Source organism: Macaca thibetana, chromosome 3, assembly GCF_024542745.1.
Source record: "Macaca thibetana thibetana isolate TM-01 chromosome 3, ASM2454274v1, whole genome shotgun sequence".
In the NCBI taxonomy this organism is placed as follows: Eukaryota; Metazoa; Chordata; class Mammalia; order Primates; family Cercopithecidae; genus Macaca; species Macaca thibetana.
This window is the reverse complement of record NC_065580.1, coordinates 93,984,016-94,056,104: the sequence shown is the minus strand read 5'-3', so window position 1 is coordinate 94,056,104 and position 72,089 is coordinate 93,984,016. Positions and strand designations below refer to the sequence as shown.

At 42.0% G+C, this 72,089-nt stretch overlaps 1 protein-coding gene and 1 pseudogene across 5 annotated transcripts; both read left to right on the top strand.

Moving 5' to 3' along the window:
* Positions 1 to 2,589: 2,589 nt before the first annotated feature.
* Positions 2,590 to 4,474, top strand: LOC126950013 (ATP-binding cassette sub-family E member 1-like; annotated as a pseudogene).
* A 29,170-nt stretch (positions 4,475 to 33,644) lies between these two features.
* TRA2A (transformer 2 alpha homolog) lies at positions 33,645 to 61,332 on the top strand. 5 transcript variants are annotated; one of them, XM_050783143.1, is made up of 10 exons: positions 33,645 to 33,849; positions 34,368 to 34,457; positions 43,166 to 43,465; positions 43,757 to 43,890; positions 48,555 to 48,720; positions 51,681 to 51,869; positions 57,231 to 57,346; positions 59,823 to 59,951; positions 60,272 to 60,339; positions 60,529 to 61,332. In XM_050783143.1, the coding sequence occupies exons 5-10, from the start codon at positions 48,688 to 48,690 to the stop codon at positions 60,537 to 60,539; spliced, it is 546 nt and encodes a 181-aa protein (XP_050639100.1). In that variant the 5' UTR covers positions 33,645 to 33,849; positions 34,368 to 34,457; positions 43,166 to 43,465; positions 43,757 to 43,890; positions 48,555 to 48,687; the 3' UTR covers positions 60,540 to 61,332. The 5 variants fall into 5 exon arrangements, with proteins under 5 accessions (XP_050639100.1, XP_050639099.1, XP_050639101.1 ...); XM_050783142.1 differs by having other exon boundaries at positions 43,166 to 43,476; XM_050783144.1 differs by lacking the exon at positions 43,166 to 43,465.
* Positions 61,333 to 72,089: the final 10,757 nt, after the last annotated feature.

Genomic DNA, 72,089 nt, shown 5'->3' with positions numbered 1-72,089 from the left:
AGAAAAATCAACAAAGAAACCAAAATTAGGCTGGGTACGGTGGCTCACATCTGTAATCCAGCACTTTTGGAGGCCAAGGTGGGTGGATCACTTGAGGTCAGGAGTTCGAGACCAGCCTGGCCAACATGGCGAAACCCTGTCTCTACTAAAAACACAAAAATTAGCTGGATGTGGTAGCAGGTGCCCGGAATCCCAGCTACTCAGGAGGCTGAGGCAGGAGAATTGCTTGAACCCAGGAGGCGGAGGTTGTAGTGAGCTGAGATCATGCCATTGCATTCCAGCCTGGGCAACAAGAGCAAGACTCCATCTCAAAAAATAAAAAAAATAAAAATAACAAAACCACAACAACAACAACAACAAAACAAAAAGCTTTGATGAAATAAATGGAAGAGGACATTAAAATAGAAAAATATTTTATGCTCATAGATTAGAATATTGTTAAAATGACAATACTTCCTAAAACAATTTACAGATCAATGTAATCCCTATCAAACTACCAATGACATTCTTCACAAAAATAGAAAGAGCAATCCTAAAATTTATATGGAACCACAAAGACCCCAAATAACCAAAGCAATCGTGAACAAAAATAGAGGAATCACACTACATGACTTCAAAATTTATTACAAAGTATAGTCACCAAAACAGCACGAGGTACTGGCATAGAAACAAACATATAGACCAGTAAAACAGAATAGAGAACCCAGAAATAAATCCACACATTTGCAACAACTCATTATTGAGAAAGGCACCAAAAACATACAATTGGGAAAGGACAGTCTTTTCAATAAATGGTATTGGGAATACTAGATAACTCTATGTAAAAGAATGCAACGAGACCTATGTCTCTCACTATTCATTAAAATAAATTGAAAATGGATTAAATAGTTGATTCTAAGACCTGAAACTATGAAACTACTGGAAAAAAAACTTTGGGGAATTGCTCCAGTACATTCATCTGGGCAAAGATTTTTTTTCTGTAAAACCTGAAAAGCACAAGTGACCAAAGCAAAACAGAAAACTGGATTATGTCAAGCTAAAAAGCTTCCGTAAAACAAAGGAAACAATGAACAATGTGAAGAGACAACTCACAGAGGCCAGGAGCAGTGGCTCACACCTGTAATCCCTGCACTCTGGGAAGCTGAGGCAGGCAGATTGCTTGAGCCTAGGAGTTTGAAATTAGCCTGGGTAACATAGCAAAACTTTGTCTCTACAAAAAATTACCCAGGCATGCGGGCACACACCTGTAGTCCCAGCTACCTGAGAGGCTGAGGTGGGAGGATCACCTGAGCCCAGAAGGCTGAGACTATAATAAGCTGAGATCACACCACTGCCCTCCAGCCTGGGCAACAGAGTGAGACCCTGTCTCAAAAAAAAAAAAAAAAGCAGAGAGACAGAGAGATAATCCATGGAATGGAGGAAAATATCTGCAAACTATCCATCTGCCAAGGGACTAATAATCAGAATATGTAAGAAACTGAAACAGCTCAATAGCAAAAAGTAATAATCATCTGATTTTAAAATGGTCAAGGGATTTGAACAGACATTTCTCAAAAGAAGACATACACATAGCAAACAGGTATATGAAAAAAATGCTTAACATCACTAGTCATCAGAGATATGCACATCAAAACCACAATGCAATATCATTTCACCATAATGAGACCCCGTCTCTATGTAAAAAAAAAAAAAAGTTGGCCGGGCGCAGTGGCTCACGCCTGTAATCCCAGTACTTTGGGAGACTGAGGCGGGCGGATCATGAAGTCAAGAGATTGAGACCATCCTGGCCAACATGGTGAAACCCCATCTCTACTAAAAATGCAAAAAGTAGCTGGGCGTGGCAGCACACACCTGGAGTCCCAGCCATTCAGGAAGCTGAGGCAAGGGAATCACTTGAACCTGGGAGGCGGAGGTTGCAGTGAGCTGAGATCATGCAGCTGCACTCCAGCCTGGCGACAGAGCAAGACTCCGTCTCAAACATTAATTAATTAATTAAATATGTAAAATAAATAAAACAAAAAATTAGCGGGGCATGGTTGTGGGTGCCTGTAGTCCCAGGTACTCAGAAGGCTGAAGCAGGAGGATTGCTTGAGCCTAGAAGTTTGAGGCTGCAGTGAGCTGTGATTGCACCACTGCACTCTAGCCTGGGTAAGTGCAGAATGAGACCCTGCCTCTATTTTAATTTTTTTTAATTAATAAAAAAGAATAGGCCAGGCACAGTGACGCCTGTAATCTTAGCACTTTGGGATGCCGAGGGGGGCGGATCACCTGAGGTCAATAGTTCGAGACCAACATGGCAAAACCCCGTCTCCACTAAAAATACAAAAATTAGCTGGGCACGGTGGCAGTGGCCTGTGATCCCAGCTACTCGGGAGACTGAGGCAGGAGAATCGCTTGAACCCAGGAGGTGGAGGTTGCAGTTAGCCAAGATCGCACCATTGTGCTCCAGCTTGGGCAACAAGAGTGAGACTCCATCTCAAAGAAAAAAAAAAGCCATTTTGGCCGGTGGCCATAAGAACATGCTGTGTGGCTGATAAGTGAAGGCAAGAGCTGATTTGGCCTCTGCACTCCCCTCCTCAAGGTGATCATTTTCTCCAGAAGAGCTGGATATTCTTTCGCACAGTTATAGCACACAAATTAATGAGAATTGCTATTGTCAACCATGACAAATGTAAACCTAAGAAATGTCAACGGGAATGCAAAAAGAGTTGTCCTGTAGTTCAGATGGGAAAATTATGCACAGAAGTTACACCCCAGAGCAAAGTTCTGAAACTCTTTGTATTGGTTGTGGTATTATCTGTATTAAGAAATGCCCCTTTGGTGCCTTATCAATTGACAATTTACCAAGCAACTTGGAAAAAGAAACCACACATCGATATTGTGCCAATGTCTTCAAACTTCACAGGTTGCCTATCCCTCATCCAGGTGAAGTTTTGGGATTAGTTGGAACTAATGGTATTGGAAAGTTAACTGCTTTAAAAATTTTTTGCAGGAAAACAAAAGCCAAACCTTGGAAAGTATGATGATCCTACTGATTGGCAAGAGATTTTGACTTATTTCCGTGGATCTGAATTACAGAATTACTTTACTGAGATTCTAGAAGATGACCTAAAAGCCATCATCAAACCCCAATATGTAGATCAGATTCCTAAGCCTGCAAAGGGGACAGTGGGATCTATTTTGGACCGAAAAGATGAAACAAAGACACAGGAAATTGTATGTTAGCAGCTTGATTTAACCCACCTAAAAGAACAAAATGTTGAAGATCTTTCAGGAGGAGAGTTGCAGAGATTTGCCTGTGCTGTCATTTGCATACAGAAAGCTGATATTTTCATGTTTGATGAGACTTCTAGTTACCTAGATGTCAAGCAGCATTTAAAGGCTGCTATTACTCTACAATCTCTAATAAATCCGGATAGATATATCATTGTGGTGGAATATGACCTAAGTGTTTTAGACTATCTCTCTGACTTCATCTGCTGTTTATATGGTGTACCAAGTGCCTATGGAGTTGTCACTATGCCTTTTAGTGTAAGAAAGGGCATAAACATTTTTTTGGATGGCTATGTTCCAACAGAAAACTTGAGCTTCAGAGATGCATCACTTGTTTTTAAAGTGGCTGAGACAGCAAATGAAGAAGAAGTCAAAATGACGTGTATGTATAAATATCCAAGAATGAAGAAAAAATGGGAGAGTTTGAGCTAACAATTGTAGCTGGAGAGTTTACAGATTCTGAAATCATGGTGATGCTGGGGGAAAATGGAATGGGTAAAACGACATTTATCAGAATGCTTGCTGGAAGACTTAAACCTGATAAAGGAGGAGAAGTACCAGTTCTAAATGTCAGTTATAAGCCACAGAAAATTAGTCCAAAATCAACTGGAAGTGTTCGCCAGTTACTACATGAAAAGACAAGAGATGCTTATACTCATTCACAATTTGTGACTAATGTAATGAAGCCTCTGCAAATTGAAAACATCATCAATCAAGAGGTGCAGACGTTATCGGGTGGTGAACTATAGCGAGTAGTTTTAGCCCTTTGTTTGGGCAAATCTGCTGATGTCTATTTAATTGATGAACCATCTGCATGTTTGGATTCTGAGCAAAGACTGATGGCAGCTTGAGTTGCCAAACGTTTCATACTTCATGCAAAAAAGACAGCCTTTGTTGTGGAACATGACTTCATCATGGCCACCTATCTAGCGGATCATGTCATCATTTTTGATGGTGTTCCATCTACTAAGAACACAGTTGCAAACAGTCCTCAAACCCTTTTGGCTGGCATGAATACATTTTTCTCTCAGCTTGAAACTACATTCAGAAGAGATCCAAGCAACTATAGGCCATGAATAAATAAATTTAATTCAATTAAGGATGTAGAACAAAAGAAGAGTGGAAACTACTTTCTCTTGGATGATTAGATTGAATTTGAGAATATTGATAAGCCACTTATTAAAAAGAATATTTACTAGAATTTTTGTCATATAAAACTCAAATCAGGATTTTATCCCCCACATACTCTGGAGCTTGATTTTATGCCCCACATACTCTGGAATTTACTGAATATAACATCAAAGCCAGTAGGGTTCTAACTTGTAGTCGAAACACAAAAAAATGCCACTTTTCTGTTCCTGATGAGGCCCTTTTATGCATAATATTCTAAAGTCATTTCAAGCTATACAAATTACCTCCAAGTTTTCATGATGTATGGGAAGATTTTCAGTAGGTATATTATATTCACATACCAAACGCTGACCAGTGTTGCTCCATTTTTTAAATCTTGAACAGGGTTTCTGTATTTACCTGGTTTGCCAAGTATGCCAGTGTAATGAAACTGCCCTCATTTTAAAAGCTGGTCAGAGATTTCACTGACTGGCATTTGATAAATAAACCTCAGGATTATGTTTGTTATTTGTTTACAGTCTTTGCCCTATATTATCAGTACACGGCTTCCGAGGAAGACTGCATACTATAAAACACCACTAGTGCAAAAATACGTGTTTTTAAATTGTTTTTCATCTTTTTTGGTGCTTTTGAATATGTTTAGCAGAAACCAATTCTGTTCCCTTTCTCCCAAAAAAACCCTAACTTTACTCTGAATTTTTTAGCTTTTGCATTCCATAAGGTTCTGTATTCAGTCATTCTCTGGGTAATGTCATTTTTTTACACATATAATCACTGATCGAGATTTAGGAAAAAGCATTTCTTTTCTCTTCTTCTTCTTAGGAAAAAACATTTCTAAAGAACATTTGCTTCCCTTACAACTATAGACTCGAAATCTTTAAAGATGGTGCCTAAGCATGTATATATTTTTTTAAAGTTCCACAGATTTTTCCAGTGGGTACCCAAGGATTATAAACCACTTCCCTAAAGGCAACATTAGTGCAAAAGTGCCTAGATAGCAATACAAAGTATCCCTTGGTACCACATATATTCATTTATGAGTTTGGATACAGAACGCATTATCTAAACCTTTTTTTAGTTCTAAAAACCCATCCAAGTTTCTTGAGTTCCTGAATTTTGAACAGGATTACCTGTAGCCTGGAGCCACTTTAAATTGTACTTCTGACAAAACTGGAATTAACTTATGAGTGAAGAAAAGGGTTTACTAAATAAATGACTGGGGCAAGCAAAATTGAGGGGGAAATTAGAAAGTATTTCGCAAACTTTAAGAGCTACTTGAAATAATAGAAGTCCTGATTAATATGCACATAATGACTAGAAAGTATGGTTTAACTGAATCCCATTATGCCTTTTAAAAAATAATTTATGTGAGTAATCCATAAATACATGTTGTAAAAAATTCAAATATACAGAATGAAATAAAAAATGATCTCCCTTTATTACCCTCCCAAAGGTTACCAGCATTTGAATTTAATAATGTATATTCTTTTAGGATTTTTCATGTGCACTTACCTAAGTGTGAATATGTAAAGAGTTTGTTTTGTACACAAATAGGATAATATAAAATAAATAATGCCTACTTTAAAGGATAGGTTAAATTTGTGAATGATTAAGTTCAAATATATTGAATAAAATAAGCAAAAGCTATTAAAAAAAGCAGAATTAAATGAAATAGAGACTTAAAAAAACAATACAAAGGATCAATGAAACAAAATGTTGGTTTTTTGAAAACATACACAAAATTGATAAACTTGGCTAGACTAATCAAGAAAACAAGGAAGAAGACCTAAATAATCAAAATTGGGGGGAGAAAGGAGACACTACAACTGATTCCACACATATACAAACTATTATTAGAGACTATAACAAGCCACTATATGCTAAGAAATGGAAGGAGATGGAAAATTTTTGGACACACAACCACCAGGATTGAACTGCAAAGAAATAGAAAACCTAAACAGACTAATAATGAGGAATGAGATTGAATCAGTAATTTAAAAAAACTCCCAACAAAGGAAAGTCCAGGACCAGATGGCATTGCTGCTGAATTGTATCAATCGTATACAGAACAAAGTACACCAATTCTTCCCAAACTATTCCAAGGAAATTGAGAGAAGGAAGTACTTTCTAACTCATCCTGTCAGATCAGCATAACCCTGATACCAAAACCAGACAAGGACATCACAAAAAAAGACTATGGGCTGAGATATCTGATAAACATAGAGTCAACAATCCTTAACAAAATATTATCATATTGAATCCAAAAACACATTAAAAAGATATTTAGATAGACACCATGATCACATGGGATTCATCCAGCTGATGCAATAATGGTTCAACATATGCAAATCAATGTAAACATTATAAGACCAGGTGTGGTGGCTCACACCTGTAATCCCAGCACTTTTGGAGGCTGAGGTGGGAGGATTCCTTGAGGCCGGGAGCTTGAGATAAGCCTGGGCAGCATGGTGAGACCATCTCTACAAAAAATTTAAAAATTAGCTGGACGTAATGATGCATGCCTGTAGTCCCAGCCAGTTAGGAGGCTGAGATGGGAGGTCGAGGCTGCAGTAAGTTTTCATCATACCACTGCAGCCTGGGTGAGATCCTGCTTCAAAAAAAAAAAAAAAAAAGGTCAACATCACTTATCATCAGGAAAATGCAAATCAAAACCACAATGAGATAACATCTTACCCCAGTTACAATGGTCATTATTGAAAAGAAAAAAAAAAAATAACACACCAGGCATGGTAGCTCACGCCTGTAATCCCAGCACTTTGGGAGGCCGAGGTGGGTGGATCATTTGAGGTCAGGAGTTCTAGACCAGCCAGCCAACATGGTGAAACCCTATCTCTACTAAAGATACAAAAATTAGCTGGGTGTAGTGGCAGGCAACTGTAATCTCAGCTACTCAGTAGGCTGAGGCAGGAGAATCGCTTGAATCCAGGAGGCAGGGGTTGGAGTGAGCCAAGATGGCACCACTGCACTCCAGCCTGGGGGACAGAGTGAGAATCCATCTCAAAAAGGAAAAAAAAAAGTTATGGTACAAACATACAGTTAGATAGTAGGTAGTGTTCAATAGCCCAGTAGGGTGACTATGTTTAACAACAATATATTGTATATTTCAAAATTGCAAGAAGGGAAGATTTGAAATGTTCCCAACACCAAGAAATGATAAATGTTTGAGGTGAGGGATATCTTAAGTACCCTAACTTGATCATTACACATTCTATGCATATATCAACATATCAGTTACTTCATAAATATGTACAAATATTAGTATCAATTAAAGAAAAATAGCCAGATATGGTGGTGCATGCATACCATCTACTTGGTAGGCTGATGCAGGAGGATCACTTGAGCCCAGGAGTTCAAGGTCAGCCTGGGCAACGTAGCAAGACTCCATCTCTAAAAAATAATAATAAAATAAACAAATAAATAAAAATAAAATGAATGAAACTGAGATGAAAAAGAATACATTATAACTGATGCCACAGACACATAAAGGATTATTAAAGAATATTATAAACAACTGCATGCTAACAAATTGGACAACTATATATATATATATATATGGACACATGCAAACTACCAAGATCAAATCATGAAGAAATAGAAAACTTAAACAGACCAATAAAAAGTAACAAGATTAAAGCCATAATAAAAAGTCTGCCAATAAAGAAAAGCCCAGGACCAGATGCCTTCACTGATAAATTCTACCAAGCTTGTAAAGAAATAATACCAGTTCTACTCAGACTATTCCAGAAAATTAATAAGAAGGTACTGCTTCCTCTGTGAGGCCAGCTTTACCCTGATACCAAAACCTAACAAAGACACAATAATAAAAGAAAACTATATTCTACTACCCCTGAGAAACATAGTCAACAATCCCCAACAAAATATACTAACAAACTAAATTAAATTAAAAATAAATATTAAATGAATTAATATTAATATTATTAGTCTCTTCACTAATAATTACTTATTAAATTAAGAATTAATATGTAAAAGATCAAGTGAGATTGATCCCAGGGAAGCAAAGATGGTTCAGTATATGCAAACCAATAAACATGATATACCACATTGACAGAATCAAAGACAAAAACCATATGATCATTTCAATAGATGCTGAAAAAGCATTGAATAAAATTCAACATCCCTTCATGATAAAGACTCTTAACAAACTGAGTATGGAAGGAACACACCTCAAACAATAAAGGCAATATATGACAAACCCACAGCTAACATCATACTGAATGGACAAAAATTGAAAGTCTTTCCTTGAAGATCTGGAACAAGACAAGGGTGCCCATTTTTGCCAGTTTTATTCAACTGGACGGCCTAGCCAGAGCAATTAGACCAGAGAAAGAAATAAGGAACACTCACATTGGAAAGGAAGAAGTCACACTGTCCTTCCTTGCAGATAACATTATCTTATTTCAAGAAAAAACTAAAGATACCACAAAAAAAGTTTTAGGACTGATAAATTTCGTAAAGTTTGCAGATACAAAGAGCAACGTATAAAAATCAGTAGCATTTCTGTATGCCAGTGGTGAGCAATCTGAAAAAGAAATCAAGAAGCAATCCCATTTTACGATAGCTACAAAAATAAAATAAAATACCTAAGAATCAATTTAACCAAAGAAATCAAAGATCTCTACAATGATAACTATAAAACATTAATGAAAGAAATTGAAGAGGACACAAAAAAAATGGAAAGATAAATGATGCTCATGAATTGGAAGAGTTAATATTGTTGAAATGTTCATACCACCCAAAGTAACCTACAGGCTCAATGCAATCCCTATCAAAATACCAATGATATTTTTACATAAATAGAAAAAGCTACCTTTTTTTTTTTTTTAAGACAGAATTTTCCTCTGTCACCCAGGTTGCAGTGCAGTGGCATGATGTCGGCTCACTGGAACCTCTGCCTACAGGTTCAAGCAATTCTCCTGCTCAGCCTCCTGAGTAGCTGGGACTATATGCGTGCACCACCATGCCTGACTAATTTTTGTATTTTTAGTAGAGACAGGGTTTTACCATGTTGGTCAGGCTGGTCTCAAACACCTGATGTCAAGTGATCCTCCAGACTTGGCCTCCCAAAGTGCTGGGATTACAGGCGTGAGCCACCACGCCAGACCAGATTGTTACAAATTTTAATCTTAAAATTTTTATAGAACCATAGTAGATTCTGAATAGCCAAAGTAATTCTGAGCAAAAAGAACAAAGCCAGAGACATTACACTACCTGATTTCAGTAGTATACTACATATACTACAAGGCTATAGTAATCAAATCAGCATGGTACTGGCATAAAAACATACACATAGACCAACGGAACAGAATAGAGAACCCAGAAATAAAGCCACACATTGTAGCCATCTCATTTTCAACAAAGGTGCCAAAAATTTACACTGGGGAAATGCAGGGGCCTTTGAAAACAGTATGCTGAGAATAGATAGGGCTCAAGGACAGTATCTCCAACTGAACTTTTAATGAACTCCCGTGGGCGCCAAGAAGGTGGGCAGATAAGGAAGAGCATAGAAACAAGGAACTGAGTAGAAGGTTACATCTGGGAAAAGAAAGTTTGTTTTGCATTGCATTCTTTCTGCTGACGTGGGGTTTATGGGGTATAAATAAAGTGAGGCGGAGGCTCTGAGTGCGGCCGCCATGTTCTCTGTGTGTCTTTGTCTTTGTGTGTTCTTTCATTCTCCACCACCCCCGGCACGGACCCCAACAGGAAAAGGGCAGTCTCTTCAATAAATGGTGCTCAGAAAACTGATATCCACGTGCTTAAGAATAAAACTAGACTCCTATATCTCATCATACACAAAAATAAACTCAAAATGGCTTCAAGAGCTGATTCTAAGACCTGAAACTACAAAACTACTAGAACACATGGGGGAAATGCTCCAGAACACTGGTCTGAGCAAGACTTTTTTGTGTGTAAGACCTCAAATGTGCATGCAACAAAAACAAAAATAGACAAACAGGACTATCTTTAACTAAAAAGCTTTGGCACAGCAAAGGAAATAATTAACAAAGTGAAGAGACAACCTATAGAGTGGGAAAAATATCTGCAAACTGGCTGGGTGCAGTGACTCACATCTGTAATCCCAGCACTTTCGGAGGCCAAGGCAAGAGGATGGCTTGTGGCCGGGTGTTCAAGGCCAGGATGGGCAACACAGTGAGACCCTGTCTTTACAAAATAATTAACTAATTTTAAGAATTAAAAGAATATTTGTAAACTGGCCGGGTGCGGTGGCTCAAGCCTGTAATCCCAGCACTTTGGGAGGCCGAGACGGGTGGATCACGAGGTCAGGAGATCGAGACCATCCTGGCTAACACGGTGAAACCCCGTCTCTACTAAAAAATACAAAAAACTAGCCGGGCGAGGTGGCAGGCGCCTGTAGTCCCAGCTACTCGGGAGGCTGAGACAGGAGAATGGCGTGAACCCGGGAGGCGGAGCTTGCAGTGAGCTGAGATCCGGCCACTGCACTCCAGCCTGGGTGACAGAGCGAGACTCCTTCCAAAAAAAAAAAAAAAAAGAATATTTGTAAACTATCCATCTATCAAGGGATTAATAATCAAAATATACAAGGAGTTCATGCAACTCAATAGCAAAAATAAACAAATAATTCAATTTAAAAATGGGCAACAGATCTGAATAGACATTTCTCAAAGGAAGATGTATAAGGGTATGGTGGCGCATGCCTGTAGTTTCAGCTACTCATCAGGCTGAGGTGGGAGGATCTCTTAAGCCAGACATTCAAGTTCAACCTGGGCAATATAGCAAGACCCTATCTCTAAAAATAAATAAATGATATACAAATGGCCAACAGGTATATGAAAAGAAATACTCAACATCACTAATCATATCAGGCAAACACAAATCAAACCACAATGAGATATCTCACCCCAGTAAAATGGCTATTATCAAAAAGATCAAAAATAACAAATGCTCAGCACCAGAGGAAAGGTTTAAAAAAAAAAAAAAAAAAGGAGAAGAAGCAGCCAGGCGCGGTGGCTCAGGTCTGTAATCCCAGCACTTTGGGAGGCCGAGGCAGGCACATCACAAGTTCGAGACCAGCCTGGCCAAGATGGTGAAACCCTGTCTCTACTAAAAATACAAAAATTAGCCAGGCGTGGTGGCGGGTGCCTATAATCCCAGGGACTCGGGAGGCTGAGGCAGAGAATTGCTTGAATCCAGGAGGCGGAGGTTGCAGTGAGCCGAGATCATGCCATTGCACTCCTGCCTGGGCGAAAGAGCAAGATTCTGTCTCAAAAAAAGAAAAGAAAAGAACAGAACAGATGCTAACAAGGAGAAGAGGAGCACTTCTACCCTGTTGGTGGGAATGTTAAATAGTACAGCCACTGTGGAAAACAGTACAGAGGAGGTTCCTCAAAAACTAAAAAGGGAACCACCAGATGATCTAGCAATTCCACTGCTGGTTATATACCCAAAACAAAGGAAATCAGCATTCCAAAGAGATATCTGCACTTGCATGTTTATTGCAGCATATTCACAATAGCCAACGAATGGAATCTTAACCTAAGACAGTTCATCAATGGATGAATGTATAAAGAAATGTGGGTATTTAAAAAAAGTGACAGAAATGAAAATGTGATATATACATATATATGAATATTATTCAGCCATAATAAAGAATAAACTCCTGCCAGTTGAAGCAACATGGATGAAACTGGAGGATGTTATGTTAAGTGAAATAAGCCAGGCACAGAAAGACAAATATTGCATGTTCTCATTCATATGTGAGGGCTAAAAATTTGATCTTATGGAGGTAGAGAATAGAATCGTGGTTACAGAGACCAGGAAGGGTAGGAGGAAGGGGGAATGAAGAGAGGTTAGGTAATGGGTACGAAAATACAGTTAGATAGAAGGAATAATTTCTAATGTTCGATAGAATAGTAGGGTGACTATAGTTAATAATAATTTATCATATATTTCAAAATAGCTAGAAGAGAAGATTTGGAATGTTTTTAACACAGAGAAATGATAAATATGTGAAGTGATAGTCCAATTACCCTGATTTGATCATTACACATTGTATGCGTGTGTCAAAATACCATATGTACTGCATAAATATGTACAACTATTGTGTATAAATAAATAAATAAAAACTAAATCTCAGGATGTTTCTTCAAAAAAGAAAAATCTGTTTCAGGCAGGCATTGGAGGACACGACGACAAATGAGGCACAATCGTTTACACTCAAGGACCTTGCAGTCTGGAAGGTACCCTGAGAAACCTATTCTATAGCCCTATGGAAGACAAGATTTCCTGTTGGCCAGGTGCGGTGGCTCACATCTGTAACCCCAGCACTTTGGGAGGCTGAGGTGGGTGGATCACGAGGTCAGGAGTTCGAGACCCCCCTGGGCAATATGGTGAAACCCCATCTCTACTAAAAAATACAAAAATTAGCTGGGCATGGTGGTGTGCACCTGTAGTCCCAGCTACTCAAGAGACTGAGGCAGGTGAATCGTTTGAACCTGAGAGGAGGAGGTTGCAGTGAGCGGAGATTGTGCCACTGCACTCCAGCCTGGGTAACAGAGTGAGATTCCATCTCAAAAAAAAAAAAAAGATTTCCTGTCATTTGCATTCCTTCTTTTACAAATTCATTAATCATGTCAAAATAAAGAAAGTAAAGTTAGCCAGGTGCAGTGGCTCACACCTGTAAGCCTAGCACTTTGAAAAATTAAGGAGTTGGAAAACAGCCTGGGCAACATGTGGAAATCCCATCTCTAACAACAACAACAACAAAAATTGCTAAACTAGCCAAGCATGGTGACGTGCACCTGTAGTCCCAGCTACTCAAGAGGCTGAGGTGGAAGGATGCCATGAGCCCAGGAGGTGGAGCCATAATCGTGCCGCTGCACTCCAGCCCGGGTGACAGAGTCACACCTTGTCTCAAAAAAATAAATAAATAAAAATAAAGTGAATCTGAAAATACACATCTCTAGCAAACTCTCACTTCTAATAATGTGTTTCCTTTATATGACCACATAAATGATACTTTGAAGAATTCTTTCTTGAATCTTGCCCGGAATCAAAACCAATTTCATCAGCATATAATTTGAGAGCTCCAGCTTCTCCTATTAGAAATTGCCTTTGTATTTGTTAATATCCGACCTTGATTTCATTCTCCTTGATTTTCAAATAAAAGAATATCTGTGCCGGGCGCGGTGGCTCAAGCCTGTAATCCCAGCACTTTGGGAGGCCGAGACGGGCGGATCACGAGGTCAGGAGATCGAGACCATCCTGGCTAACACGGTGAAACCCCGTCTCTACTAAAAATACAAAAAACTAGCCGGGCGAGGTGGCGGGCGCCTGTAGTCCCAGCTACTCAGGAGGCTGAGGCAGGAGAATGGCGTAAACCTGGGAGGTGGAGCTTGCAGTGAGCTGAGATCCGGCCACTGCACTCCAACCTGGGCGACAGAGCGAGACTCCGTCTCAAAAAAAAAAAAAAAAAAAAAGAATATCTGTTCATCTACTTATTCAGGGCTCTCTGAGTAAGCTGAGATCTAATTCACGTAGGCCTGATAATTGAAAATTATTTAGATCACTGTACAATTTATATATTCTCACACTTCTCGCCCATTTTGGGCTCCAGTTCCTTCTGACCCACTTTTGTTTTACCTTTTTCAGTATCCAGACCATTTTCTTTGACACAGAAGACAGACTCAAAGGGTTATGCTTCCTCTGTCACTTGTTCACACTACACAGCCCAAGCATCAGACCTAGGTCTTCTTTTGTCTTCTTCAGCTAAATGTGATCTTTTTTTCTTCTGAGATAGAGTCTTACTCTGTCACTCAGGCTGGAGTGCAGTGGTGTGATCTTGGCTCACTCCAATTGCCGCCTCCTGGGTTCCAGTGATTCTGCTTCAGCCTCCCGAGTAGCTGGCACTACAGGCACACGCCACCACTCCCGGCTAATTTTTGTATTTTTGGTAGAGACGGGGTTTCACCATGCTGGCCAGGCTGGTCTCAAACTCCTGACCTAAGGTGATCCACACATCTTGGCCTCCCAAAGGGGTGGGATTACAGGCATGGATCACCACGCCTGGCCTAAAAAACTGTTTTATTTGTCGTTAGTGGCTTTGCAATTCTCCCTGCATTTGAGCTGTAGTATTCTTCATGCCATTTTTACAGATTTGTGGAACTCTCTCTATTTATCTTTAGTCACATTTCCTTATTTCTGTCATGCATATATTTTCTATTAATATCCAAACTAATTAGAAAATGCTGCATACTATCACAGTGGCTTTTTCAGACATCTCCTTTTACTCTTCTTCACTGAGGTCCTTTTAAATTATGTGATCAGAATTGACTATTTCAGGGCAACCCAATCCTCTTGATCATGGCACATCTAGCACAGTGCAGAGCAAATAATAGGAACTTACTAAATATTTAATGAATGACAATAAATGAAAGAAAATCTCATTCCAGTGAATTTTTTTTTCTTGAGACCAAGTCTCACTCTGTTGCCCAGGCTGGAGTGCAATGGTGCGATCTTGGCTCACTGCAGCCACTGCCTCCCAGGTTCAAGCAACTCTCCTGCCTCAGCCTCCTGAGTAGCTGGGACTACAGGTGCCCCCCACCATACTCGGCTAATTATTGTATTTTTAGTAGAGACGGGGTTTCACCAGGTTGGCCAGGGTGGTCTCGAACTCCTAACCTCAGGTGATCCACCCACCTTGGCCTCCCAAAGTGCTGGGATTACAGGCGTGAACCGCTGTACGAGGCCATCATTCCAATGAATTATGCCTCTCCTTTCTTTGAACTCATTTTTTCTTTTTTTGAGACAGGGTCTCACTCTGTCATCCAGGCTATAGTGCAGTGGCATGATCATAGCTCACTGAAGCCTTATACTCCTGGACTCAAGTGATCCTCCCACCTCAGTCTCCTGAGTAGCTGGGACTACAGGTGTGTGCCACCAAGCCCAGATAATTGTTTAAAACTTTTTAAAGAGATGAGGGTCTTGCTATGTTGTCCAGGCTGGCCTGGGACACCTGGCCTAAAGTGACCCTCCCACCTCAGCCACTCAAGTAGCTGGGATTACAGGTGCAAGCCACCCATACCCAGCTCTCCGAATTTTTAAAAATCTGAATGTTTTCATAATCTTCAAGACATAGCTGGCTATTCCTATTATAAAAAATCACATACAAAAATGAGCCAGGCATGGTGGCATGCGCCTATAGTCCAGCTACTTGGGAGGCTGAGGCAGGAGAATCACTTGAACCTGGGAGGCAGAGGTTGCAGTGAGCCGGGATCGTGCCACTGGCCTAGGCGATGGAGCAAGAGTCTGTCTCAAAAAAAAAAAAAAAAAAAAATTATGATGGCTGTAGAATCATTTTCTCCCCATGTTCCTGTCACTTTTACTTCAGTGAATTTCAGTTTTTGGTTTTGGGGGGTTTTTTTGTTTGGTTTTTGGGTTTATTTTTGTTTTTTTTTTGAGACGGAGTCTGGCCCTGTTGCCCAGGCTGGAGTGCATTGGTGGGATCTCGGCTCACTGCAAGCTCCGCCTCCCAAGTTCAAGCAATTCTCCTGCCTCAGCCTCCCAAGTAGCTGGGACTACAGGCACACACCACCACACCTGGCTAATTTTTGTATTTTTAGTAAAGATGGGGTTTCATTATGTTGGTCAGGCTGGTCTGAACTCCTGACCTCAGGCAATCCATCTGCCTCAGCCTCCCAAAGTGCTGGGATTATAGGCGTGAGCCACCACACCCAGCCATGAATTTCAGTTTTAAAGTACATGCATCTGTCTGTGTTTGTCACTAGTGAAGACGTCATTCAGTGCTGTGGGATCCCCTCTGAAAAACTCTTTGGAGGTCAGGAGTCGTGGCTCATTCCTGTAACCCCAGCACTTTGGGAGGCCGAGGTGGGCGGATCACGAGGTCAGGAGATCGAGACCATCCTGGCTAACATGGTGAAACCCTGTATCTACTAAAAACACAAAAAATTAGCCTGGCGTGGCGGCAGGCACCTGTAACCCCAGCTACTTGGGAGGCTGAGGCAGGAGAATGGCCTGAACCCAGGAGGCGGAGCTTGCAGCGAGCCCAGATCACGCCACTGCACTCCATAGCAGTGAGCTATGATCACACCACTGCACTCCAATCCAGGTGAAAGAGTGGGACCCTGTCTCTATTTACAAAATTAAGTTGTGACTAAATGTCGCCATGAACTCACAAGTTCTATTTTTGGGAAAGTTAGGAAAGAAAGACAAATCCCTCTCCCTGCTTCTGCCAGCCTTTGCTGAACATTAGCCCAGCTGTCTCCAGAGGTGCCATGCCTATGCTGTGGGCAAAACCCATCAGGGACCACTTGCAGCCAGCTCTGAGCTCAGAGCCATGAAGACTATGTAGGAGCTTGAAAACGTGATGGGTAATGTCTGGATATTGCTATGCATTTTATTTGCTAGGGAATTAAGGGAACATGAATTCTGCTAATCATTCTCCATCGCTTCCATTCTTCAGTCTCTGTCTCATTGCAATTAAGAGAACCAAAGTGCATACCTGCCCAAGAGGGCAGGCAAACACAATTTAGGTAGCCCTTAAAATTTTATTATGTAATATTAAAGGAAGTTAGGGTTACTAATTGTTCCAAAATTGTATGTTTTTCCACCTTGTATATAACTTTGATATTTTAGATGAAATTCCTAAAAACATAGCCTTATTTCAATGCCAGAGATAAGTCCTTTATAACATTTTTTAATTTCAATAGCTTTAGGGGTACAAGTGGTTTCTGGTTACATGGATTAATTGTGGAATGGTGAAGTCTAGATGTTTAGTGCACAGGTCACCTGAATAGTGTACATTGTACCCAATAGGTCATTTTTCATCCCTCACGCGCCTTCAACATCCCCCAATTCTGTCTACAATGTCCATCTGTATGATGCCATAGATAAATATTGCAATTAAAAATATGTGCTGCTGGCCGGGTACAGAGGCTCATGCCACACCTGTAATCCCAGCACTTTGGGAGGCCGAGATGGGTGGATCACCTAAGTTAAGGAGTTCAAGACCAGCCTGGCCAACATGGTGAAACCCAGGCTCTACTAAAAATACAAAAATTAGCCAGGCGTGGTGGCGGGCACCTATAATCCCAGCTACTCTGGAGGATGAGGCAAGAGAATCGCTTGGACCCAGGAGGCAGAGGTTGCAGTGAGCTGAAATTGCACCAGTACACTCCAGCCTGGGCAACAGAACAAGACTCTGTTAAAAAAAAAAAAAAAAAAAAAAAAAAAAGGTGCTGTTATAGTGTATGATTCCATTTACCTGAAATCCCCAGAACAGGTAATCCATAGAGACATAAAGTACATTAGTACTCGTCAGAAGATGGCGGGAGGCTTGCAAGTGACTGAATGAGTATAAGATTTCCTTTTGGTTTAATGTAAATATTCCAGAATTAGGTCATGGTGATGGTTGCACAACATTGTGAATATATTATACTAAAACCGACTGAATTTTACACTTTAAAATGATTTAAGGCAACCCACTGAATTTTACACTTTAAAATGGTTTAAGGCCTGGCACAGTGGCTCCAGCCTGCAATCCCAGCAATTTGGGAGGCCAAGGCAGGCAGATTGCTTGAGCTCAGGAGTTGGAGACCAGCCTTGGCAACATGGCAAGGCCCCATCACTACAGAAAACACAAAAATTAGCCAGGCATGGTAGCACACACCTGTAGTCCCAGACAATCAGGAGGCTGAGGTGGGAGGATTGCTTGAACCCAGGAGGCAGAGGTTGCGGTGAGCTGAGATCGCATCATGGTACACTAGCCTGGGTGATGGAGTCAGATGTCAAAAAAGAAAGAAAAGAAAAAGGCAAGAAGGAAGGAAGGAAGGAAGGAAGGAAGGAAGGAAGGAAGGAAGGAAGGAAGGAAGGAAGGGAAAGAAAGAAAGAGAAAAGAAAGAAAGAGAAAGAAAGAATGAAAGAAAGAAAGAAGAAAAAGAAAAGGAAGCATGCAAGCAGGCAGAAAGCAAGGAAGCAGGCAGGCTTAATAGTGATTTGTATGTTATGCAAGTTTTTTGTTTTGTTTTGCTTTTTGTCTTTTTGTCGTTTTGTTTTGTTTTTTTTGAGACATGGTCTTGCTCTCACCCAGGCTGGAATGCAGTGGCACAGACACAGCTCACCGCAGCCTCCACCTCCTGGGCTCAAGCGATCCTCCCACCTCAGCCTCCCAAGTAGCTGGAACCATAGGTGCTCACCACCAAGCGTGGATTTTTTTTTTTTTTTTTTTTTTTTTTTTTGAGACAAGGTCTCTCCATGTTGCCCAGGCTCCAGGGCTCAAGCGATTCTCCTCTCTCAGCCTTCCAAGGTGCTGGGATTATGGGCGTGAGCCACCACACCCTGCTATGTGATTTTTTATTATCTGTTATGCTCCAATATTTTAAATTTAGTATTGTCAAATGTAAGGGAAAATATAAAGTATCAACTTATATAAATCTGCAGAATAGTGATGTTAAGAAATGACAACTTGACCAAAAGGAGAAATAAAGTGGAAAAATGTGTAAGTTTGGGCACCCATCTACATTCGGAGACCCCTGTAGCCTGGATCCCCGACCTTACATTTCCAGCATGCTCATACTGCCACCTGGTGGCTATAGATATTCGAAACAGGCAGCGTCCTACATTTAGGACTTGTTTCCATTCCTCACCTATTTCTTTTTCCCTCCAAGCTTGCCCTATTCTGGTTACAAAGGATATGCAAAATAAATTCCTTGATGAGGTTTGAAAACCCAAGTGGTTCAGTGTAGTAAGATCTACTAAGCTACCAAATAGCAACATAGGCTACTCTGGGCCCACTGTGTATGAGGTAGCTCTGCTCCGCAAGGGGCAGAAAAAAAAAAAAAAAAAACCAGAAACGAAAAGAAAAATAACCAAGCAATATTTTAAATTAGATAAGTGGCAAAGGTAGAATTTCAGGCCCACCATTCATTTCTTTTTCTTTCTTTCTTTCTTTTTTATTTTGAGACAGGGTGTCACTCTGTTGCCCAGGTTGGAGTGCAGTGGCACAATTTCTGCTCACTGCAACCCCTGCCTCCAAGGTTCGGGTGATTCTCCTGCCTCAGCCTCCCAAGAAGCTGGGATTACAGGTGTGAGCCACCACACCCAGCTAATTTTTGTATTTTTATTAGAGATGGGATTTCCCCATGTTGGCCAGGCTGGTCTCAAACTCCTGACCTCAAGTGATCTGCCCACCTCGGCCTCCCAAAGTGCTGGGATTACACGTGTGAGCCACCATCCTGGGCCAGTTTTTTCAAATAAATATGAGTCTGCTTTGTGCCAGGCACTGTTCCAAATCCTAGGAATATAGCAGAGAATAAAATCAATAAAAATCTTTGCCTTCATGGAGCTTACATTCTTGCTGTGTAGGGCAGAAAATGAATGAACCAGCTGACACCTTGGCTCATACCTGTAGTCCTAGCACTTTTGGAGGCCAAGGCGGGTGGATCATCTGAGGTCAGGAGTTCCAGACCAACCTGGCCAACACGGCGAAAGAGCTTCTCTACTAAAAATACAAAAGTTAGCCAGGCATGGTGGTGCAGGCCTGTAGTCCCAGTCACTCAGGAGGCTGAGGTGGGAAGATCACTTGAATCTGGGAGGCAGAGGCAGCAGTGAACCAAGATCATGCCACTGCACTCCAGCCTGGGCAACAGAGTGAGACTCTGTCTCAAAAAAAAAAAAAAAAAAAAAAACCCGTAATCCAGAGTTACGCATATCAACGTGAATGCATCTCATAATCTAAATGTTGTGGAGGGAAAGTCATATCAGAAAACATACTATAGTAGGCCGGGCGCGGTGGCTCACGCCTGTAATCCCAGCACTTTGGGAGGCCGAGGCGGGCGGATCACAAGGTCAGGAGATCGAGACCACGGTGAAACCCCGTCTCTACTAAAAATACAAAAAATTAGCCAGGCGCTGTGGCGGGCGCCTGTAGCCCCAGCTACTCAGGAGGCTGAGGCAGGAGAATGGCGTAAACCCAGGAGGCGGAGCTTGCAGTGAGCCGAGATCGCGCCACTGCACTCCAGCCTGGGCGACAGAGCGAGACTCCGTCTCAAAAAAAAAAAAAAAAAAAAAAGAAAAAGAAAACATACTATAGTAAACCAGGTATACAAAATGTTTAAATGTGCAAAGCAACATCTATGTATGTATACATACACAGACACAGACACAGACACACACACACACACACACACATAGATTGCTTAAGGTATATCCCATGAATACACAAGAGTTAAATGTTTAACAACTAGCTTTCTGAAAGAAAGAGGAAAAGAACACTAATTTGTAGATTTGCTGATTTTCATAGTATAAATACTACGCAATTGATTGATGGATTGGTTGTCCTAATGACATCATCAGACATTATCATTCACTACCTAATGAGATCAAAGATTTGTTGAAATCAACCTACTACAGGGAGTGGGCTAAAATGATAGGATGTAGTGCCCAGAAAGTGAAATTCAGATGATGGCAATTATGGCAATGTAGGTGAGGAAGTGACTGTGGTGGAGAGTCATACTCCCCGCAGGAGTGGAATACAATGAACTGAGAGTCCAAGATGTTGGAAGGATCGTCTGTGTGGATGATGAAATCGCCGAGGTTGAAGATGGTTGTGGTGTTAAAGAGAATGACGATGAAAGGAGTGGAAATCTGCAGATGACTGCATTAAGGAGAGGTGGTGAGTGATAACGTCTGAGGATGTAAAATTCAAAGTTAAGCTGGGCTTTTTTAAGGATTTAGGGAGGAAGAATTGTTTGCAAGCAGCAATGAGAAAGGAAGAAGACTCCCACTCCACCTCCAAACCCAGTGGTTCGAGAAAACACAGATGATCTGAGAGATCTAAAGAGGAAGCAGTACCTACAGAAAAGAGTCAGGGTTTCTCAATTTGGCCATTGACATCTGAGTCTGACACTCCTTTGCTGTGAGGGGCCATCCTGTACATTGTCATTGTAGGGTGTTTAGCAGCATCCCTGGCCTCTTCCCACTAGATGTCAGTAGCACCATCTCCGGTTGTGACAACTAAAAATACCTCCAAACATTGCCAAATGTGCTCTGGGGAGGTGGGCAAAATTGCTTCCAGGTGAGAATCTCTGAGCTACAGCAAGGTGAATGAACTATTTAAAGAGGAGATAGAGGACACAGGGGGTTTTGCTGATGATTAACCACGAGTCTCAGCAAAGTGGAAAAGTTGAGAATAAATTAAGCAGAGAGGTCTTTTCTACACCCCCCAGATGGTATCATTTTGGCGACTGACAGACCAAAGTCAGTCCTACCAAAGTGTTTAAAGATACTGTGAATTTTCTCTGTGCTCTGCAAGGGTACCTCTGCTCCTGAAGTTGCTTCTTTTTTTTTTTTCTTTCCTTTTTTTAGATTCCACATGTAAGTAGTGAGATCATGCAGTACTTTTCTTTATTTATCTGGCTTATTTCACTTAATATAATGCCCTCTAGTTTCATCTGTGTTGTGGCAAATGGCAGGATTTCCTTTCCTATAGCTGAATAATATTCCACTGTGTGTGTGTGTGTGTGTGTGTGTGTGTGTGTGTGTGTGTGTGTGTCTCACAGTTTCAGTTTCTTTATCCATTCATCTATTGATGGACGCCAAGGTGGTTTCCATATCTTCACTATTTTTTTTTTTTTTTTTTGAGACGGAGTTTTTTACTCTTGTCAATCAGGCTGGAGTGCAATGGCGCGATCTCAGTTCACTGCAACCTCCACCTCCCAGGTTCAAGCAATTCTCCTGACCCAGCCTCCCAAGTGGCTGGGATTACAGGCACCCACCACCACATCTGGCTAATTTTTTTTCTTTTTTGTATTTTTAATAGAGATGGGGTTTCGCCATGTTGGCCAGGCTGGTCTCGAACTCCTGACCTCAGGTGATCTACCCGCCTGAGCCTCCCAAAGTGCTGGAATTACAGGCGTGAGCCACTGCGCCAGGCCTGGCTATTGTTAATAGTACTGCAATGAACATGGCAATGAACATGGGAATGCAGATATCTTTACTAGGTGGTGATTTCATTTCCTTTGGCTATGTATACCCAGCAAAGGGATTGCTGGGCCATCTGGTAATTCTATTTTTAATTTCTTTAGAAACTTCCATATCGCCCGGGCGCAGTGGCTCATGCCTATAATCCCAGCACTTTGGGAGGCCAAGGCAGGCAGATCACCTGAAGTCAGGAGGTCAAAGTCAGTCTGGCCAACATGGTGAAACCCTGTCTCTACTAAAAATACAAAAATTAGCAGGGCGTGGTGGCAGGCGCCTGTAATCCCAGCTACTCCGCAGGCTGAGGCAGGAGAATCGCTTGAACCCAGAAGGCGGAGGCTGCAGTGAGCTGAGAGTGCACCACTGCACTCCAGCCTGGGAAACAGAGTAAGACCCAAAAGGCCATGCATTCGGAGCTTCTGTATAGCATGCGAAGGTTCCTGGAGGGTGGTGCACCTGGAGAGGGCATAGAAGCTTCCAGCCCCTTCCCACATGTCCTAGCCTATGTATCTCATCATCTGTATCCTTTGTAATATCCTTTATAATAAACTGGTAAATGAGACCAGCTGCTAAGGTTGCAGTGAGCCGAGATCACGCCCTGCACTCCAGGCTGGTCTACAGAGCAAGACTCTGTCTCAAAACAAAAACAAAATGTGGCCTTTTTTTTTAACTTGAAGTTCTTGGCTCAAGCTTCATTGCTCTCTTCATTTGTTCCTTTTTTAGAATTCCATCCTCCTAGACGGGGCCAGAGTCCTAGTTGTACAGGTGGGAGGAGCAGGTGCTACGCCCATCGTACTAATTGGTGGTGAGGCAGCACAGTATGAAGTGGCCCACACTGTGTTTGGAGATGAAACTAGAGGGCCCTTGCTTATCCAGCTGGTCTCATTTACCAGTTTATTATAAAGGATATTACAAAGGATACAGATGACGAGATACATAGGATAAGACATGTGGGAAGGGGCTGGAAGCTTCTATGCCCTCTCCAGGTGCATCACCCTCCAGGAACCTTCACGCAGTATCCAGAAGCTCCCATTGTATGGCCTTTTGTGTCTGGCTTCTTTCGCTTGGCATAATGTTTTCAAGGTTCATCCAAGTTGGACCATGTAACAGTATTTCATTTCTTTTTATGACTAAATAGTATTCCATTGTATGGACATATCACACTTTTTATCCATGCATCAGCTGATAAACATTTGAAATGTTTCAACTTTTTGGCTATCATGAACAATGCTGCTATGTACATTTGTGTACAAGTTTTCATGTGAACGAACATATGTTTCCCTTCAGTATATACCTAGGAGTGGGATTGCTGGGTTATACAGTAATTCTCTGTTTAACTTTTTGAGGAACTGTCCATCTGCTTTCCAGAGCAGGTGCACCAGCTTACATTCCCACTAGCAGTGTATGAAGATTCCAATTTCTCCATATCCTTTTCAACACCTGTCATTGATTGTTCTTTTTTCAACATTATAGTAGCCATCTTAGCAGGTGTAAAGTGATATATCATTGTGGTTTTAATTTGCATTTCTCTAAGACTCATGATGTTGAGCATCTTTTCATAGGCTCGTATGCTCATTAGCCATTTATATATCATCTTGCTTTTTTTTTCTTTAAGAGACAGGGTCTCCTTCTGTCACCCAGGCTGGAGTGCAGTGGTGCCATTGTAGCTCACTGCAGCCTCCAATTCCTGGGCCCAAGCCATCCCCCACCTCAGCCTCCCATGGTAGCTAGGACTATGGCCCCACACCAACATGCCCAGCTAATTACAAAAAAAATCATGTCATGCTTATAATTCTAGCACTTTGGGAGGCTGAAGTGGGAGGATTGCTTGAGGCCAGGAGTTGCAGGCTGCAGCAGGCTATGAGGTGACAGAGCAAGCCCCTGTGCCCCCAAAACACCAAAAAACAAAAACAAAACAAGAAACTAACACAAAAAGTTTTACAGCAACAAAAGCAAACAATTTTTTTTAATTAAATAAAAAATGAAAAAAAAAACCCAACAATTAGAAAATGAACGAAGGACTTCAGTAGATTTCTCCCTACGGAAGAGATATAGCCCGGGTATGGTGGCTCATGACTGTAATCACAGCACTTTGGGAGGTGAAGATAGGAGAATCACTTGAGGCCAGAAGTTTGAGATTAGCCTAAGCAATATAGTAAGACCCTGTCTCTATAAAAAATAAAATAAATAATAATATAATAAATAAATAAGAAGTAAAAAAATTTTTTTTGAAAGAAGGGGTCTCACTATGTTGCCCAGGCTTATTTTTTCTTTTTCTTTTTCTTTTTTTTTTTTTTTCTTTTTGAGACGGAGTCTCGCTCTGTTGCCCAGGCTGGAGTGCAGTGACAAGATCATGGCTCACTGCAGGCTCCGCCTCCCAGGTTGACACCATTCTCCTGCTTCAGCCTCCTGAGTAGCTGGGACTACAGGCGTCCGCCACCACACCCGGCTAATTTGTGTATTTTTAGTAGAAACAGGGTTTCACCATGTTAGCCAGGATGGTCTCGATCTCCTGACCTTGTGATCCGCCCGCCTCAGCCTCCCAAAGTGCTGGGATTACAGGCATAGGCCACTGGGACCGGTTGCTTGTTTTTTCTTAAACTGTAAGAGTTATTTATTTATTCTGAATACTAGACCCTTATTAGACATATGATTTCTAAATATTTCTCCTTTTCAGTGGGTTGTTTTTTCACTCTGTTGATATTATCCTTTAATGCAAAAAAGTTGTAAATTTTGATGTTCGAATTCACCTATCTTTTCTTTAATTGTGGTTGATCTTTCTCACTTTCAGTGTTGAGATCTAGTTCCTAAGAACTGGCTAAATGCTACAGGTTAATTTCATTGTGTTCTACTCTGAGTGCTTGAGGTGATAAAATGTTTGTTGGCTGGTTGTTTTTTTTTTTCTTTTGAGACAGGGTCTCGTTCTGTCAGACAGGCTGGAGTGCAGTGGCGCAAACACTGCTCACTGCAGCCTTGACCTCCTGGGCTCAAGCGATCCTCCTGCCTCAGCCTCCTATGTAGAGGGGACACAAGCATGCACCACCACACCTAGCTAATTTTTTAAATTTTTTAGAGACAGGGTCCCACTTTGTTGCCCAGGTTGGTCTCAAACTCCTGGGCTCAAGCAGTCCTCCTACCTCAGCTTTACAAAGTGCTGAGATTACAGGTTTGAGGTACTGGGGAGGCCACAGAATATATTTTTGGCTGAGCACGACAGCTCATGCCTGTAATCTCAGCACTTTGAGAGGCTGAGGCCGGGGGTGGGTCACTTGAGGTCAGGAGTTCAACACCAGCCTCACCAACATGGCGAAACCCTGTCTCTACCAAAAATACAAACATTAGCTGAGCATGGTAGCATGTGCCTGTAATCCCAGCTACTCGAGAGGCTGAGGCACAAGAATAACTTGAACTCAGGAGGAGAGGTTGCAATTAGCAGAGATTGTGCCACTGCACTCCAGCCTGGGAGACAGAGCCAGACTCTATCTCAAAAAATAACAGTAATAATACTAAAAAGAAGAGATAGCTCATGCCTATAACCCTAGTGCTTTGGGCATTCCCACATCCACTACTTTGGGTTTAATAAATTTGCTGGAGCAGCTCACAAAACTCAAAGAAACATTACAAAATATATGGTATGGAGGAAGGGGTGTGGAGCTTCCATGCCCTACCGGGGGGAGCCACCCTCCAGGAACCTCCAAGTATTAGCTATCTGAAAACTCTGTGAACCCAGTCCTCCTGGGTTTTTATGGACAACTATTTGGAAATGTGATTGGCCTCTCTGGAATGAGGGTCTTATGACCCACAATCAGAAAGGCAGGGGAAGAGTATTGAGTCCTGCCTTGGGTCAAGTGAAAGGAGCACAGAAGAAGGTCAAAGAGATTCTTTCCTGAGGCCTGCAAGAAGCCTAACACAACCAACATTATAACACAAGACTGTAACAAGGCCTATGGGGAGTTACCAGCCAGGAACCTGGACGAAAATGGATATGAGATATCATAACACCACAGTATATAAGTGGAAAGGTACTCTAAGTGACAATCCCTTTCAAATTGAAAAGCTTCATATTCCTCCTTTGGAGCTGTTTCACAAACACCTTATTCTGAAATTGGCAATTAAAATAATTAAGCATTTATCATTTCCAGCAGGAACTGTATTTTGCATGTCATCCTAGCCAAAAGGCTGAGAAGCGATGGAACTGTATTTCAAAATAGTCAAATAACCTGTAGCTGATGGAAAAAGCTCTTAAAAAACAAAACAAAACAAAAAACTATTGAGCAGAGAGAGGAAGTGGGCAGGAAACAAAACAAAGAAAAACGAAACTATTTACTAGAAGATTGCCAGCTGGTGAATAGAGGGACAAGATAGAATTGGAAAGTCCACATTTTGAATAGAATGGCTGATTCAGGCAAAGATTTTTCAATGGATGCCAAACCCACTGAATGAAGGGTTGATGGGCAACTGGATATTCAGGTGGTGTGGAGGTATCTCTCTCTGCTTGCTAGTCAAAAGGGAAGAATGCACATGTGCAGATGTATACATGTTTAAAGCAAAAGCTCAAGCTGCATACATTAAAAAAAACAAAAACAAAAACCACCGCTGTGAGACAATGGCCTTCTTGGGTTGGCCTGGTGCATTGTGAAATCATTAATATAAACTGTTCATTCTATCTGTTTTTACTTTAATGCAAGAGTTTGTACAATATCAACACTTCAGTTCTTGGTTAAAACAAGTAATTTTTGAGTGACTGGAGACTAAACTTAGGTCTGCTCATTTGAGCTCTTTATCTGTGATGATAGTGGCTTGTCGGGAGGCACAAGAGCCTAATGGTTAAGAGTGTTAATCTACCCAAGTTTAAACCCCAGTTCTGCTTTGTGCCAGCTGTCTGACTCACCTGGTTGCTTTACCACTCTCAGCTTCAGCCTTAAAAATCTATAAAATGGCCGGGCGCTGTGGCTCATACCTGTAATCCCAGCACTTTGGGAGGCTGAGGTGGGCAGATCACAAAGTCAGGAGATCGTGACCATCCTGGCTAACACAGTGAAACCCCGTCTCTACTAAAAATACAAAAAATTAGCCAGGCGTGGTGGCGGGCGCCTGGAGTCCCAGCTACTCAGGAGGCTGAGGCAGGATCATGGCGTGAACCCGGGAGGCACAGCTGGCAGTGAGCTGTGATCACATGAGCCACTGCACTCCAACCTGGGCAACAGACCAAGACTCCATCTCAAAAAAAAAAAAAAATCTATAAAATGGAGGCAGTTGAGCCACGTGGCACACACCTGTAGCCCCAGCTACTTGGGAGTCTAAAGCAAGAGGATCAGTCGAGCCCAGGACTTCCATGCTTCAGTTTGCTATGATTGCACCTGTGAATAGCCACCACACTCCAGACTGGGCAACATAGCAAGATCCCATCTCTAAATAAATAAATAAATGAAAAAAATGGAGGCAATAATATTATCTAATCTTTAGGTTGTAATACACAAGTTAAACTTTTTAGAATACGTAGCCCAGGCCAGGCGCAGTGGCTCATGCCTGTAATCCCAGCACTTTGGGAGGCAGAGGCGGGTGGATCACCTGAGGTCAGGAGTTCAAGACCAGCCTGGCCAACATGGCGAAACCTCATCTATACTAAAAATACAAAAATTAGCCAGGCGTGGTGGTGGGTGCCTGTAATCTGAGGCAGGATAACCACCTGAACCCAGTAGGCCAAGGTTGCAGTGAGCTGAGATGGCGCCACTACGTTCCATCCTGGGTGACAGAGCAAGACTCTGTCTCTAAATAAATAAATAAATAAATAAAAATAGTTCAGTGCCTGAAGCATGGTGAAGACTCAATGGTACTCTTACTGCCACATGACTTTGGGTGGGCAACTTATGACTTCTGCTTCTGTAAAACCAAGTAATTAGATTATCTCTAAGTTTGTTTCCATCTCTCTCTTTTTTTAACAGTTTTTTTCAAATTTTTTATTTATATAGTTTTTGGGGAACAGGTGGTTTTTGTTACTTAGGTAAGTTCTTTAGTGGTGATTTCTGAGATTTTTATGCATCCAATACCAGAGCAGTGTACACTGTATCCAATGTCCATCTCTTATTGGTGCAGGTGACTTTCCTTTTCTGAGTCTTCCTTTCTGCATATAAAATGAGGGAACTGGAGACACCTCTTATTTCTAATATTGCTCCTCATGCAGGATCCTCTCCTAAACTCCCAGTAAGATATGAATAAGGAGAGTTAGCCTCAAATACTCTAACACTCCTCACATGCCAAAAGTGAGAGATTGGGCTTGGGGAGAGGAAAGATACTTCACACACTCACATTTTCAATTTCTCCCAAGGAGCCAGGCATGGTGGCTCACTCCTATAATCCCAGCACTTTGGGAAGCCAAGGCAGGAGGATCACGTGAGTTCAGGAATTGAAGACCAGCATGAGTAATATGGTGAGACCTCATCTCTGCTTAAAAAATAAAAAGAAAGCTGGGCACGGTGGCTCACGCCTATAATCCCAGCACTTTGGGAGGCTGAGGCAGGCAGATCATCTGAGGTCGGGAGTTCGAGACCAGCCTGACCAACATAGAGAAACCCCGTTTCTACTAAAAGTACCAAAAAACTTAGTTGGGAGTGGTGACGCACGCCTGTAATCCCAGCTACTCAGGAGGCTGAGGCAGGAGAATTGCTTGAACCTGGGAGGTGGAGGTTGCAGTGAGCTGAGATCACGCCATTTCACTCCAGCCTGGGCAACAAGAGCAAAACTCCGTCTAAAAGAAAAGAAAAGAAAAGAAAGAAAGAAAGAAAGAAAAAGAAAGAAAGAAAGAAAGAAAGAAAGAAAGAAAGAAAGAAAGAAAGAAGGAAAGAAGGAAAGAAGGAAAGAAGGAAAGAAGGAAAGAAGGAAAGAAGGAAAGAAGGAAAGAAGGAAAGAAGGAAAGAAGGAAAGAAGGAAAGAAGGAAAGAAGGAAAGAAGGAAAGAAAAAAAGAAAAAAAATTAGCTGGGTGTGGTAGCACATGCCTGTAGTCTCAGCAGCTCTGGAAGCTAAGGTGGGAGAATCAGCCTGGGCAATGGAGTGAGAACTTGTCTCGAAAATAAATAAAACAAAATAAGATTTTTAAAATGAATTGTGGCTACTAAGCAATGAGACTTACTTAAAAATATATAGGAAGGGGGACTTGCCCAATCAGACATAAAAATTTGAGCTGGGCGTGGTGGCTCACACCTGTAATCCCAGCACTTTGGGAGGCTGAGGCGGGTGGATCATGAAGTCAAGAGATTGAGACCAGCCTGACCAACATGGTGAAGCCCTGTCTTTACTAAAATTACAAAAAATTAGCTGGGCATGGTGGTGAGCACCTGTAGTCTCAGATACTCGGGAGGCTGAGGCAGGAGGATCGATTGAAACCGGGAGGCGGAGGTTGCAGTGAGTCAAGATTGCGCCACTGCACTCCAGCCTGGTGACAGAGTGAGACTCCATCTCAAACAAAAAAACAAACAAAAATTTGAAAGCCTCTGTATTAAAACAGTGTGGCACTACTGGTGCATGACTAGGGAAACAGAAAACCCAAAAATGGACTCAACTCCATAAGAAAATGTAGTATATGATAAAGGTGACATCTAAAAAGCAAAGATGGGCTTTTTAATGCTGGGATCACAGGGTAGCCATTTGGAGAAGGTAAAATTAGATCTATAGTTCACATCATACATAAGAATAAATGCCAAATGGATCAAGAATCTAAATGTAAAATATGAAGCTACATAACTACTAGAAGAAAACATAGTGAAGTCCTTTTTAACCTCAGTATGAAAAAAAGGCTAACTATGACTTAAAATCCAGGGGCAGCCAGGTACGGTGGCTCACGCCTGTAATCCCAGCACTTTGGGAGGCCGAGGCAGGCAGATCACAAAGTCAGAAGTTTGAGACCAGCCTAACCAATATGGTGAAACCCCGTCTCTACTAAAAATACAAAAATTAGCCAGGCATGGTGGCCCTCGCCTGTAATCCCAGCTACTCAGGAGGCTGAGGCAGGAGAATCGCTTGAACCTGGGAGGTGGAGGTTGCAGTGAGACGAGATTGCGCCACTATACTCCAGCCTGGGCAACAGAGTGAGATTCCATCTCAAAAAAAAAAGAAAAGAAAGTAGTGGCCGGGCACGGTGGCTCACGCCTGTAATCCCAGCACTTTGGGAGGCTGAGGGGGGTGGGGGGGGTGGATCACCTGAGGTCAGGAGTTCGAGACCAGCCTGGTCAACATGGTGAAAACCCATCTCTACTAAAAATACAAAAATTAGCTAGGTGTGGTTGTGCATGCCTGTAATCCCAGCTACTTGGGAGGCAGAGGTTGCAGTGAATCGAGATTGAGCCATTGCACTCCAGCCTGGGCAACAAGAGCGAAATTCCATCTCAAAAAAAAAAAAAATAATAATAGTATGTTAGTTTGGAAGTCTTTTATTGCCATAGTAAAATTAATTAATTAATTAATTTAATTAAAAATAAAAAAATAGTATGCAACATATACCATAAGCAAAGTCAAATACAATTTACAAACTAGGAGAAAATATTTGCACATAAAGCACAAATAAAAGGCTAATATTCCTAATATATAAGGAACTCATAAAACTTGAGGGACAAAGGATAAAAATCCAATAGAAAAATGGAGACAATTCCCAAAAAAGGACATTATATATGTTTAAACATATCAAAAGATTATAACTGAAATCTGGGACAATTCAAGCAACAAAATAAATAATTATAGCAATGGATTACAACTCATAAAATAAAGCAAATATCTCCTATAATTCCAGCACTATGGGAGACCGAGGTGGGTGGATCACTCGAGCCAGGAGTTAGAGACTAGCCTGGCCAACATCAAAACCCCATCTCTACAAAAAAAATACAAAAATTAGCCTAGCACAGTGGCATGCACCTGTGTTCTCAGCTACTGGGGAGGTTAAGGCAGAAGAATCTCGAGAGGCAGAGGTTGCGGTGAACCAAGATTGTGCCACTGTACTCCAGCCTGGGCACAGGAGTGAAACTGTCTCAGAAAAAAGACAAAGAAAAAAGAAACTACTCTTCTAGGCCCGGCCTGGTTGCTCAACACTTTGGGAGGCCTAGGCGGCAGGATCACTTGAGCCCAGGAGTTTGAGAGCAGCCTGGGCAACAGGGTGAAACCTGGTCTCTACAATAATTTAAAAATTAGCTGGGCATGGTGTTGGAGGCCTGTAGTCCCAGCTACTTGAGAGGGTGTGGTTGGAGGATCGTTGGAGCCATGATTGTGCCATTGCACTCCAGCCCGGGTGACAGAGTCAGATTATGTCTCCAAAAAATAAATAAGAGGAATAAAGGGTCGGGGGAAGACTCTTAGTCCATACTAGTCTACCTTTCTCCCATCTTTGATTGTGAATTTAATCTGTTGGGGAATGTGGTTATTTGTCCTGTACTTCATCTCGGTGTTTTTATTTTTCCCTTTCTTGTATTTCCTATAAACTGTTGGCTAGATCTAAGGCTTAATTAGATTTGAGTTCAGTTTGAGGGATTAGGAATACTTCACAGGAGGCACTGGGTATTTTCTATTGCAGCACATCATGAGGTATCTTATATCTGGTTATCTCACTTTTAATGGTACTAAGATTGATCAGTGGTTCAAATGGTATCAACCCGGCCAGGCGTGGCAGCTCACGTCTGTAATCCTAGCACTTTGGGGGGCCAAGGCGGGCAGATCATCTGAAGTCACAAGTTCCAGCCCACCCTGGCCAACATGGTGAAACCCCGTCTCTACGAAAAATACAAAAATTAGCCGGGCATGGTGGCACGCACTGTAATCCCAGCTACTTGGAAATCTGAGCCAGAAGAATCACTTGAACCCAGAGGTGGAGGTTGCAGTGAGCCGAGATCACGCCACTGCACTGCAGCCTGGGTGACAAAGCGAGTCTCCGTCTCAATAATAATAATAATAATAATAATAATAATAATAATAATTTATTTTGTAGAGATGGGGCTCACCATGTTGACCAGGCTGGTTTCGAACTTCTGGCCTCAAGCGATCTTCCGTCTAGGGTCTCCGAAGTACTGGGATTACAGGCATCAGCCACCACCCAGCCAAGTTCAACATCTTTTCTAAGAGCCAGATGTCATATAAGTTTAGCACTATCAATAACTGACATTCAAACCTTGAAATCTTGCCCCCAGGGGTAGCAATCTTCATAATAATGCTAGATGAACTTTCCTACCATAGAACTATAGTTGAAAGTCCATGTCAATCTTTTTACCATAAAGCACTGTAGGAAAAAAATGTACGATGAAACTAATTTTTTTACGTTGTATTACACAAGGAAAACTCATCTCAGAGATTATTACCATGATTGGGAACCAAGTTGACAGATTTGGGAGGTCTTCACTATGAAGCTTTATGGAAATATCTAAGTCAAAAAGACTAGTAGGGAGTTAAGCATTATAAAAAAGACTACACGGCTGTCTCTAGGAGGGGGATCTGGAGCAGGGAGGGATGAGGCAAGGAGCAGCGGCTTTGCATCATAACCTCATCTGTGCAGGTATTACGTCGACGTTACACCGGGCAAATAGGGAAGAAAAGTAATACAGTCAGCTGACAACGTCCCCCGCAAAAGCCTGTTAATTATATATACACGATTCCAGCCGGGCGCGGTGGCTCAGACCTGTAATCTCAGCACTTTGGGAGGCCTAGGCAAGCAGATCGCTTGAGTCCGCGAATTCGAGATCAGCCTGGGCAGCATGGCAAAACCCCATGATAGCGCCACTGCACTCCAGCCTGGGCAACAGAGTGAGACTCGGTTCCCCACCCCCAAAAAATTAGCCGGGCGTGGTGGTGCGCGCGGGAGCCTGAGGTGGGTGGATCGCCTGAGTCCGGGAGTTTGAGGCTGTGGTGAGCAGTGAACGCTCCACTGCACTCCAGCTCGGGTGACAGAGGGAGACCCTGACTCAAAAAATAAAAAAAGCTTCCATTGTTTTGTTCTCTTGCATCAGAATCCACTTGGTGGTGACTGAAAAGTCTTCAAAGAGGTTGACACGTCCGAGATGAGTCTGAAGTTTGGAGGACAGCACGGGACCGCGATTCCAAGGCGCCCAGACTGAGAGCGCAGGCCACCCGCTAACCTCCACCCTGACGCCCCGCCCAGCCGGCACAAAGCCTCGCGGGAGGTGGGGCCTCGTGACGTCACAGATACGCCCGCCCCCTTTTCGTCGTGCTCTGAGGAGGCCAGGAGATTTCTGGCGGCGCCGGCGCCATTTTGCCGGAGCCTGCGACCGAGTGGGAGTGGAGTGGAGCGGCTGTGGTTGCCGACTCTTTCCTCTTCCCCACGGTCCAGTCAGCGGGTTAATTAGGCCATCGGCCCTCGAGCCGAGACTTGTCTCTTATTTAGTTCTGGGGAGCGCCTCGTCGACATGAGTGATGTAGAGGAGAACAACTTCGAGGGCAGAGTGAGTACAAAGCCGCGGGAGCCGTCTAGGCGGCGGCCCAATGCTCGGGGTTTCACGGGAACAAGCGCGGTCGGGCGGGGTTGCGGGTAGTCCCGCGAGGAGCAACCTCTGGAGCCATCGCGATTGCTTCCTCCCATCCCAAGATGGCTTCTGGGTTCCACTCCTTCCCCAAACACCACGGATAACACCCCTCCCCCTTTTTTGGAGGCTGATTGATACCTGGACTTCTGGGTCCTCTTCCCGCCCCGCCCCCGCATTGCTCCCGTCCTTCTCCCCACCCCTGAGGCTTCCTTATGTCTGCTCCGAGGTGTGGGTCCCGGTCGCGGTTGGGCGGGAGGAGGCGGCAGGGAGCTCCCCTCCGTCCGGATAGTGGTAGGTGCTTCCTGCGGTGGCATTTCTGGCGACCCCGAGCATCGTAGAGGGTCTCGGGGTCGAAAGTGCGCGGGGCTGTTTTCCGGGCGGGGAGAAGCTGGCGTGGGACTAGCTGGGGCCTGTGTCTCCTTGGCTCTCTATTGCAGTGAGCGGCCGCGTCTCTGTTGGAACCGGCGGCGTTGCGTCTATAAAGGCGAAAGCCTTGAGGTTGAAGGTGGGACGAGCCTAATGAAGTGGTTAGTCAACGACCGCACCGACCCTTAAGCGTTCTTAAGACGAGAGCTGTGAGGGGAAAACTACGCAAGGAGCCCTTTTCCCTTAATGTCCCTTCGACTTTTGCTTTCACTTCGAAATGAATGTGGAAATGCTTTCACGCCTTATTTTTCTAATTCCTCGATGTTGGGTTTTTTCTCTTCTTTATATCTGAACTTTTTAATGCTCTTCTTCCTATGACCTTTCATCTAAAAACTGACCACTCCTATACAGCTTTTTACGGTAAAAAGAAAAAAAACAAAAACTGTCTTTAATCTTACATAACTGAACGAATTCATTGGCTCAGTATTAAGATAACTAGTCAGTATGTACTGTTCTGTAACTTAAAAGATGACCTGAAAATTAACAGGCCCTCTCCCATTTCTCTTCTCACCCTATCCCCCACCGAAGAGGGCTCAGAAGAAAGTTTTTATTAATGTATTTGGGGTCAGAGAAATATAAACATCACAAAGAATACGCTATACCCAGCTTAAATGTACTGGAACGTTTTTCAGTGAGTTTCATTTCCAAAGTTTACCCTACATTGGGAATTGTAGAAGTGAGTTCCTGTGAAACTGGAAGGAAAACAAAAGCCCCATGCAACACGTTCCGGGCTGTTGTGTTGATGTTTATTCTAGTCACTAGGGGAAGCACATAAAAACACTTGAGGTGTGTGTACTGGAGGGCGAATTTTGTCCTTTTTGGGAGTTCATGATATAAAGATCTAGAACCAAAAAGTCAAATCAGAAGGTCGGTTTAGGCTTTAGTTCTCTTTGAGGAAAGAGATTTAAAGCAATAGACTGTGATAGTTACCCAGTAGACTAAAGAAGTTGCCTTTCTTTTGATTGGAATTTTTTGGCAAAGTTTGGAGCATGGAAACAAATGAAAATTGAACTTGCTCATTTTTTAGGATGGTATATTGATTGCCCCAACATAACTTTCTAAAATCATGCAATAAGCATATATGATGGTAGTTGTAAAATGCTTCTTGTTTTGAAAATGTTGAGTAATTGTCGATAGAAAATGTGCTGTCCATTCGTACATTTCTTCAATTAACTTTCATTATTAAAAAAATTGAGGGGTTGATGTTTGATTTGGTTTGTGGGGAGTGAAGAGAACTACTAGAGGGACCTTGTTTGCTTTTTTTTTTTTTTTTTAATTTATCATGAAGTCTAGGAAAGGAGTAAGTTGCCGACAATTGTCACTTTTCCCTCCTAAGAAAGTAACATTAAGATTCCCACCCACCAGCCTGGGCGACAGAGTGAGACTCCCGTCTCCCCCCCCCAAAAAAAAAAAGATTCCCATCCACTTTTAAACTAAAATATATGTAGGCATTAAAGATTTATTTAGTAGAAATAAAGGGCCTTACGGCCCTTTGTGGTCATAAGAAAGACTTTTTTCACAAGTGATACCCAAATGTATTTTCATGGAAATCAGCTAGTGCTTGTAGGCTCACCTGTTGTATCTTTTTATGTTTTGTCTTTTAGTTTTTATAGGTTGAGATAATTGTCTTTATTTGCAATTGGTTAAAGAATTAGAACAATGCCAGAAGCTTGTCTGGAGATGTCCTTTTTAAATCGTTTCTGGCCGGGTGCAGTGGCTCACGCCTGTAATCCCAACAATTTGGGAGGCGAGGCGGGTAGATTACTTGAGGTTAGGAGTTCGAGACCAGCCTGCCCAGCGTGGTGAAACCCTGTCTCTACTAAAAATACAAAATTAGCTGGGCTTGGTGGCGTGCGCCTGTAATCCCAGCTACTTGGGAGGCTGAGGCAGGAGAATTACTTGAACCTGGGAGGCGGAATTGCGCCACTGCACTCCAGCCTGGGCAACAGAGTGAGACTCTTATCTCAAAAATAAATAAATAAATAGGTCCATTAAAGAAATTTTAAGTGGAGATGTCCTTTGGAGCTGGGAGTGAAAGTGGCACTTAAGCGGGGGCTTTCGCATGTCTTGATAAAAGTAATGAGTTGTTTGCCTCAATACAGCTTCAACCAAAATTGGGATTTTGAGCTCAAAAACTGTTAATGCCCTTCATAGAAATTAAGGGCAATGGAAATCTTTTCTTAACATTTTACACCTCTACCCCTAAAATTTTAAGAATTATACTTCATAAAAATGTGCAGTTTTCATACAACAGCCCAGTGTTGATAATAGAGGTTAATGATTCCTTATTGTTAGGGACCTATCTTGTAATTCCAGAGTTATTTATGTTTTCTACAGTTGAAGAGGAAAAATACCGCTTATTCTTGCCTCCTTTTCAGGATTTGTTTTGGCTTCTTGAGTAGCTGTAATATTTTTGAGACTCCTACAGGCCGGGCGGGGTGGCTCATGCCTATAATCCTAGCTACTTAGGAGGCTGAGGTGGGAGAATTGCTTAAACCCGGGAGGCAGAGAGCGGAGATCGCATCACTGCACTCTAGTCTGGGCGACAGAGCGAGACTCTGTCTCAAAAAAAAAAAAAAAAAAAAAAAAGGCAAACATTTATCTGTACCAATTTGGAATTAAAAGTTTTGTGTGTAAAGATTTTTTGTTAAAGAATAGAAGAAATGGGGGGAGGGTCCTTTTCTGAAATCTGAGAATGATAGGGATGATGACTACTTATTCAAAACCCAACTCTGTGACTGGCTTGTTTAAAACAAAACAAGGCCACGCGGACTTTGGGAGGCTGAGGTGGGTGGATCACAAGGTCAAGAGATGGAGACCATCCTGGCCAATATGGTGAAATCCCGTCTCTACTAAAAATACAAAAATTAGCTGGGCGTGGTGGCGCGTGTCTGTAATCCCAGCAACTCGGGAGGTTGAGGTAGAGAATCACTTGAACCCAGGAGGTGGAGGTTGCAGTGAGCCGAGATCGACCACTGCACTCCCCACAGTGCACTCCAGCCTGGTGACAGAGCGAGACTCTGTCTCAAAAAAAAAAAAAAAAAAAAAAAAAACCCCAAAACTTTTAAATTGGGCTTAAAATTTGTGTATGAAATTTTAAGATAAATGTGAGAGATGTCAGCATTTTGCTTATTCAGCATCTTTAGCAATTTAATTCCATATATCATCAAATTGACCTTACATAAGGGTAAAGCTTGCTTTCTTATAGTAGGGATAGTGTTAACCTAAGAGAGTCTTGGGTTTAATCTGTTTTCCTAAATTTAAGTACTATCATTTATCTGATTTTAATGCTTTCAATTGTTCTCCTCCCCCCTTCCATTTAAGCAAATAATTTGTAAACTTAAAAAAAAATTTAAATCTCGAATTTTTATATTTGAGGTTCTTTCACTGAAGGATGCTAATCTGCTCAATATAAGTAGATGGCAAGATTTTGAAAAGGAGCAGCGCAAGTAATTATACCCACAGTGCATAACTAATTTTACAGTTCTGTCATAGAGGCTTATACTTTGTACTACTCATTAAGTGGAATATAGAACCTTGAGATCTGAAGGAATGTCCAGGGATTCAAATATTTAGGGATGTGTGGTTTGGAAAACACTTTGTGGGCTTAATTTTGTAAATCCACCAAACTCTAACCTATGATGTAGCATAACAAGTGTGAAATATCATCAATAATCAGTATAGTAGTTTCTTAGAACTTGACTGACAGAAAACTTTCTTTGATAGTATCAGTGGGTGCTCATTCATTAGATAACTAAAAGATGTGTATTCACGTGCTAATGAATTAAAACTGATTGCTATTTGTTCATATGTCCTCACAAATTTAGCAAGACAGGCATGGAGGTGAAAAAAGATAGTAACAACCAGATGAGGGAAAGATTGTATACACTGAAGAAAAGTTGAGAGGAGAATAATAAAGGGAAATATGGTTTCCTTTCCCTCCTTTTAAGTTACTTCTATATATAGTTACATATAATCCTTCCTGTCCCATGACTTTCACCAAAGATGGAGTGACTAGGCCTGACTAATATGTAGAAGAAAACTTGTGATTTTTCCTTGAAACCAGGACCCTATCATCTGACTTACCAAGATTCATAAATACTGTATAACACCAGAAGATGAGAACATAGAGAATGCTGTAACAGGTTCTTAGTAGTTTGGGTTTAGTTGCTATACGGTTAAACCACATTAGCCCTTAAAACAAACTTGTTTTTTCTACCTTTGAAATTGCCACTTATACATTAGCTTTTTGAACATTACAGTTGATCATGATATATAAGCTAGGAGACTTATGAACCACATTTAAAATCTGTACTAAATATTGTAAATTTTACAGGTAATTTCACAATTATGGTATGAGTTTAAATTTGATTATATGTGGGTGTCAGTTACTAAATCATTTATGATAAGACTATTCTAAACTTCAGAGAATAAGCAAACGTACAGTATTAGAATATGTTTGAGCCTTTGCAGATAAAGACCACATTGACTTCAGAATGCAGCATATAGGCATGCTGCATTTAAAAGAAGGGAAATTATGTTTAAATTTAATATGAGCAGTTGCTATCTTCTTTTTAAGGGATTTGTTCTAATAGCAGTTATGGTTTAAGGAGAGAATGGAAGTGTTGCTTTAACTTCATGGGGTCTGTATAAGTATTCTACCATACCCGAGAGGAAGGAAGCAGAACTGTTCTTTCTATAGGCTGAGGTTGAGTAAATACAGGTTTTTTACAAGTCTTGAAGAATTTCTTTAGTAAATAGTAAGATGAATATTGTAAGGTATTTGGATAATTTAGGTACATTTCCCTTTGTTTGGGGTACTTGTGATTTTCCTGAATGCACTAGTGTGTATCTATGGAAATAGAGCTCCAATGTCATAAAGTGGCAGGAAAACACATTTTGAGTAAGTTTGTTTTACAAGCTTCTACTCATAGACTTGGACTTGAGTAAATTTGGCACTCTTAAATGGCATAGAATTTGCCTGGCCTTAATGTTAGAGTAAGTTACAGTATAGCATTTATATTGTTTATTTATTTTAATGGATAGCACATATATATATTGTATTAGAATTTCTTTTTGTAGTATGACACAGGCTGTATTAAAAGACTGCAATTATTGTTTGCTGTAGGAATTGTTCATGTTCCTCAACAGTATGTACATGTATATAATAACCCTTTTCCTGATTTAAGAATAGTACGTGGTTATTGTGGTTATTCAGTGTGTAAAATACAACTCTGTTTTAACACAGACAATTCTTGACCAGCTTGTATTGGTTACACTGTAATACTTTCTTAGTATTAGTTCCCTCCTTTTAATTTTTGGCCATTTCCTTCAACCAACAGCAGGGGCATCTTGATAATAGAATAGTTTAATCAAGCAGGCCGGGTGCAGTGGCTCATGCCTGTAATCGCGGCACTTTGTGAGGCTGAGGCGGGTGGATCACTTGAGGTCAGGAGTTCAAGGCCAGCCTGGCCAATGTGGTGAAACCCCATCTCTACTAAAATAAAATACAAAAGTTAGCTGGGTGCGGCGTTGGGTGCCTGTACTCCCAGCTACCCGGGAGGCTGAGGCAGAATTGCTTCACCCCAGGAGGTGGAGGTTGCAATGAGAAGATTGTGCCATTGCACTCCAGCCTGGGTGACAGAAAAACTAAACAAGCAAATAATCATCAAAACAAAAACCTGTTTAAGCAGGTTATGCTGTTAAAAGAACTTTTCTGCCTGGCTTCTGCTTTATAGCATGTAAGATAGACTGGAGGTCTATTTAAGATTTCCGTTAAAATTCATGATATGAGTTGAGTTATTAATCTGCCCATTTCAACTGGGCAGTGTATTTTTAATGGTTATTGGATGCAGGAGCCAGATTACTGAGGAAATGTAGGATTCTTTGACTGGACAGCTTTAAGAACAAGTAGTCTAGTGAAATAGGGCAGATACCACCCATTCCTAGCAATTTTTTTTTTTGCTTGCAATTTCAATTCATTTTCCAAATTATGGATAGTTTTATGAATTTCTTTGAGAAAAAGTTGAAATTATTTCATAATGAAGACAAGTCAGAGAGAAAAGGATTAGTCTAGCATTTATCCTCTTTATATAAAGGACTTCTTATAGCTTGATTCCTAATGTAGAGTTCCATGAAAGTGGCATTTATTTGGTAACAGCTTTTGAGAAATGTTACTTTATTTCTAAATAATTATATACTTGGCAGTTTATTCTTCCAGTTAAGTTTACTAACAGTGTTACTGACTGATTTGTTAATATAAGTGTGTAAATTGTTTTTGAAAGTTAAAATGAAGCCGGGTGTGGTGGCTCACGCCTGTAATCCCAGCACTTGGGGAGGCCAAGGCAGGCAGATCAAGGGGTCAGGAGATCGAGACCAGCCTGGCCAACGTAGTGAAACCCTGTCTCTATTAAAAACACAAAAATTAGCTGGGTGTGGTGGCGCGCACCTGTAATCCGAGCTACCCAGGAGGCTAAGGCAGGAGAATCGCTTGAACCCGGGAGGCGGAGGTTGCAGTGAGCCGAGATCTCGTGCCACTGCACTCCAGCCTGGGCTACAGAGCGAGACTCCATCTCAAAAAAAAAAAAAAAAAAAAAAATCATGGTGACAACTTCGTAGCTAGGAAGAAGAGGACTGTTTTAAACTTAGATATTTCCATGAAGAAATTTATGCAGACTTGAGATTTCCTCTGAGATAAAGAGAGAGAAGGGCAGACAACAAAGGAGGTTAGGTATTTGTGACACCTTTGATAATAAAAAGCAAAGCTTCTTTTAAAATAAATCTAATGTTGACCGGGCATGGTGGCTCACACCTGTAATCCCACACTTTGGGAGGCCGAGGCGGGCCGATCACTAGAGGTCAGGAGTTTGAGACCAGCCTGGCCAACATGGGAAAACCCCATCTCTCCTAAAAATACAAAAATTAACCGGGCAAGGTGGTGCATGCCTGTAATTCCAGCTACTCAGGAGGCTGAGGCAGGAGAATCACTTGAACCCAGAAGGTGGAGGTTGCAGTGAGCTTAGATGGCACCACTACACTCCAGCTTGGGTGACAGAATGAGACTCCTCCGTCTCAAAATAAATAAGCTAACGTCTCTTAAAAAGACATTCTATCATACCGTAATGCTTTGCTGCTACTCCAAAACTGGGATTTAAAATTTGAATTTTAAGATGTTACTGAATTATTTTGTTTACTTTAATAAAAGGTTTTTATTTCCATCCTAGTAAAATTAAAGGATTGTAGTGTTTTACAGAGGAAAGCCTCCTGTGTATATATAAGAAGGACAGTAGCAACTTTCGTAGATGATAATCCAGCTATTGCTATTCAACAGTAGCATAAATGAATGTTATGTCATAAGGTCTATTTTGTAGAAAGGGAAGCCAAAAGAGAAGAGGGGAGTATGAGATGCTCTTATCTGTGTGGTTAATGAACCAGTCTGTGAAACTTAAATTACAAGCAAATTAGCCATGCCTTTTTTTTTTTTAAATAAGATACTGAATATGCTGTTTTCATAGTTTCAGTGACTGAAAAAGCCCAGATTGCTGTGCCTGCTGCAGACATCTGTTCAGTAGTTTAGAGTATCTGAGATGCAGTGAAAGACTTGTAGGTAGCTAAATAGGAAAGGTTGGTATTGAGCGGAAAGGTAGCTGTGTATTTCAGTTTTGATAAATAAGTCTTGACATTAAACTTGAAGCAAAGGAAACATTTTCAGAAAGCTGTTTGAGTTGTGTGATAGTCTTAAGGCATAAATAAATTGGTATGAAATTACTTCTGTGAAATGGAGATAATTATTTACACTGATAATCAAGGCTTAACTGGACGGAAACCAAACTGTCTATCCTGTTTTGATCATGAGTGCCTCATATCTGTTTAAAAGAAAAAAAAAAAAAAAAAGCTTATGATCAGTAAGTTATTTTATTTGGAATGCTTTGATTTACATCCAATTTTTTCAGAAACCCATCACCTTTTGGATATAGGATATAGTCACTGAAGGGAGTGCCAGCATACATAAATGCATAAATTATGTAAAAACTGAACAAAACAGGTGGAATCAAAGATAAAGACCATGATATACATTTTGTACCTTCTTGCACATTGTGGTATTTCATGGATAATAGAGCATTTTAAAGTGATATGGTTGCAAAAATGTATATATCAGGAATTAATAAGCTAATGGGGAAATTTTAAGACTTTGATGCCTATTAGTTTTTTCAGTATGCTTGTTTGTCTTCAGAACATATTTTAAGTCAGAATGAACAAAGATAGTGGTCAAAGTTGAAAGAAGGTGTAATTTTACTGATTTTTTTCTTTTTGACTTATTTGAACTTTGATACGTGCTATGGGTGAGTTTAGATAGGTGTGTACAAATATTTCAGCCTGGGATGCCTTACTCTAACTATATCTTGATTTCTTAGCATAACTTAGTGAAAGCTTGTTTTAAGAATCTTCAGATTATAAAATAGTGAAAATTTAACAGGTGGGGGGAAATTATAGTTGTTAGATTTATGTTTGGATTATTTATATTAAAATTGCTCACATTTTAGGAACTAGAATGAAACATGGGAGGAGGGTGAAGAGTATGGTTAAAAAAACATTTAGAGAAATTTAGTAACTTCTCTGTTAGAAACTAGAGTTTTGAACAATTTTAAAGACTATAAAATTGTTTTTTTTTTCTTTTTTTTTTTTTTTTAAATTAGTTACTTGCACTTTACCTGCTGGCTTTTCCATTTGGTAGATAACATTCTGAACTCCAGCAGAGTTTTATAATCCCCACGTGCTTAAATATACTAAATGTTCTTTTTCCATTAAGGTTAATGTTCGTGAAGAAATTGAAGAGTTTTTTCCAAGAATGTGGAAGATAAATCAAGATAAAAGAAGGCTAATGAAAAGTATTAAAGATCAGAAAATTAAAATTGAATGGGGGAAAAAATTGAACAGAAGATTGGTCAGATAGAAGCACTTGAATTTTTTTTAAGGCTATTTTGAATTGTTTGAATTGGGGAAGAATACACGAAGTATGAAAAATGAAAAACTCAATGAAGAATGAAGAGAAGTAGAAAGCAAGAGTGAAGTAGAATTAAAAGAATCTGGAAGAATGAATGGGTCCTAGGTTAAGTAAATGTATGGTTTATGTTCCAGTGTCTGTATGATCAAGTTGTAGATGAATTTGCATGATTACTTAGTTAATAGAGAATTGGTGATCTGGTTCAAGTAGGGAATTATTGAGGACAGTTAGCAGTATTAACAATGGGTTATTATTGAGCTGAAATTTTTTCTGGAGGGTGTTGCCTAACCATTTGTTTTTCAGGAGCAATCAATATAAATAATTTCGGTACTTTAAATGTTAGGTGTTAGGCATCTACATGACCAGTGCCATTTGTAATACTGTCTTCTTTGTTAGGAGTCTCGCTCTCAGTCAAAATCTCCAACGGGAACTCCTGCTCGTGTAAAATCGGAGAGCAGGTCAGGATCTCGTAGTCCATCGAGGGTTTCCAAACACTCTGAATCCCATTCTCGATCAAGATCAAAATCCAGGTAAGTCTGTTTAAGATAATACTTAAAATATTCTTCTGGGGTTTTTGAGGACAAAGCTGTGTTGGCTGCATTTTGTGTAGAAATTTCACAAAAGACTCAAAATGATGTAGTTTTTCTCAGACTGCTCTTTGTAAATGAATACCATATCCCAGACAAAGACTTGGAAGTACGGCTTGAGCCCAGGAGTTCCAGGCTGCATTGACTGCACCACTGTACCACAGGCTGGGTGCCAGGGAGACCCTGTCACTGAAAAATAAGAAATTAATAATAAAATCATCTCCTGGCCCAGTTAATATATTGGATAGTTGCAACCAATACAAATTATGTGTATATAGCCATTGATTTAAGTGTGTTTGGCATTTGATAATTAGTGTTTGGTTTCTATGCCAACAATATTTGCACAACAAAAAGGTGGTTTTCTGCATCGGAGTCTCACATGTAATTTAGTGCAGAGAAAGTTGATGTGTGTATGTTATGCTGGTTGGTCAGAACGATTGAGAAGCATTTTTAGGATTTACATTCCAGCTACATTTTTATCTGAAGATTCTGACTCTATGTCCATGGTAGAGCTCTGGTCAGATGTAATTGGGCAGAAAAGTCCTCAGCTGATTCGGGGTCCCACCACCATGGACAACAGAAACGCTATAGTGAACCGATGCAGAACCGATGCAAAGTCACTGTCAAATGCCCCAGGTGTACTGAGGTGGGATAAAAAGTTTTAAGACAGGCTGGGCGCAGTGGTGCACCTCTGTAATACCAGCACTTTGGGAGGCCGAGGTGAGTGGATCACTTGAGGTCAGGAGTTTGAGACCAGCCTGGGCAACATGGTGAAACCTTGCCTCTACTGAAAATACAAAAATTAGTTGGGCGTAGTGGCGAGCTACCTGGGAGGCTTAGGCAGGAGAAGCGCTTGAACCCAGGATGTGGAGGTTGCAGTAAACCGAGAGATGGCGCCACTGCCCTCCACCCTGGGTGACTCCCTTTTTTTTTTTTTTTTTGAGATGGAATTTTGCTCTTGTTTCCCAGGCTGGAGTGCAATGGCGTGATCTCAGCTCACCACAACCTCCACCTCCCAGGTTCAAGCAATTCTCCTGCTTCAGCCTCCCTAGTAGCTGGGATTACAGGCATGTGCCGCTACACCCGGCTAATTTTGTATTTTTAGTAGAGATGGTTTGGGGGGGGGGACTCTCCATGTTGGTCAGGCTGGTCTCGAACTTCTGACCTCAGGTGATCCGCCTGCCTCGGCCTCCCAAAGTGTTGGGATTACAGGCGTGAGCCACTGCGCCTGGCTGGAAGAGTTTTATTGTCTCACTTTCATTGCTGTTTAGAAGTAATAATTGATGTTAAATTAAGGGTTTTCTTACTTTTTTTTTTTTCTTCGTTTTAAAATTTGGAACTGTAAATTGGTGCTAGCTAAAATGGGAAATATCAACTCTGCTAGTGTTATTATTCACCTATTGTGTTTCATAAGGTCTTCCCTCTAGTTTTATTCCTGTATTCCATATCCTCACTTTGTAAAATCATGCAAAAAGTTTTTGCTTGATTACTTAACAGAAAATTGGTGATCTGGTTCAAGTAGGGAATTACTGAGGACAGTTAGCCGTATTAACAATGGGTTATTATTGAGCTGAAAAAAAGTAGAGACTCTTGAAGAGTTTTGTTTTGTTTTGTTTTGTTTGAGATGGAGTCTTGCTCTGTTGCCCAGGCTGGAGTGCAGTGGTGTGATCTCAGCTCACTGCAACCTCCACCTCCTGGGTTCATTGAATACCATATAGAAGGTATTTTATATGACTGTCATCACTGCTGGTCTGTGTCAGTTAAGGGTGGGTCATATGAATGGTGGGTAAGAATTTGTTGAATTAGTTTTTTTTTTTTTTTTAAGACGGAGTCTCACTCTGTTGCCAGGCTGGAGTACAGTGGCCTGATCTCAGCTCACTGCAACATCTGCCTCCCGGGTTCAAGTGATTCTCTTGCCTCAGCCTCCCGAGTAGCTGGGATTACAGGCATGGGCCACCACACCCAGCTAATTTGTTGTATTTTTAATAGAGACAGGGTTTTATCATGTTGGCCAGGATGGTCTTGATCTCCTTACCTTGTGATCTGCCTGCCTTGGCCTCCCAAAGTGCTGGGATTATAGGCTGAGCCACTGTGCCCGGCCTGTTGGATTAGTCTTACAGGCAAAGAAAGGACTGCAAGCAACTGGGAATTAGAGGAGATGAACTAGAAAAGCAGCAGTAGACAAGTGAGATGTTATAGAAAGTATCAATAAGTAAAGGCTTAGGCTGAGTGTGGTGGCTCATGCCTATAACCCCAGCACTTTGGGAGCAAAAGGAGGGGTGGATCACTTGAGGTCCGGAGTTTGAGAGCAGCCTGGCCAACACGTTGAGACTCTGTCTCTACTAAAAATACAAAATATTTGCCAGGTGTAGTGGCACAGGCCTGTAGTTCCTCAGGAGGCTGAGGCAGGAGAATCACTTGAACCCAGGAAGTAGAGGTTGCAGTGAGCCAAGATCAGGCCATTGCACACTCCAGTCTGGGTGACAGAACGAGATTCTGTCTCAAGGAAAAAAAAAAACATGAAGACTCAGAAATGTTAGCAGTTTTGGGCCGGACACAGTGGCTCACACCTGTAGTCCCGGCACTTTGGGAGGCTGAGGTGGGTGGATCACAAGGTCAGGAGTTCGAGACCAATCTGGCCAACATGGTGAAACCCCATCTCTACTAAAAATACAAAAATTAGCCGGGCATGCTGGCAAGTGCCTGTAATCCAGCTACTCGGGAGGCTGAGGTAGGAGAATCACTTGAACCTGGGGGGTGGAGGTTGCAGTGAGCCGAGACATGCCATTGCAATCCAGCCTGGGTAAAGAAGTGAGATTGTCTCAAAAAAAAAAAAAAAAAAAGAAAAGAAAAGTTATCAGTTTTGATGGGCATTTAGGTGGTGGTTGAATTAGTTTAGCAGATGCTGAATTGCAGCAGGCTAAAGAAGGATGGGAAATGGAAATGATACTTAGCAGTGAGGGGAATGTAGAACTTTATGGGCCAGGCATACTGGCTTAACTGGGGAGGCCGAGATGGTCAAATTGCTTGAACCCAGGACTTCAAGACCAGTCTGGGCAACATGGCAAAACCCGGAAAAATATAAAAATTAGCCAGGCATGGTGGTGCAGCTCTTTGGGAAGTTGAGGTGGGAGAATTTCTTGAGCCCGGGAAAGAGAGGCTGCAGTGAGCTGAGATCACACCACTACACTCCAGCCTGGGCGACAAAGAACTATATGGAGAAAGTAGCAGAAAATCAAAAAGGATTTTGTTTGTTTGTTTTTTGAGATGGAGTTTTGCTCTTGTTGCCCAGGCTGGAGTGCAGTAGCACGATTTCAGCTCACTGCAGCCTCCACCTCCCGGGTTCAAGCGATTCTCCAGCCTCAGCCTCCTGAGTAGCTGGGATGACAGGCGCGGGCCACCACGCCCAGCTAATTTTTGTGTTTTTAGTAGAGACGGGGTTTCACCATGTTGGCCAGGATGGTCTTGATCTCTTGACTTTATGATCTGCCTTCCTCGGCTTCCCAAAGTGCTGGGATTACAGGCATGAGCCTCCGCGCCCAGCCTGTTTTTTTGTTTGTTTATTTTTGTTTTTAAATAGAGGTGTGGAGTCTTGATGTGTTGCCTGGGCTAGACTTGTCCTCCTGGGCCCAAGTGATTTTTCTTGCTTCATCTTTCATGTAGCTGGGAACATAAGCACACGCCACCGCACTTAACTAAGAATCGAATGATTTTATTTATTTATTTATTTTGAGACGGAGTCTCGCTCTGTCACCATGCTGGAGTGCGGTGGCATGATCTTGGCTCACTCCAACCTCCGCCTCCTGGGTTCAAGCGATTCTTCTGCCTCAGCCTCCCAAGTAGCTGGAATTACAGGTGCCCACCACCACGCCTGGCTAATTTTTGTATTTTTAGTAGAGACGAGGTTTCAACATGTTGGCCAGGATGGTCTTGATCTCTTGACCTTGTGATCTACCCGCCTCGGCCTCCCAGAGTGCTGGGATTACAGGCATGAGCCACTGCACCCAGCCAGGATTTTATTTTACAGCAATAGTTGGGTTTTTGTTTTTTGGTTTTTGTTGTTTTTGTTTTTTTTGAGTCTCGCTCTGTTGCCTGGGCTGGAGCGCAGTGGCCGGATCTCAGCTCACTGCAAGCTCCGCCTCCCAGGTTTATGCCATTCTCCTGTCTCAGCCTCCCGAGTAGCTGGGACTATAGGCGCCCGCCACCTCGCCTGGCTAGTTTTTTTGTATTTTTTAGTAGAGACAGGGTTTCACCGTGTTAGCCAGGATGGTCTCGATCTCCTGATCCGCTCATCTCGGCCTCCCAAAGTGCTGGGATTACAGGCTTGAGCCACCGCACCCAGCCCCCCCCCCTTTTTTTTTTTTAAAGAAGATGGGGCCTTAACGTTTTTGTAAGGTTAGGTGAAAAGGGTGAATGTAGAGAGGCTTGACTGAGAACAAAGTGGAAGATGTGGTGACTTAAGTGAACCGGAGGAAGAATACCCTTTCCTCAGAAACAAGGAGGAGGGACCTCAGAATAGTTAGGAATACATGTATACTTCCTTGGAAGAGGGAAGGATGTTAGCCATTTTGTTTCAGTATTTTTACCTAAATGTATTTCTCTCAAAGGTCGAGGTCAAGGAGGCATTCTCATAGACGTTACACTCGATCCAGATCCCACTCTCACTCTCATAGGAGACGATCTCGAAGTCGATCATACACACCAGAATACCGGCGGCGAAGGAGCCGAAGCCATTCTCCAATGTCTAACCGGAGAAGACATACTGGCAGCAGGGTATGTGGTTTATAAAAGTTAATGACTTATTTTCTCTTTCCTGTGTTTAGTCATAGCATGTCCTGCTTTTAGGAGAGCTTGGCCATTGTTTAGAAGTGATACTCTGGAAACATCCTTAATAAGCTGCTTTAGCTTTCAAAATAAAGGAAATACCACCATCTTTCATAAGCTTACATGTTTTATGACAAAGAATGCAAAGGGAGTATATTTTCTTTTTTTGAGACAGAGTCTTACTATGTCTCCCCAGCTGGAGTGCAGGGGTGCAATTTCGACTCACTGCGGCCTTAGCCTCGCGAATAGCTGGGATTGCAGGTGTGCGCCACCACACCCAGCTAATTTTTGTATTTTTAGAGATGGGGTTTCACCATGTTGGCCAGTCTGGGTCTCGAACTCCTGACTTCAGGTGATCCACCTGCCTTGGCCTCCCAAAGTGCTGGGGTTACAGGCATGAGCTACCGTGCCTGGCTGGGAGTATATTTTTCTTTTCATGACTTTTGAGTAAAAGGAGATGAAGGCTGGGCGCGGTGACTCACACCTGTAATCCCTGCACTTTAGGAGGCCAAAGCGGGTGACCTCACTCCTGAGGTCAGGAGTTCGAGACCAGCCTGGCCAACATGGTGAAACCCCATCTCTGCTAAAAAGATTTAGCCAGGCGTGGTGGCTTACGCCTGTAATCCCAACTACTTGAGAGGCTGAGGCTGGAGAATCCCTTGAACCCAGGAAGTGGAGGTTGCAGCAAGCCGAGATTGTGCCACTGCATTCCAGACTGGCCTTGGCGACAGAGTGAGACTCTGTCTCAAAAAATAAAGGAGATGATATTTGGAAAGAAATGTGTTCCAAGAATTCAAGTGAAAAGCATAAACTGAGTTGGGAATACTGGGATATGTTCAGAGTTTTTGATGGAGTAAGGGGGTCGAAGAAATACTAAAAACTTTTTAGTAATCATAGCTAACACTTTTATTCAGTACACTTCAAGCTCTTAATATTTCTGTGAGGCAAGTTATTGAGTCTTGGATATATGACATTGAAGGACTTTTGGTTTTGGTTTAGTTTTTGCTAACTGGCAGTCTAGATTTCAACCAGGCAGCGGAACTCTGAAGTTTTTAGAGCATGTTTGCATGCCGTGCTATACTTCTCCCACAGGATACTAACTTAAACTGGTGGAGCATGTCGTTATTTAATGTTTTGAAATCTGTAAATTTATTTCTAAAATCTGGATTGTGGGAACACTGAAAGAATATCCTTGCTAAAAAGTGAAAATGGGCCAGGCATATTGGCTTATGCCTGTAATCCCAACTACTTGGGAGGCTGAGATGGGAGGATTCCCTGAGCCCAAGGAAGCCAAGGCTGCAGTGAGCCATAATCGGGCCACTAAACTCCAGCCTAGGCAACAGAGTGAGACCCTGTCTCATGGAAAAAAATAAGAAAATGGAGGAGAAGGGGTCTAAATCAACAATTACAGATGAAGTCAGATTAAGTACAAATCTGTAAGGGATGTAAAGCATTTGAATAAACAAGAAAGATGGTATTAAACTTTTTTTTTGAGATGGAGTTTCGCTCTTGTAAAAACTAAAGATTCCTCTTCAAAGAGATTTTCCTCCCCATCTAATTAGAAATAAATAATAACTTCTCTTAGAAGCTAAATTTGTTCAAAGACCTGTGCTAACATTCTTAAATATCTGCTAGGCCAGGTGCGGTGACTCACGCCCATAATCCCAGCACTTTGGGTGGTCAAGGTGGGTGGATCACCTGAGGTTGGGAGTTCGAGACCAGGCTAACCAGCATGGAGAAACCGCATCTCTACCAAAAAATACAAAATTAGCTGGGGGTGGTAGTGCATGCCTGTAATGGGTAGTGTATACTGTGAATGGGTGTAGCTGCTTGGGAGGCTGAGGTGGAGGTTGTGGTGAGCCGAGATCGCACCATTGCACTCCAGCCTGGGCAACAAGAGTGAAACTCCGTCTCAAAAAAAAAAGTACTAGCCGTAATAAAAAAAAAAATCAATGTACTTTATGTTCTTAGCTCCCACAATTTAGCCTAAATATTTGCCCTAACATGCTTGTACAGGTCCAAATAAGCATTAGGTCATAGCCTGTTCCTCTTCTTTATTTAAAGGTGTTTTTACCTTTCTCAACATTCCATAAGTTACTTCCTCCTTCCTTTGTTCTCCTGCCTTTGCCTCTTTTAAAAAGTTCTAAGTTACTAGCCAATCAAGACAAATACAGAATGTGAAGTCCCGTTCCAACCAATAAAAAACAGACACAACAGTAAGGTAGACATATCAGATTATAAATGACCCTGTTTCCTTTGTTCAGTGTACTCTTGTAACAAAACTGCTGACAAGTGTACCCTTTCTCCAGAAAATAAAAATGGCCTTACTAAAAAAATGTATGTTCAAGTGGTACTTCTTTACAACACCGAGAAACAAACATTTCTAACACACTTGTCACCTAGGCTGGAGTGCGATGGCGCGATCTTGGCTCACTGCAACCTCCACCTCCAGGATTCAAGCGATTCTCCTGCCTCAGCCTCTGGAGTGGCTGGGATTACAGGCACCTGCCAACATGCCCGGCTAATTTTTGTATTTTTAGTAGAGATGGGGTTTCACCGTGTTGGCCAGGCTGGTGTCAAACTCCTAACCTCAGGTGATCCACCCGCCTCAGCCTCCCGAAGTGCTGGGATTACAGGATTTTTAGGATACATTATGAACGTTGCTGGGCTGGAGAGTAAGAACATTTTAATTCAGGCAATAGACAGAAAGCATATCCCAAAGAAGTCCTTGGGTGTACTGTGAATTGTAAAATACGGCTCATCTGCTCTAGTTTTCTTAAAATCTTACCTCTAAATTACTAGAAACAATATATTTTTTGTGTATTAGATGAGGTGTTCTAAACAAAGTATTTCTGTTTCTTTAATTTTGATTTTAATTTGGAGTTTTAAATAATGTTTTTATTCAATAGGCAAATCCAGATCCCAACACTTGCCTTGGAGTGTTTGGCCTCAGTTTGTACACAACAGAGAGAGATCTTCGTGAAGTATTTTCTCGATATGGACCATTGAGTGGTGTCAATGTGGTTTATGATCAGCGAACTGGACGATCTCGAGGATTTGCATTTGTGTATTTTGAGAGAATAGATGACTCAAAGGAGGTAAATTTGTCTTTTATATGCCTGATTATAGTACTGAATTAGTGTGAAAAGTTGATTAACAGACTTTTGTTTCTGTAAACATTGCATCCCTTTTTCTTTCTTTCTTATTTATTTATTTTTTAAGATAGGATCTTGCGGCTGGGTGCGGTGACTCAGGCCTGTAATCCCACCACTTTGGGAGGCCGAGGCGGGCGGATCATGAGGTCAGGAGGTCGAGACCATCCTGGCCAACACGGTGAAACCCCGACTCTCCTAAAAATACAAAAAATTAGCTGGGCGTGGTGGCGGGCACCTGTAGTCCCAGCTACTCAGGAGGCTGAGGCAGGAGAATGGCGCGAACCCAGGAGGCAGAGCTTGCAGTGAGCCGAGATCACACCACTGCACTCCAGCCTGGGCAACAGAGTGAGACTCTCTCAAAAAAAAAGAGAGAGAAAGAGAGCCTGATTATTAATAGAACTTCTAGATATATACAAATATATATATATTTTTTAATTTAGAAGACAGAAGGTCTAATAAAACTAAAAGTATTAAGCTTCAAGTTCCTTAAAATGCAATTTTATAAATCAATTACTATCAACTTTTAGTAAAGAGTAAGCGAGCCTAGGCCAGGTATAGCAGCTCACATCAGTAATCCTAGCACCTTGGGAGGCCACGGCAGCAGGAACAGTTGAGGCCAGGAGGAGTTCCGAGACCAGCCTAAGCGACACAGCAAGACTCCCTGCAAAAACTTAAAGCAAGCCTACCACTTCCTTTATAACACCTAATATGTTAGAATAGCACTATTTCAAATCATTGACATTGATTAGCGACAGAGCGAGACTCCGTCTCAAAAAAATAAAAGATAGGATCTTGCTGATTTTGCTTTGTTGCCCAGGCTGGAGTGCAGCCTTGACCTCCTGGGCTCAAGCAGTCCTCCCACCTCAGCCTCCTGAGTAGCAGGGACTACAAGCGTGGGCCACCATGCCCAGATAATTTCTTGTAGAGATGAGGTCTCACTATGTTACCCAGGCTGATCTTGAACTCCTGGCCTCAGGTGATCCTCCCAGAGTGCTGGTTTTACAGGCATGAGCCATCATATGTGGTCTGTTGTGTCCTTTCTAATTTTGACCTGATTCAAACTCTGCCTCTCAGTGTTAACAGTTGGAGTGACCACAGTTTCACTTTTTTCAGTTATGCTCTCTGGTATAGGCATATCCTAATTGAAATCTGGCTGTGTAAAGTTAATGGAAAAAGTTAAAAGTTAATGGAAAAAGTATATATGTGTAAGTGTTCTCTTTTGAATAAGCCATAATGATGCTCCAAATAGGTGATTACGTTAACTTTAAAAATAATTCTGGGATGTTTAGGTTTGATATGTTTAATTTTGTGTCTATAACGAGGAAGGAACTTTGTTTTTCTGTTCTCTAAATGTTCATGTATCAGTCTGTTCAATAATTGAAAAATACTACAAGGAAAGAATTGATAATTTTTTAATGCTATTCTTGTCTAACACAATGAACTAATCAATGTCAATGATTTGAAATAGTGCTATTCTAACACATTAGGTATTATAAACGAAGTGTTAGGCTTGCTTTAAGTTTTTGCAGGGAGTCTTGCTGTGTCGCTTAGGCTGGTCTCGGAACTCCTCCTGGCCTCAACTGTTCCTCCTGCCGTGGCCTCCCAAGGTGCTAGGATTACTGATGTGAGCTGCTATACCTGGCCTAGGCTCGCTTACTCTTTACTAAAAGTTGATAGTAATTGATTTATAAAATTGCATTTTAAGGAATTTGAAGCTCAATACTTTTAGTTTTATTAGACCTTCTGTCTTCTAAATTAAAATATATATATATATATTTGTATATATCTAGAAGTTCTATTAATAATCAGGCCTTTTTTTATTTATTTTTTTTTTTTTTTTATTTTTTTTTTTTTGAGACAGAGTCTCACTCTGTCGCCCAGGCTGGAGTGCAGTGGCGCAATCTCGGCTAGTACTTCAGTTTTTAATCATTTATGTCACAGGCAGTTTAATGCCTTAATTTGTCAGTATTATGACTTTTTTTTTTTTACTGTTACATATTTGTGATTTATATATATTTCTTTTCTCAAGAGATAAAGGTATCAAGAAATACTAGGATATCTGAGCTGAAGTAAAAGTTGCAAAGCGCAAGCCAGAACACAGTTTCTTTCTTCTTACTATTTTTTAATATGAAACATGTTTATCGCTTGATTCCACCTCTCCCCCTTCCACTTCTGGATAAAGCTAAAATGGCAGGCCGGGCGTAGTGGCTCGCACCTTGTAATCCCAGCATTTGAGGAGGCTGAGGTGGGTGGATCACCTGAGGTCAGGAGTTCAAGACCAGCCTGGCCAACACAGTGAAACCCCGTCTCTACTAAAGTACACAAATTAGCCGGGCATGGTGGCATGTGCCTGTAATCCCAGCTACTCGGGAGGCTGAGGCAGGAGAATTGCTTGAACCTGGGAGGCAGAGGTTGCAGTGAGACAAATTCGTGCCACTTCACTCCAGCCTGGGCAACAGAGCAAGACTCCACTCCATCTCAAAAAGAAGAAAAAAAAAAAGCTTAAATGGCAACTTTAAAGACAGGAGCAGTTACTTAGTGGCAGGTTTAGAAGTTCCTTTTAGTTCACTAGGTGACAATGTGTTACTTAAGGATTGGGTTGACTAGGCTTGTCAGCTAAATCGCAGTTTCTCTTTTCAGTTGCCTAGGCTGAATCCTCAGCTAACACAGGCATGTTGTATGGTTTCTTCTCTATGGCTGAGACTGCCTCCAGTCTTTAGGGACAGGCAATCTGAAGTGATTTGATTTTTTTCTTGTTTCTGGTTTTTTTTTTTTTTTGTTTTTTTGTTTTTTGTGATGAGTTCTTGCTCTTTGCCCTGTCGCCTAGGCTGGAGTGTGATGGCACGATCTCAGCTCACTGCAACTTTCGCCTCCCAGGCTTAAGTGATCCTCCCACCTCAGCCTCCAGAGTAGCTGGGACAACCCCGGTGCACACCACCATGCCCGGCTAATTTTTGTATTTTTTGGTAGAGACAGGGTTTTGCCCCATTGCCCAGGCTAGCCTCAAACTCTGGACCTCAAGTGATCTGCCCTCCTTGACCTCCCCAAAGTGCCAGGATTACAGGCATGAGCCACTGCAGTTGGCTAAAGTTTTTTTTTTTTTTTTTTTTTTTTTTGGAGACAGAGTCTTGCTCTGTTGCCAGGCTGGAGGGCAGTGGCACAATCTCGGCTCACTGCAACCTCCGCCTCCCGGGTTCAAGCAATTCTCCTGTCTCAGCCTCCTGAGTAGCTGGGACTGCAGGCGCACGCCACCACACCCAGCTAATTTTTGTATTTTTAGTAGAGATGGGGTTTCACCATGTTGGCCAGGATGGTCTCAATCCTGACACCTCATGATCCGTCCATCTTGGCCTCCCAAAGTGTTGGGGTTACAGGTGTGAGCTATCATGCCCAGCCTAAAGTGATTTTTAAAATCTTTTTAAAATTTGTATCCCTTATTAACTAACTTCTCCCTGATTCTGAAAATTTCACTGAAGTGTCAAAGTTGTTAGAGTGCATGTGGTGAAGATAATAATATAAGCTCCTCACCTTGTTTTAGTAAGAAGTACTTAGAGGTTTTGTGTGTGTTTTTGGGGGCAGTGCTTAGGATGGGATGAGGGGAGATCAACATTGAGTTTTGGAACTTCAAATGGAAAATGTGTTAAATTTTTGCAGCTTTGCTTTTACAGACATTTATGTGATGTAAAGTTCTTTTTAAAAATTGAACCGGGTGTGGTGGCTCATGCTTCTAATCCTAGCACTTTGGCAGGAGGATTACTTGAGCCCGGGAGTTTGAGACCAGCCTGGGGAAACATAGGGAGACTTGGTCTCTACAAATATATATGTGTGTGTGTGAGAGAATAGGAAAAAAATTGTTCCAGAAACAAATAATACTCTAAAGAGTTCTTTTCAAAGAGACATCTCTTGATCTTCAAGAATTAGGCTGTGCAAGGTGGCTCATGCAATTTGGGAGGCTGAAGTGGGAAGGCCACTTGAGGCCATGAGTTAAGAGACTAGCCTGGGCAACATACCCAGATCTTGTCTCTACAAAAATAAATGCTTGCAGGCTGGGTGTGGTGGCTTATGCCTGTAATCCCAGCACTTTGGAAGGCCGAGGCGGGCGGATCACGAGGTCAAGAGATCGAGACCATCCTGGCCAACATGGTGAAACCCCGTCTCTACTAAAAATACAAAAAATTAGCTGGGCATGGTGGCGCATGCCTGTAATCCCAGCTACTTGGGAGGCTGAGGCAGGAGAATCACTTCAACCCAGGAGGCCGAGGCTGCAGTGAGCCGAGGTCACGCCATTGCACTCCAGCCTGTGCAACAAGAGCGAAACTTGTTCTCATAAATAAATAATAAAATGCAATCCATTGAATGGAATACTGTTTAGACCCCTTCTCTACCAATAATTTTTGTTTTAATTAGCCAAGCATGGTGGCACAAACCTTGTGGTTCTAGCTACTTAGGAGACTAAGGCTGGAGGATTGCATAAGCCGAGAAGTTTGAGGCCACGGTAAACTATGATCTTGTCACTGCCAGCTTGGGCAACGGAGTGAGACCTTGTCTTTTCTTTTGTTTTGTTTTTTAATGACATTTAGTTTATAGGGCACTCTTACAGAGAAATATTTGTGGATACATAAAAATTGTGTAGCTTTTATTAGTTTATTATACTTTTATTAGTTCAGTCTCAGTAAAAGGCTGAAAGGCATTACCATAAATTTGTTCTTGTCTATTTATATCATCATTTCTTGACTGCTCACTGAGTCTTGTCAGTATACTAGACTGCAAACTAAAGAATAAGATTGGGGGCAGGTTATAAAAAGAACCTGTATAAAGCTTAGCAAACCCTTTTTAATGTTCTGAAGTCAGTTTTTATAAGTGAAATCGCCGGAAACTAGAAAGTATGAAATGGCAGTCTACCTGGGCAACCTACAAAATTAGCTTGAAAAGACTTCAGTCTCCGCTCCGCTGTTGATCTCATAGAATGGGGAATGGGAATTGAACCAAAACTGGAAAATTATTTGGGAAAGTTTATTAACTACTGTTTGTTGATCTCATGGAGTGGGGAATGGGAATTGAACCAGAACTGGAAAATTATTTGGGAAAGTTTATTAACTATTCTTTCTGCTGAGTATATTAAAATGTGTTCTGGACATTGTTGAGGTCTAGAATTGTCTATACAGTGCCCTGTACAAGCTACATTGCTGTCATTTTCAAAATCAGGAGTTTATTTGGATTACAAATACTTTGTGCTTAATTTTAAGTAATGATTACTTCAAGACTGGTGAATTATATGTGACTTTCTGTGCCTGTTCTTTCTAGGCTATGGAAAGGGCAAATGGAATGGAGCTGGATGGTAGAAGAATTCGGGTGGATTATTCTATCACCAAGAGAGCACACACACCAACACCAGGCATCTACATGGGCAGACCAACTCAGTAAGAGTTCAAGTTTCCTAAGCTAAACTATGAAATCCACCAGAAATATGTGCAAAATTTTGATTACTCAGAAAAACTTTTTTCCTATAATTAGAATTGATTTTGGCAAGGGTGTGGGTTTGAGACATGGTCTCACTCTGTGACCCAGGCTGGGCTGCTGTGGCGCCATCTCAGCTCACTGCAACCTCTGCTTCCTGGGTCAAGCAGTCCTCCCACCTCAGCCTCCTGAGTAGCTGGGACTACAGGCACGTGCCACCACGTCCAGCTAATTTTTGTATTTTTTGTAGAGATGTGGGATTTTGCCTTGTTGCCCAGGCTGGTCTTGAAATCCTGGGCTGAAGTGATCTGCCCGCCTTGGCCTCCCAAAGTGTAGGATTGCAGGTATGAGCCACCATGCCAGGGGAGAGTTGAAAGTTAAATACATTGTTTTTTGTGTATTTCAGAGGTAAGATTTCACTATGTTGTACAGGCTGGTCTTGAACTCCTGGGCTCAAGCAATCCACTTGCCTCAGCCAGTCTTTTTATTTTTACATACATATGTTTGAGCAACAGGGTAAATTAAAACTATCAAAAGTGCATCCTGGCTTTTTTTTCCCCCCAGCCTGGCTGAGCTCTTTGTACTGTACAAGCAGAAAAATTACTGAATACTAGAAAAATATCATAGGCTGTTTAAATATTGGTTCTCTTTTTGTTCTTATGTGATTTGGGGAAGTCTCTGTGTTTAAGACAGATTTTATTGATTTTAGCATTTGTTAAAAATATTAAAAGATGCCACAGTAGGCCAGGCACAGTGGCTCAACACCTGTAATCCCAGCATTGGGAGGCCAAGGTGGGTGGATCACTTGAGCCCAGGAGTTTATGACCAGCCTGTACAACATGGTGAAATCCCATCTCTCCTTAAAACATACAAAAATTAGCTAGGCATGGTGGCATGTACCTGTAGTCCTAGCTACTCAGGAGGCTGAGGTGGGAGGATTGCTTCAACCTGGGAAGCAGAGTTTGCAGTGAACTGAGGTTGCGCCTCATAAGCTAAAGAATAAAATTGGAGGTAGGTTATAAAAAGAATCTGTAGCACCTTGTGAGCAACCTTGGCTCACTGCAACTTCTTCCTGGGCCAAAGCAATCCTCCCACCTCAGCCTCTGAAGTAGCTGGGACTACATGTGCATGCCGCCATGCTAATTTTTTTGTTTTAAAGAGAGAAGGACTCTCTTAGAGCAAGAGGTCTCATTACATTGCCTGGGTGGGTCTTGAACACCTGGGCTCAAGGAATTCACCCACCTTGACTTCCCAAAGTGCTGAGATTATAGGCATGAGCCACGGTACCCCATCCTGATGTGTAGTGGCTCACACTTGTAATCCCAGCACTTTGGGAGGCCGAGGCAGGCAGATCACTTGAGGCCAGGAGTTCAAATCCATCTTGGGCAACGTGGCAAAACCCTGCTTCTACTAAAAGAAAAATACAAAAATTAGCCAGGTGTGGTGGCACACACCTGTAATCCCAGCTACTCGGGAGCTGAGGCACAAGAATCACTTGAACCTGGGAGGCGGAGGTTGCAGTGAGCCTTGGCGACAGAGTGAGATTCTTTCTAAAAACAAAAACAAAAAACGTAAGCAGGGGTTTTGATAATGTTTTTAAATATACAACCCTCCTGGCTGGCTTGTGATGTTCATTGGCCAGGCGCAGTGGCTCACACCTGTAATCCCAACACTTTGGGAGGCCGAGACGGGTGGATCATGAGGTCAGGAGGTTGGGACCACGGTGGAACCCCGTCTCTACTAAAAATACGAAAATTAGCCAGGCGTGGTGGCGGGTGCCTGTAGTCCCAGCTACTTGGGAGGCTGAGGCAGGAGAATGGTGTGAACCCGGGAGGCAGGGCTTGCAGTGAGCTGAGATCGCACCAATACACTCCAGCCTAGGTGACAGAGCAAGATTCTGTCTCAAAAAATAAAAATAAAATATACAACCAAAGGCAGTATTCACAGAGGTATTTCTTGGGAATAAAAGAAGGAATATAGTCATTCCTTGGTGTTCTCTTTGGTGTCCAGAGTTAGTTACTTTAAAATTCTTGGTGTTTATTGCCTTTTAGTCACAGGGATACACCTTTTATTCATTTATTTATTTATTTTACCAGTCTCATTTAGCAGTAGGGATGCATATTAGCATTTTTATACTGCTGCTCAACACAGTGTTTCATCGTTTCAATTTGTTGAAAAGGTTTTGATGATTTGGGCAGTGCATTAATAGAAGAGCAGTTAATAGTTTTGAGAGTTTTGTGAAGTCCTTCTTGGTTATGTATGTAGTGAATAAGGCAAAGCAGAATACCATGGGAGTCACTAAAATGAGATACGGAGGCAATTTCTGATGAAAGGGATGTTCTTTCTCACTTTTCTCTTTTTTAAGGCATTCAATTTCTATTAAAGTGTCCTGGAAAATAGTCATTCACACTAATGCAGAATTTTTACATTTTTCTGCAGTAGTGGTGGTGGTGGAGGAGGAGGAGGTGGTGGTGGAGGTGGAGGTGGTGGCAGACGTCGAGATTCTTACTATGATAGAGGATATGATCGTGGGTATGACAGATATGAAGACTATGATTACCGGTACAGGTAATGTTTTAACTTGAGCTTTCTGTTCTAAATTAGATGATAGTAGTGTTTGGCACTTTTATGTTTGATACATATGAATAAAAACTTGATTTTTAAAATAGATCATATATGACGCTTTGGGAACAGAAGTTAGCAATCTGTATATGCCAGTATTTTGTTGTGCTCTTTACTTTTCTGGTCTCATTGGCACAAAGAGAACTTAATATTAAGTAGTTATCACCTTAGGTACATTATTATTTTGAATGATGAGGAATTTTTATTTTCATCGGCCTCAGTGGAGTGATTATATAGTATGCTAAGTAATCTTTCATTTCTTACAGAAGACGATCACCTTCTCCTTATTATAGTCGATACAGATCACGATCAAGATCTCGTTCCTACAGCCCAAGTATGTGAACTTTGCTTTTGTAGCATTAAAAACCTCATTTCTAATTAATGGCTTACTTTAGAATATTAGAGTATAAGGTGGAAGGTGGCAGTTAATAGTTGGAAAAATATTAGGCAAATTAAACTATAATTGTTAACTTGTTCTTCTTTTTTTTTTTTTTTTTTTTTTTTTTTGCTTTTTCTCTTTTAGGACGCTATTGATAATGGAATGGTTGCAATTAAGGACGTTTTTTTCCTCTTTGTTTTCTTTCTTTTTTTTTTTTTTTTCCTGAGACTTCCCCAAGCTTTGGATTCTTCCTACTCCTTAAGAAAAAAAATCGTTGATTTAGCATCTACACTTTTGTCAATTGTGTTGCTGTTTTCCACCCCTTTTAATTATACTCTTAAAGATGTAATTGTTGTCATTTTGAGCAGTTAAACATCTTGAGTATAAAAAGAACCCCAATGTTATGCTTTGTAAATTTTTTTTTTTTTTTTTTTTTTTTTTTTTTTTTGCTTTTACCTAAACTTCTAACTAATCAAATAAGGAAAGAAACTGTCTTTTTAAAGCTTATTTTGTGTTAGATACTGTATTAGAGATCTGCATTTATCATGAACTCCTTTTTTTAACTTTATTTTCAGGAAAGTAACACATGAAGTAGTTCAGTCGTGTCAGGATTGTCTGGGGTGGAATGGAACAGTCAAGTAGTTGAAAGTTTTTTTTTAGAGATGGAAAGTTTGTGAACTCCTGTAAAACATGCTGTATTTGAAATACATCTGTTAAAACTTAAAAACTAAAGTGTGATTTTTTTGTTGTTATTGTTAAATTTATTGAAGTTTAGTCCCTTAATCAGTGAAGGACAACCCTTATTTATTACCTACAGCAGTTGTATAATTTGCTGTTAGAAATTCTGGTATTGGGACAGTGGATAAGCAGGTTATCATATAGCATAGAATTCTTGAAAGATACATGTGGGGAAAAGTAGTCTCAAATAAAAGCTAATTTCTTTGAAAATGGGATTGTCTCTTTATTGTGGTATAATGGAAAAATATGATTGATTGAGGAACTGGTCCTTTTCCCTCACATCCCCCCAGTGCATATTTATATGAAAGTTTACCCATCCTGAGTTTTAATTTCCCAGTGTTTCTCATTTTTAAAAATATATTTTCTTACACCAGAATGTTATTTCTTGTCTTTTCTTTGGTTCTTTTAAAACCCTTGTTTTTCTTCTCTTTTGGAGGAGACCAAGTTGTAAATATTGAGAATATTCAGTACTAGCACCATGCTGAAGGAAAGATAGGTAGCTAGTATTTCTTTTTTTTTTTTTTTTTTTTTTTTTTTTGAGACAAGAGTCTCGCTCTGTTGCCCAGGCTGGAGTGCAGTGGCATGATCTTGACTCACTGCAACCTCCGCCTTCCGGGTTCACGCCATTCTCCTGCCTCAGCCTCCCAAGTAACTGGGGCTACAGGCGCCTGCCACCAAGCCTGGCTAATTTTTTCTATTTTTAGTAGAGATGAGGTTTCACCGTGTTAGCTAGGATGGTCTCCATCTCCTGACCTCGTGATCTGCCTGCCTCAGCGTCCCAAAGTGCTGGGATTACAGGTGTGAGCCACCGCGCCTGGCCGGTAGGTAGCTAATATCTTAAAAAGTCTGACTATATTCCAGTAGAAAACACACATTTTTAAATGACCATAAAGTAAAAGAAGAGGAGGGTGTTTCAAGTGACCTTTATAAAAAAGGTGTTAGGGGACCGGGCGCAGTGCTAACACCTGTAATCCCAGCATTTGGGAGGCCGAGGCGGGCAGATCACGAAGTCAGGAAATTGAGACCATCCTGGCTAACACGGTGAAACCCCGTCTCTACTAAAAATACAAAAAAATTAGCCGGGCGTGGTGGCGGGCACCTGTAATCCCAGCTACTCAGGAGGCTGAAGCAGGAGGATCACTTGAACCCAGGAGGTGGGGGTCGCAGTGAGCCAAGATCATGCCACTGCACTCCAGCCTTAGAGACAGAGTGAGACTCCCGTCTCATTAAAAAAAAGGCTGGGAGCAGTGGCTCATGCCTGTAATCCCAGCACTTTGGGAGGCCGAGGCGGGCGGATCACCTGAGCTCAGGAGTTCAAGACCAGACTGGCCAACGTGGTGAAACCCCGTCTCTACTAAAACTACAAAAATTAGCCGGGTGTGTTGGCACGCACCTATAATCACAACTACTCAGGAGGCAGAGGCAGGAGAATCGTGTGAACCCAGGAGGTGGAGGTTGCAATGAGCGAAGATCGTACCAGTGCACTCTAGCCTGGGCAACAGAGTAAGGCTCCATCTCTAAAAGAAAAAAAAAAAAACATTAGGGCCAGGCGTGGTGGCTCATGCCTGTAATTCCAGCAGTTTGGGAGGTTGAGCAGGTAGATCACTTGAGGTCAAGAGTTCAAGACCAGCCTGGCTAAAGTGGTCTCAAAAAGTGTTAGAGGATTGAAGCCTCAGACATCTTTTGTTCTGTTTGAAACAGGGTTTCTGTCACCCAGGCTGGGTGTAGAGACCACCCAACCCTTGCCTCCCAGGCTAAAGCAATCCTCCCACCTCAGCCGCCTACAGTGCTGGGATTACAGGCATGAGCCACCATGCCCAGCTAGACATCTTTATTTAAAAGCTTACTTTTTGAAAGACTTGTCTTTTTTAAATAATAAATTTATTATTAAAAATTATTTTAAATAAATTTTGCGACTAGGGAGCTGAGCAGAGTGCACCTATAGTCACAGCTTCTTGGAAAGCTGAGGTAGGACGATTGCTTGAGGTCAGGAATTCAAGGCTGCATTGTGCTATTATGTTATGATTGTGCTTGTGAATAACCACTGCACTCCAGCTGGACAACGTAGTGAGAACCCTGTCTCTAATAATAAAGGTTTGGTTTGGCTTTAATAATAAAAAGAACCTATAGTTCTGAATAGAACATTGTTGACTTTAAAAGACAAGCAGTATATCAACACTGAAAACATTAGCTGCAATCCGGAAGACAGGTTTTTTTGTTTTTGAGACGTGGTCTCACACTTGTTGCCCAGGCTGGGGTGCAATGGCGTGATCTCGGCTCACCACAACCTCCACCTCCCGGGTTCAAGCGATTCTCCTGCCTCAGCCTCCCAAGTAGCTGGGATTACAGGCATGTGCCACCACCCCAGCTAATTTTGTATTTTTAGTAGAGACGGGGTTTCTCCATGTTGGTCAGGCTGGTCTTGAACTCCCAACCTCAGGTGATCTGCCCACCTCGGCCTCCGAAAGTGCTAGGATTACAGGCGTGAGCCACCGTGCCTGGCCTGGAAGACAATATTTATTAAGAGAGATAGTAGGCTGGGTGCGCTGGCTTATGCCTGTAATCCCAGCACTTTGGGAGGCTGAGGCAGGTGGATCACGAGGTCAGGAGGTCGAGACCATCCTGGCTAACATGGTGAAACCCTGTCTCTACTAAAAATACAAAAAATTAGCCAGGCGTGGTGGTGGGCCCCTGTAGTCCCAGCTACTTGGGAGGCTGAGGCAGGACAATGGTATGAATCGGGGAGGCGGAGCTTGCAGTAAGCCAAGATCACGCCACTGCACTCCAGCCTGGGGGATAGAGCGAGACTCCGCCTCAAAAAACAAAAAAAAATTACTTTTTGGGCTGGGCGTGGTGGGTTATGTCTGTAATCCTAGCACTTTGTGGGGCAGAGGCAAGTGGATCCACCTGAGGTCAGGAGTTTGAGACTCACCTGACCAACATGGTGAAACCCAGTCTCTACTAAAAATACAAAAATTAGCCCAGGATGGTGGCATGTGCCTGTACTCCCCGCTACTCAGGAGGCTGAGGCAGGAGAATCACTTGAACCTGGGAGGCAGAGGTAGCAGTGAACAGAGAGCACCACTGTACTCCAGCCTGGGCAACAGAGCAAGACTCTCAAAAAAAAAAAAGATGGTATTATACAAAGAAAACTAAGGTTATATACTCAATTATTTACAACACAAAATTAGTTTAAAATGACTATCCTATTAACCCCTTAGAGGTGGATGAATGGATACATGGGTAGTTGAGGTACTAGTTTTAGACCGTTACAAAGTATGGCTCCAATCACTAGGAAAAATTCAAAGTGTGTATATAGAGGAATGGGGAGTTAGTGTTTTTTTTGTGGTGGTGGTGGTTTTTTGTTTGTTTTATTTTGTTTTTGAGACAGTCTTGCTCTGTTGTCCAGGCTGGAATATAGTGGCACGATCTCAGCTCACTGCAGCTTCCACCTCCTAGGTTCAAGCGATTCTCCTGCCTCGGCCTCTGAGTAGCTGGGACTACAGGCGTGTGCCACCACGCCCGACTAATTTTTTTTTTTTTTTTAGTAGAGATGGAGTTTCACCATGTTGGCCAGGATGGTCTTGATCTCCTGACTTTGTGATCCGCCGGCCTCGGCCTGCCAAAGTGTTGGGATTAAGGCATGAGCCACCGTGCCCAGCTGGGGAGTTAGTATTTAATGGGTATAGTTTCAAGTGCATGGATACATGGGTAATTGAGGTACTAGTTTCAGACTGTTACAGAGTATGGCTCCAAACACTAGGAAAAATTCAAAGTATATACAGAGAGAGGAAATGGGGAGTTAGTGTTTAATCTATAGTTTCAAGTATGTATAGCAAAAAAAAAAAAAAAATCCACGTATATGTAGTTTGTTGCTACATAACTGTTCCTGGTATACTCTGCAATTTGAAAGTTGTAAAATGATTAACCAATGAGGTAACTTCCTTGCTTTGTGACTGCTGCACAGAATGGTGCCTGGCATGGAGTAGGTATCCAATAAATATTTGCATAAATGAATGAGGATAGAAGAGTAATTGAAAGAGCTAAAGTATAAGGGCAGTGTGACAGAAGGGATCTTGGCTGAAAATAATCATGACAACCCTAACAACGGTTGAAAATCACTTTTAGTAATCTGTGTAATAAGGGAAGAAAAATGGCAGTTTAATTATCATTAAAGTGTTGGTGCTTAAGTCACCTTGAAAATTCATTTATGGCTGGGTACAGTGGCTCACGCCTGTAATCCCAACTCTTTGAGAGGCCAAGGCAGGCAGATCACGAGGTCAGGAAATCGAGACCATTCTGGCTAACATGATAAAACCCTGTCTCTACTAAAAATTAAAAAATTAGCCGGGTGTGGTGGCATGCACCTGTGGTCCCAACTACTCTGGAGGCTGAGGCAGGAGAATCGCTTGAACCCGGGAGGCGGAAGTTGCAGTGAGCTGAGATCGTGCCACTGCACTCCAGCCTAGGCGACAGAGCGAGACTCCATCTCCAAATAAAAAAAGAAAATTCATTGATATGAAATACTGGGATCCCTGATTATATATGTCAGATAAGTTAAGCATTCTATTTGATATTCACAAGAATATCAAGTGCAAACAGGTCACAATGGGCCGGGCGCGGTGGCTCGCGCCTGTAATCCCAGCAACTTTGGGAGGCTGAGGCGGGCAGATCACCTGGTCGGGAGTTGACCAGCCTGACCAATATGGAGAAACCCCGTCTCTACTAAAAATACATAATTAGCTGGGCTTGGTGACGCATGCCTGTAATCCCAGCTACTCGGGAGGCTGAGGCAAGAGAATGGCTTGAACCCGGGAGGTGGAGGTTGCAGTGAACTGAGATCACGCCATTGCACTCCAGCCTGGGTAACAAGAGTGAAACTCTGTCTCAAAAAAAAAAAAAAGTCACAATGGAAAATGTTCTTTTTTTGAAACTTAAAAGGGATATGGATTTATATTCTTTTTTTGAGATGGAGCCTCACTCTGTCACCCGGCCCAGGCTAGAGTGCAGTGGCGCGATCTCAGCTCATTGCAACCTCTGCCTTCCGGGTTCAAGCGATTCTCCTGCCTCAGCCTCCAGAGTAGCTGGGACTACAGGCGCGCGCTACCACGCCCAGCTACTTTTTTTGTATTTTTAGTGGAGTCAGGGTTTCACCATGTTGGCCAGGATGGTCTTGATCGATTGACCTCGTGATCCGCCCACCTCAGCCTCCCATATTGCTGGGATTACAGATGTGAGCTACGGCGCCCGGCTGGATTTATTTCAAATACTCTAACAAAGCTATTGATACATTATTTTCACAAACTTCCACCTGAAATTTAGCATTTCCTTCAACAATGAATGTAGGCAAAGTTTCAAACCTGTCTTTGTAAAGGCATACACATATATTTGTAATCAAACTTTTAATAAAATTTATCATTTTAAAGTATGGTTTGTATGCTTTGGTTGTTCTTAAGGTGATTTAGAGTTTATACTATTTTTTAACAACAAATTATTAAATTCGTTATTAAAGTGCAAAGCTCAAATGAAGAAAATGAAAAACATTTGTTGTCTTTTATGTATATATCCTGAATTCATACTACTGAATGGGAAAACCTAGTACTATAAATATTTCAATCCTTACCTCCAAATGTATATTATTGTACACTTCATGGAGTTACAGTGAGAATGCACCAGCAGGGTGTCTTAAGTTAAACATTCAGACTTAGAAAACCATTAGTCCACATTTGGCATATTCACTTCGAAAAATACAGGATAGGAAGCAGCAAGTAGGGCAGTGCCAGGCATTCCACAGGAAACCTTGTAGCAGTTCACACAGCAATACAACTTAGGTGTGAGATGTGAGATCCACATCACGCAAGTGCACAAGACACCTGGTTTTAAAAGTTTTATGACCCAGTACCCACAGGCATCGCTTCCAAGCTTCCTGAGACACATGCCTCTTACGTCATTGCACTTAAGATGTAGTGTCTCCATTGGATACTTTAGTTTCTCCCAGTCCAGACACAATTTACCAGTCAAATCATTTTTACCACAAGCAATGTTGTAACATAGTTGACATACTATCCTTACCAGGGTACCAGAGAAACAACTAGAAATTTAATGAAAGGCCAAATTCCTACACTGAAGGGGAAAGGTCTTATTAAACAGTTTATAGTTGTCCCTACAAGATTTGGGACTGGGGGCTGGAAGTTCAATGAAATAGTTCCAAAGATCACATGGAAGAATGTACTTAGAAATGAATAAACAATCAGGAATAGACTCCAGACTAGATCCAAGTACCTATGAAAACTTACATGGGCTGGGCGTGGTGGCTCATGCCTATAATCCCAGCACTTAGGGAGGCTGACGCAGGAGGATCACTTGAGCCCAGGAGTTCAAGACTAGCCTGGACGACATAGTGAGATCCCCATCTCTACAAAAAATAAAAAATTTGCTGGGTTTGATGGTGCATACCTGTAGTCCTAGCTACTCAGGAGGCTGATGTGTAAGTTGAGCCTGGGAGATCCAGGCTGCAGTGAGCCATGGTCGTGCCACTGCACTCCAGCCTAGCTGACAGAATGAGACCCCGTCTCAAAAAAGGAAAGAAAACTTGTGTACTTACACGATAAAGGTGGCATTTTATTTTTATGGGAAAATGACAAATCAATAAAGGATGGTATATGGCTATTTGGAAGAAAATAGATTTAGACTCCTGCCTCATACAATATTGCAACAATACAAATTATAGGTGGGTTAATATATAAATGTAAAAAAACTATATGTTATTATTTGGCAATCCCAATAATAATAGTTGATAAGAGAAGTCTCTGATGGGTAGTAAAACTAGTACATAAAAATTTCAGGAATAGGCCGGGTGTGGTGGCTTATGTCTGTAATTCCAGCACTTTAAGAGGCCGAGGCCGGTGGATCACCTGAGGTCAGGAGTTCAAGATCAGCCTGGCCAACATGGTGAAACCCCGTCTCTACTAAAAATAAAAAATTAGCCAGGTGTGGTGGCGCACGTCTATAGTCCCAGCTACGCAGGAGGCTGAGGCAGCAGAATCGCTTGAACCTGGGAGGCGGAGCTTGCAGTGAGCTGAGATCGCGCCACTGCACTCCAGCCTGGGCCTGGCGACAGAGTAAGACTCCATCTCAAACAAACAAACAAACAAAAATTCAGGAATAACAAGGAATTTATATAATCTGAAAATATATCTTCACAAGCTACTTATTACAAATGAGAAAAAACTTTGGGCCAGGCATGGTGGCTCACACCTGTAATCCTAGCACTTTGGGAGGCTGAGGCAGGCGGATTGCCTGAGTTCAGGAGTTTGAAACCAGCCTGGGCAACACAGTGAAACCCTGTCTCTACTAAAAACATCAAAAAAATAGCCAGATGTGGCAGCATACCCCTGTAGTCCCAGCTACTCGGGAGGCCAAGGCAGGAGAATTGCTTGAAACTGGGAGACATGGGTTGCAGTAGGAAAGCGGTTGCAGTAAGCCAAGATCATGCCACTGCAGTGCAGCCTGGGTGACAGAGCGAGACTCCATCTCCAAAAAAAAAAAAAAAAAAAAAAAAAATGAAAACAAAACAAAAAAACTGTAAATTTACACTGGAGAAACCTGGCATATCAAACCATGGGATTAAAGTTAATATCATCAGTAATGGGAATAATGGATATCATGTGCTTCCTGATGCACTAAAGACATTGGTGATATTTCACAAAATATAAGTATAATCACTGCTATAATCAGAAAAAATCAGATAGCCCCCAATTGAGAAGTAGTCTATAAAATAATTGACTTGGGAGCTTAAACAATTTCAATATTATAAAAGATAAAGACAGGAGTATTTCAGATTAAAGGAGACTGAAAAGACATGATAACTAAATTCAAGCCATGATCTGGGGTTTTTCTTTTTCTTTTTTTTTTTTTTTTTTTTTTGAGACGGAGTCTTGCTCTGTCGCCCAGGCTGGAGTGCAGTGGCTGGATCTCAGCTCACTCAAGCTCCGCCTCCCGGGTTTACGCCATTCTCCTGCCTCAGCCTCCCGAGTAGCTGGGACTACAGGCGCCCGCCACCTCGCCCGGCTAGTTTTTTGTATTTTTTAGTAGAGACGGGATTTCACCGTGTTAGCCAGGATGGTCTCGATCTCCTGACCTCGTGATCCGCCCGTCTCGGCCTCCCAAAGTGCCGGGATTACAGGCTTGAGCCACCGCGCCCGGCTAAATTCTTTTTTTGAGACAGAGTCTCGCTCTGTCACCCAGGCTGGAGTACACTGGTGTAATCTTGGCTCACTGCAACCTCTGCCTTTCAGATTCAAGTGATTCTCCCACCTCAGCCTCCTGAGTAGCTGGGATTACAGGCACGTGCCACCACATCTGGCTAATTTTTGTATTTTTAGTAGAGATGGGGTTTCACCATGTTGGCGAGACTGGTCTCAAACTCCTGAACTTAGGTGATCCTTCAGCCTCGGCCTCTCAAAGTGCTGGGATTACAGGCGTGAGCCACCACACCCAGTCATTTTTAAAACTCTTTTTAAAACATGATTTTAAAAATAATTTCATTTTCAATCATAGGGGTATTATACAATCATTTGTTAGCCATTCTTCTATCCCCTCCGGTTTTTGTTTTGTTTTTTGTTTTTTTTTTTTGAGATGGAGTCTTGCTCTGTCGTCCAGGCTGGAGTGCAGTGGCGTGATCTCGGCTCACCGTAACTTCCGCCTCCTGGGTTCAAGCAATTCTACCACCTCAGCCTCCCGAGTAGCTGGGATTACAGGCGTGCGCCACCACGCCCGGCTAATTTTTGTATTTTTGTAGAGACGGGATTTCACCATGTTGGCCAGGCTGGTCTTGAACTCCTGGCCTCAGGTGATCCACCAGCCTCGGCCGCCCAAATTGCTGGATTACAGGCGTGAGCCACCGAGCCTGGCTATCCCCCTCCCTTTTTTCTTTTTTTGAGACTGTGTCTCTCTCTGCCCAGGCTGGAGTACAGTGGTGGGATCTCTGCTCACTGCAGCCTCCACTTTTCAGGCTTAATTGATGCTCCTGCCTCAGCCTCCCAAGTAGCTGGGACTATAGACATATGCCACCATGCCCAGCTCATTTTCGTATATTTTTTGTAGAGTCAAGGTTTCCCCATGTTGCCCAGGCTGGTCTCTAACTCCTGGACTCAAGTGATCCATCTGCCTCTGCCTTCCAAAGTGCTGAGAATACAGGCATGAGCCACTGGACCCAGCTATGCCCCTCTTTAAAATCAGCTTTATTGAGGTTAGTTAATACACATAAAATTGACTTTTTTTAAACAAAATCTTCCTTTGAACACAAAAAATTCACCACTTTGAGAGTAATATTGTAATGTTTTGATTAAATGTACACAGGGTTTACATCAATTTTTTTCTGTAGCACAAGTCCAATAAAGGATAAATTAATTTGTAATCTATTTTGACAGCTACAAAGCAGAAATCTTTCCATATAAGTTATTCTTAGAACTTCTTTAGTACCGAGTATATTTAAGTCAATTCTATGAATTGACTTTCAAAACAGACTGAATTGGTGTAAAAAAAAGAACGTTAAATTCTATTTTAAGTAAAAGTTAACTAAATTAAGCCCTCTGTAAACTAAGGCTTACTCTACTTTTATTTATTGGGAGACAAGGTCTCCCTCTGTTGCCCAGGCTGGAATGCAGTGGTGCGATCATAACACTGCAGCCTCCTCAGCCGAGCACAGTGGCTCGCGCCTGTAATGCAAGCACTTTGGGAAGCGGAGGTGGGTGGATCACCTGAGGTCAGGAGTTTGAGACCAGCCTGGCCAACATGGTGAAACCCCGTCTCTATTAAAAATACAAAAGTTAGCTGGGCATGGTGGTGCACCTCTGTAATCCCAGCTACTCGGGAGGCTGAGGTGGGAGAATTGCTTGAACCCAGGAGTCGGATGCTGCAGTGAGCTGCGATGGCGCCATTGCACTCCAGCCTGGGTGACAGAGCAAGACCCCGTGTCAAAACAAAAACAAAACAAAACACTGCAGCCTCTAACTCCTGGGCTCAGTTCATCCCCCTTCTTCAGCCTTCGGAGTTGCTGGGACTACAGGTGTTGCCACCACTCTCAGCTAATTGTTCAATTTTTTTGTAGTGACAGGGTCTTTCTATGTTGCCCAGACTGGTCCTGGCTTCAAGCCATCCTCCCGTTTTGGCCTCCCAAAGTGTTAGGAGTATAGGTGTGAGCCACTGCACCCAGCCTACTGTACTTTTAGATGACAGACGTGTGTCATAAGAAAACACTGTAATCCCAGCACTTTGGGAGGCTGAGACGGGCGGATCATGAGGTCAGGAGATCGAGACCATCCTGGCTAACACGGTGAAACCCCGTCTCTACTAAAAAATACAAAAAACTAGCCGGGTGAAGTGGCGGGTGCCTGTAGTCCCAGCTACTGGGGAGGCTGAGGCAGGAGAATGGCGTGAACCTGAGAGGAGGAGCTTGCAGTGAGCTGAGATCCGTTCACTGCACTCCAGCCTGGGTAACAGAGCAAGACTCCGTCTCAAAAAAAAAAAAAAAGAAAAAGAAAACAAAGTGCTAACTAAATTTTTATTTTATTTTATTTTTTGAGATGGAATCTTGCTGTCACCCAGGCTGGAGTGTAGTGGCACGATCTCAGCTCACTGCAATCTCTGCCTCCCAGGTTCAAGTGATTCTCCTGCCTCAGCCTCCCCAGTGGCTGGGACTACAGGTGCCCGCCACCATGCCCAGCTAATTGTTGTATTTTTAGTAGAGACAGGGTTTCACCATATTGGCCAGGCTGATCTCAAACTCCAGACCTTGTTGTCCACCCGCCTCGGACTCCCAAAGTGCTGGGATTACAGGAGTGAACCACCACACCCGGCCATAACTAAAATTTTATTTAGTGAAACAATTTTCATACTATGGCCTTTAGTCTATAGAGAGAAATTTAGAAAATGCTCTATAATTTCCATAGTAAAATGCAATTAGA

Excerpts from the sequence above, each read along its gene's own strand:
- TRA2A (XM_050783140.1), top strand. The coding sequence starts at position 33,814 with ATGAGTGATGTAGAGGAGAACAACTTCGAGGGCAGA. Across the intron at positions 43,891-48,554 it reads CGATCAAGATCAAAATCCAG|GTCGAGGTCAAGGAGGCATT; the intron begins GTAAGTCTGTTT and ends TTTCTCTCAAAG. Across the intron at positions 59,952-60,271 it reads GACTATGATTACCGGTACAG|AAGACGATCACCTTCTCCTT; the intron begins GTAATGTTTTAA and ends CATTTCTTACAG.